This window comes from Diceros bicornis, chromosome 20, assembly GCF_020826845.1.
Source record: "Diceros bicornis minor isolate mBicDic1 chromosome 20, mDicBic1.mat.cur, whole genome shotgun sequence".
NCBI lineage: Eukaryota > Metazoa > Chordata > Mammalia > Perissodactyla > Rhinocerotidae > Diceros > Diceros bicornis.
In genome coordinates this window covers 8361837-8433925 of record NC_080759.1, presented here as the reverse complement: position 1 = coordinate 8433925, position 72089 = coordinate 8361837, and the positions used below count along the sequence as shown (strand labels likewise).

At 37.7% G+C, this 72089-nt stretch overlaps 1 protein-coding gene across 1 annotated transcript; it reads left to right on the top strand.

Moving 5' to 3' along the window:
• The first annotated feature begins 33231 nt into the window (after positions 1 to 33231).
• On the top strand, positions 33232 to 68957 carry SLC30A5 (solute carrier family 30 member 5). Its single transcript, XM_058563931.1, has 16 exons — positions 33232 to 33558; positions 40817 to 40939; positions 42150 to 42216; positions 43920 to 44005; positions 46908 to 46995; positions 49353 to 49440; positions 50644 to 50720; positions 50959 to 51129; positions 51641 to 51929; positions 52106 to 52314; positions 53048 to 53205; positions 54127 to 54256; positions 57054 to 57255; positions 58114 to 58340; positions 66485 to 66613; positions 67220 to 68957. Exons 1-16 carry the CDS (start codon positions 33464 to 33466, stop codon positions 67388 to 67390), a joined length of 2310 nt encoding a protein of 769 aa, XP_058419914.1. The 5' UTR covers positions 33232 to 33463; the 3' UTR covers positions 67391 to 68957.
• Positions 68958 to 72089: the final 3132 nt, after the last annotated feature.

The window sequence follows — 72089 nt, the reverse complement described above, 5'->3', positions numbered from 1 at the left end:
TCAGACACTTTGAAAAGAATGTCACAAAGACTCTTCGTGTCCCTGGCTTTAAAGAATGTTCTGCTTTTGAATAAACCATTTTTGCCCTCTCAATCTTAGAACAAAAACAGCCAGTCAAATCTAAGAGGTTTTAACAAATCACAGACTCTCTTTGGAAATGTAGAGCGCACAGTGGGGATACATCCCCAAAAATGACAGGCTGGGACAAGGGAGAGGGAACATGGGGACTAAAGGCATCAGAGGAAAAGGAGGGTGGGATTTCAAATGTGAATTAGAGAATTGCACTTTCTCTTTGAGAAGTGGGAGAAAATATTTATTAAATATAAGATGCAGGTCATCGAGATTTGGTAAAAATTTTCGTGGATTATGGGGCAAGTAGAAATAGGACAGGAAAGAGAAAAGATAAAGGGAAAAGGGAGGAAAAAGAGAAAAAGTGAACTCAATATAAGAATTTGCTATGTACCCCTCTTTGGGCTGCCTAATGAGGAGAAAGCTCCTGATGGGGACTATGTGCTAGAGAAGAACAGGGGAGCCCTGATAGGGTAGGGGCTGAGAAAGAGCATTCGGGATCAACATACAAGAGTGGTGAGAGGGGGCCCAAGCAGTATGTCCTAGGTCTCTCCCAGGATCCCCAGGAGGAATCATTATCATAAGTTAGGTTTAGTCTTTAGTCTGTGTTCTGCTACATATATATGCCTCTCTAAATAACAGATAGTTGTTTGCGTGTTGTTGTATTGTTTTTTACTCATCATTGGAAAAAATGGTAGCATCGGGTATACTTCCTTCTGCCACTTGCTTTTTTATTTTTTTAATTTTATTTATTTATTTTTTCCCCCAAAGCCCCAGTAGATAGTTGTATGTCATAGCTGCACATCCTTCTAGTTACTGTATGTGGGACGCAGCCTCAGCATGGCCGGAGAAGCAGGGCGTCCGTGCGCGCCCGGGATCCCAACCCCGGCCGCCAGCAGTGGAGTGCGCACACTTAACAGCTAAGCCACGGGGCCGGCCCAACCACTCGCTTTTTTAAAAAACTTATTGTTTCCTGACATATATTGATCTAGTTGATTCATTTTAACAACTCCTTATCATTCCACCATATGAATATCCTGTACTTATTTATGCATTCCCCTATTGATGGACAAGCAGCTATATTGGGAAAAACACCTAGTTTTCCCTCCTGTGTGTCTTCTTTACTCTCACACTACCACCACACTCACAACACTTCTGACACCAGGTGTGTGGAGTTTTTTTTCTCACAACAAGCAATTCTCTGAGACACCTGCTGGGTGTCCTACAGTTTAACTCAATTCTGATACTATCCACCGGGAGATGGCGTCAGATCCCACAGGTTAAGGGCTCGGTCCCATGAGACTGCTCCCACTCAGATGCCAATCACAAGTAGTAGGTCCGCAGGTTACCTACAACTTCTGTCTGACTTGGCTACAAGTTGGAGGTTCCCATGACCTCCTCCCACTCAGATTTGATTATTTGCTAGGACAGCTCTCAGAACTCAGGGAAACACCTACTTACATTTATCAGTTTATTAAAAGATATAATAAAGGATACAGATGAACAGCCAGATGAAGAGATACATTGGTTGAGGTCTGGAAAGGTCCTGAGCACAGGAGTTTCTGTCCCCATGGAGTTGGGGTGCCTCACCCTCCTGGTATGAGGGTGTCTTCACCCACCTGGAAGCTCCCTGAACCCTGTACTATTGGGATTTTGATGGAGGCTTCATCATGTAAGCATGATTAATTATTAACTCCATTTCCAGCCCCTCTCCCCTCTCTAGAGAATGGGTGAGCCAGGCCGAAAATTCCAAGCTTCTAATCATGGCTTGGTTTTTCTGGTGCCAGCCACCATCTAGGAGCCATCCAGGGGCCTCATTAGAACAAAAGACACTCCTATCACCCAGGAAATTCCAAGGAATTTAGTGCCCTGTGTCAGGAACTGAGGTCAAAGACCAAATATTAGAACAAAAGATGCTCCTAGCACTCTTATCCCTTAGGAATTTACAAGAATTTAGGAGCTCTGTGCCAGGAACCAGGAGCAGACACCTGGTTCTCACAGAGAACCAGGGGCAATATATATATTTTCCATTATCTCACAGTAGCTATTTCCAATTTTACTATTTTTCAAAAAATGCTGCAGTGTACATCCTTGTACATGTCTCCTGGTATAAACATGCAAAAAGTTGCCCTAGAAAAATGTATATTTAGACATAGAATTGTTGGATCCCACAGTATGCTTACTTTCAACTTCACAAAATAGTGCTAAATTATTTCCAAAAGTAGTCATACCAATTTTTACTTGCACCCACTCCCCACAGCATATTATATGACTTTTTTTATTTTTGCCATTACAATGAATATGAAGTGCTTTCTTGTTTTAGTTTGTATTTTCCAGATTACTGGTGAGGTTGAGCATCTTTTCATACGCATTTCCAATCCGTGACTTTGCCCATTTTTCTACAATTTTGTCTGTTTCATATTGATTTGTAGGAGTCTCTTATATATTCTGGAAACTATTTGTTTGATATACCTGAGCAGATCTTTTTATTTTTTATCCAACAGCTTGGAAACCAAAATATCAGTAATCAGTTCTATAGTATAAAATTCAGTTATATAGGTATTCTTATGAGGAAAAAACTCAACTCATAAAATATTTTCTATCTTTGACTCTGATGCACTAAAAATTATATCAAGGGCCAATTCCTAGAATGTCCAAGAATGTTTCATTATATGGTCCAATAAAACTTGACACAATAGAAGAACTTTCCCTCAGACTTGTTTTAGACTTTCTATATCAGTCAAGGTCCCCTTGCTCCAAAAAACAGAAACACATGGTACACTCAAATTAGGAAAATTTTAAGAGGTTTCACTAACAGAGGGACTAATCACAAAAGGGTGAGTGGGTATGGGGGAGCCATAAGAGACTGTAGCAGTGGAGCTGTCACCATCCCCAAAGGGAAAAGGGGAAGGAGAGCTTGCCAGAATCTAGAGAGAGAGAGAGTAGTATAGAGTGGGCCACCTAGACAAGAGCAGTGACCTTCTTTGAGGGACACAGCAGCCTGTGGCAACCTCACAGGAAGAAACCAGGGAAATAAATGCCCCGACCCCATGCTCGTCTGTCCCTCCCTCCCAACTCCTGCAGAAAGCCAGAGAACATAGGTGCCTTTGATGTAATCCATGCAGGACAACCTCACAGGGCCAATTATGGTATGGAGAAAGGAAGAGAATGGAGGGGCACACTGAAGAAATTCAACGCCCCTGCCTAACCAAATAAATTCAGCTTCTATCCCAAGTGCAGGAAAGGCAGATAACTTAATGAAGCTATAAAGAATTTTGAAACATTTTTCTTTCTTCCTGAATATGGGTTTAAATCATGAGTTGCTAAGCCAAGAGCTCCACTCTAAACCCTACAAAGCAGAGACTACAATATGCCAACCCAATAAAAAGCCATTTAATAAAGATCAGAAATGAGGAATAACTCACAAGTCCTTGTAAACCCAAGTGCTGTACTGTAAACTTTTAAATGTTAAGAATGACTTTTTGAAGTTATATAGAAGTAGTAAGAACAAGGAAAGTGAAAGAGTGATATGGGGCAGATACACAGTTCATGGAGCACTTCATCTCCTATTTTCCATCTTTCAGCTCTGCCAAGGAGAAAGATTCTTGGACAGAAAATAGTAGAACAAGCCTTCAGAGGAGAGACCTAAAAATCCAAACTGGTGGAGCAATTATACGAGAGCACCTGGCTTCACCACACCAGCACAAACCTCCTGGTCCTGACAAACTACACCTAGCCTACCACTGGAGGAATAGTGATAACACGAGCTGTTTGTTATCTCAAAAGGATCTTAGAAACTGGGGGAGGGATGGACAATGCAATTCTCAGGCAGGGTATCAAATATCAGTTTGAACACAGAGAGAAGAATGGGGAGCACTTGAACATGCATAGGAGTCAGGAAGGACAAGTCAGGATGTGATGAATTAGCAGCACTTCCCTTTTATCCATACCCTGCCCGACTGGTAAATCAGAGAAACCTGCCAAAACTCTGCTTGAGCATTTGAGCTCAGCATTTGACAGAGACTCTCACCTTGTGAACAAGATGGAGGAATGTGGCCCAGATGACCACAAAGATAGATGCTAATTATGAATCAATGTCAGCCCAGAGTCTATAGTGCCAGGAGATTCTGTCTTCAGCCTTGTCTTATTCATTGAGTAAATAGCTGAGTGTACAGCCAACTTGCTTAGCCACTTCTTTGATGGTTGGGAGAGGTAGCCAATATATTGAATGGCAGAGTGAAGATCCAAAGGCCATAACAAGTCAAATTTAACAATAAAAATCTTAATTGGAATAAGTGTAAAATCCTACACTTACATTTTTTAACGCATAAGAACAGAATCAGAAAAACATGATTAGGCTTGCAATTAAACATGATGGGTTTTACTTCTTGATTTTATTTCTTCTCTCTTCCAAACCCTACCAAAATGACAGTAGATAATTTTTTTTAATAAAAGTATAAATCCACAGAAACAAAGAGAATGAGAGAGGAGAAATAGAGGACAGGAGATGTGAGCAATAATTTGAAATATGAAAAGCAAATAGGAAATGATTTGGCAGAACCCACCACCGAAGTGTCTGCAAAGAGGATACCAATGAGAATAAAGCAATTCACCTGGAAGAATGCTGAGAAGGCCTAGGATTAGAAGGCCCGGGTACTACAGAAGGGAGTGGAGAAGCATGGAGTGAAAAGTAGAAGTGTGTGAAAATATTAATGGAAAGAGCTGCTTGGTGAGAATGTGTTTCCATTTACTGAGGAGGTTCAAGCAGAAGTTAGACAACCACTAATCAAATATATTAAAAGTGATTCCAAAGTGCCCATCAATGGATGAATGGATAAAGAAGATGTGGTATATATACACAATGGAATACTACTCAGCTATAAAAAAAGATGAAATCTTGCCATTTGCAACAACATGGATGGACTTTGAGGGTATTATGCTCTGCAAAATAAGTCAGATGGAGAAAGTCAAATACTATATGATTTCACTCATAAGTAGAAGATGAAAAGAACCACAAACAAATACATCGATACCGAGATTAGATTGGTGGTTACCTGAAGGGAAGGCAGGGGAGGGTGAAAAGGGTGATTAGGCACATGTGTACAGTGACAGACGGTAATTAGTTTTTGGGTGGTGAACATGATGTAGTCTACACAGAAATCAAAATATACTGATGTACACCTGAAATTTACATAACGTTATAAACCAATGTTATCTCAATAAAATAAATAAATAATATTTTTAAAAAGTGATTCAAGCTTTGGGTAGAAATTTGGCTCCGATGACCTTTAAAGTCCCATCACCTCTGAAATCCTGTGATGCTAATTCTCTGCAGACAGGATTCCACCAGGTTTTGGTAACTTCTGCTTGTAGTTCCTATGAGAGTCCTATAGCTGGCACTGTGGTGTAAGATGAGACTCAGCAAAAGACGACTCCTACTTGAGTCTCCCGAACTATACTATAGTGTCTATGGTAATACCTAATGACCAGATTGTCTCTCAATTTGAAAAATCAGAAACCTGAACTCACAGATTCAGAACACCTAGGTACGATAGTTCTAGTGATGCATGAGCCCTTGTATGCATTAGTTTGTCATCCTTCTCAGCTCTGGCATTCTGCCTTATTCACATAAGCTGTGACACTTCTCTTCAATGTATTTGTCATTCTAGGAGAGCGAAATAAGTCATATGCCAAAGCAACTGCTCCTTCACATCCCAAATGTCTTACCTCATTATGTGTATCCTTTATCTCACAGCGCCTGGGTGTTAGGGGTTCTTCAAGCTTTATCCTCCTTGATTTAAAAAATAATGATCAATAAGAACAAAACAATGCAAGAAACTTAGTTTTCCAGTACAAGTTTGGGCCAGTATCTCAAATATGATTGTTTCTGGCTCTCCTCCCTTTTCCACACCTAAAGGAGATTTATGTTTTGCTTCTTAAAAGCTAATTACTTAATATCAAGCTCTTCCTGATAAATTTTGCCACTCATTAAAGCTATAAAATTTTATTTCTTTATTTCTCTTATCTGCTTCAGATTTACAAGGTCCTTGGGGAATTTCTGCTCCTCACCAAGGAACATCTACATCAACTCCATGGATTCAGATAACTCTGCTCCTACACTCAGGTTTCAATTCCAGGAAAACTTATTAACATTAAGAATCTATAAAATTGTCAGATCCACTCACTTTTGGCATATCTTGCTTCCCTGGGCTTTCCAACCTATTTATCTTTTTTTTTTTTTTTTTTTTTTTACCTTTATGTCGTTAGTCGACCCAAAAACACGGACTGCCCTTTTTTATGTTGAGTCTAGTCTAGCTGACAAAAAATTGTGAGTTGAGTAGGAAAAAACCCCACACTCGTTCTTTCAATGAGTAGATTTTCACTAGTAATGGCTTCCTTGCACCTTCTCCCAAGTATTTTGTGTCCTACCTACCTTGGTCGATTATAGGCACAGGCCCTCATATCTGATTGACTCTGGTTGTTATGTTTATTTGTGGGGTTTTTTTCTGAAATTTCCTCTGTACTAACTAAGGAACTGAACTGTGATCTGAACTAAAGCATATGATCAGTAGCTCACAACGTTTTCCCACCTCTTCTAATTCTTATACAAACTTCCTAGACTTGATCTTTCTGCCCTTTTCTAGAGAGAACAGAAATAAATTTTATATTTAGAGCAGTTAATAAGCACTTACAGAAACATCTTTGAATTATTTGTCCCACAGAAGGAAGGGTAGCACATGGCTAGTTAGTCCTTTAACTACAGTAAATTTCTGTGGTTTCAGAAATGTTCTCAGCATTTCCAACATCATCTGTGTAAGTGAACACTCTTTCCACACCCATATCACATAATGGAAAACTTTCGAAGGAATACTATGCATTTGGACATACAGATTTTGATATGTTTATTTTAAATTTTTTGTCATATTCATAGCACATACTTAAGTCCTTAAGAAGCTTATAAAAGGGAGGGAGGAGTGCTCCAGTGATCCTTGAAATCTACTGCCATCAGGCAAATTACAGAGCTTATGTGTTGAAAAGGAAAGAAGTTAAACTCCATGGATTCAAATTCAGCATTCAAGCCAAATTCATTAATGCTGTGATGAAACTGTGTGCTGGGACACCCTAAGGATGAAACAAACCAGTGTCTCTGTTTGTAATTCATGCATTTTAAATATAGACGTGGCTTATGTCACACCAGGAGGAGGGAGAGGCTTGTAAAGCTGATCAAAGAGCTGCTCAAGAAAGCATAAAAGATTTTGCTTCCAAAGGAAAAATAAAACCAACAACTTGAGCCTATTCAAGAAAATTTGCAGTGAGATTTAAAACAAACAAGAGCAGCATAACAGATGCTCCAGAATTTGTTTCTCATCAGGGCACCAGAGGTGCTGGTCTCTCCAAGTCTACCCAAAGAGGCCTGTGAAGATTTCTCCAACTTGTGAGTGTTAAGGTGTTCATCTTCTGAGGTTTATAGTTTAAGCAAGGCCAGAATTATGAAGATCAGAACTTTGACTATGGTTCTATGAGATTATGTCTTACACAGCGTAATTTTATATAGTATTTTACTGTGTTGGCCTGCTTGGTCAACTTAGAAACAACCTGGAAAGCTTAATACTGTACAAATATATTTTGGGGGGTCACTTCTCTAAAAAGAAATCAAGCCCCAAGGCAAGAATATCACCCCCCTATTTTACTTTTGTTTCTACGAGAAGCTAAGATTCAGCTTGCTAGACTTCAACTTACAGAAACTTTTCCTGGTTCACATCCATCACAAGAAGAATTTAATTTATGTATTGTACATAAAGTTAAAACATAATGCAAAGTGTACCAGAATATCTGTGTGTGTTGGTTTTTTGTTGTCAAGGTAACTTCAGGTTACCTCAAGTACTGGGGGATTTACTGTATGTTACATATGGGATTAAGAAAAATGGGAATCTCGGCTACATAGCCAGTCATCATGGGGCACAGCCAAGCTGGACAGCAAGGCATTACAGAGCCTGGGTTGCAGGTCCCAGAACTGGAAGGCACCAGCGCAGCAGGGGTTACAAGGGACCCCAGATTGCCTCAGCAGCTGTGTTCATTGACTCTCCATCATTATGGTGACTCAGCAACTCTCTTTCTCTATTTTTCCAGCTCAACAGCTATCAAGCAAACACCTCACTCTGAATGTCTTTTTTCTCTACCTCGTGGCTTACGTTACTCATAGTTTCTGCTAGTTCATAGTTTCTACATCTTCTTGACATCTATATACTGCCCTCTGTCTGGGGAATCCAGATCTGCTTCCATTCCCGATTGCCTGTCTCTTTCCCTTTGAAATTCTTGAGAGAGTAAATCTGATTGATTTAGCTAGTAACCATAGAACACTTCATTGGCCTCTAGCCCAGTGATTCTCAAATTTGGGCATGGACTCACCAGGAAGGTTAGTTAAAACACAGATTGCCCCATGCCACCACCAGAGTTTCTGATTCTCATTAGAGATCTACTGATCTCTAATGGGGTCCAATAACTTGCATTTATAACAAATCCCCAGGTGATGCTGTTGCTTCTGGTCTTGAGACCACTCTTTGAAACCAACTGCTGTAGCTATAGGTTGATGGTCTTTGGATAATATGCCCATCAGCTGTATGCAGGGGGATAAGTTACATGGTTTAAAATATAGCCACCTATGAATACCAAACTTTCAAGTGCCATGTCCCTCAGCAAGAGGCCCTGGACAGGAAACATTTCTTATGGACCTGTGGACGGGCAAGCTGCACTCTGACATTTTCCCTGTCTACTCTTTTCCTAAGTGAGGTTCAACAGCATTCATTGAGTGCCTACTATGTGATAAGCCTTCAATGTGCTAAGCACTGGAGTTACAAAACCAGGTAATTTTAACTTGTAACAATCGAGGACTCAGCTAAGTCATTTTAATAATGTAAAAATCAAGATAAATGATTTTGTTCCCTTTTGAATGCAAAGACACATCAAAAGAAAACTACAAAAATTCTCAAAAGTTTCCACTCAAATCATATTGTTATGGAAAGAGAAGAGTGAGAGGTGCATAAGCAAGAAAAGCACATTCGATAAAATAACTAAGATGAGAGAATTACTTATGAACTACTCAGAATTTCTGAGCAAACCGAAGTACAGTGTGATGAAAACAAGCTAGGCTCTGTGCTCTCAAAATCCAGCTGCGTGCAGAGTAAAGTAAGTCTATCTGAAAAGAAGGTGGCCTTCAGCAGATCTGCTAGAGGAAGGAAACTGCAAATATATCCTGGTTTTAGAAAAGGTCTTATATAACCAGCCTGTAAAATGCGTGCTGTGAAGAATAGTTTGCACTATTTTTCCTTGACAGTGAACCCCAGATTGGACTACAAACCTGCCTCCTTTCCCAGTCCTTCCAGGGCGAAGCGCTCCCCTTCTGTTTCCCGGCTTTTTGCAGCATTCACTGCCTAAATTCACGCTGGATTGCGTTGTGTTATATCGTCCTCTAGTGGTTTCAAATATTTCTCATCTCCCTTTTTTAAGGGCAGTATTTATCACAGGGCCACAGAAACACATGGTGCTTAACAAACGTCTGTTAAATGGACTGGAATGAGTGACGGAGATCCTAGAGATGACTGCCACTAGATGAGACGACCTGTCTCAGCTTCCCTGGGAGAATGAGTATTCAAGTACTTGAGGCTCAAGTTACTTATGCTGTCACTGACTTTTTTTCTAAGTAGGTAATGCACTATAGTCTGCCACTGCCTCTTGCGCAGTTACAAGGAAATCCAACGAAACTTTTTTGGGTACTGTAGCCTGGGAGTGCAAAAATTCCAAAAATGATAATTACAAGTTCTCTGTTGATGAGAACAAATACAGCAAGTTGAAGTGTTTAAAGCTGGTCTGTATTCCAGAATATTGTGACTGCAAGGCATTTTGGAGTAAGGCTTCACATCTCAGTCATGTCCGAAATGTGAACATCTTACTTACTGAATAAGTTTATGGCTCATCAATCTTTCTTTTGTATCAACTTGATATATTGTGCATTTGGGTTTTGATTTTTTTTTCTTTTTTTGCTTTGTGTATCCATTCAACAATTCTTTATTGCTTCTGCTGTGTGCAAGGCATGCTGATGGTCAGTTTGGAGGGAAAGACGGAGGTGCAAATGGGACACATCCTTGACTTCAAACTGCTCACCCTGTAGGGAGAAACGAGAGTACACACAGAGAGTGATAGAAAGGGAGTTAGGAGTTCAAAGAAGGAAGAGCTCTCCTCTGAAATAATTCTCTTTGAGTGTATGGCACCTGTCTTTCATTCCTGATGGAAGACGACTCAACAGCAAACAAACAGCAGCAAATCAGTAATGACTAAGAGCCGATCTCATCAGTCTATACTGAAACAGTGACTAAGGGCAAAAGACCCCACTCCTGTTCTTCAGATAACAAAAATACTACTGCATTTCAATCCAGGAAAAAATATTCACTCAGTAATTACTGGCTTTAAGATACCTTACCAGGTACCATTGGGAAAGAAAAACTAGCTTAAGATACTGACACTGACCCGAAAAGATTTATCATACAGTGGGAAAAGTTGCTTGGGGTTAGCAATCATGCAATGTATCAGAACTAAGATCCTCTGAATGACTTTCTAATTAAAGCTCAGCTATTTTTTTGTTTTATTAAAATAATTTACAAATATCTAGGTGTTAGTATTGGGATTGTAGGTTTTAAAAAGTCTTATCTTTTTCGTTGAAAGAAAATATTGCAAAACATTTGTTGACAAAGGAATGGTGTATGGAGAATATGAAGAACTCCTGCATCTCAGTTTAAAATTACAAATCACCTAATCAAAAATTAGGTGAAATACTCAAACAGACACTTCTTAAAAGACAACAGAGAAATGTCTGATTGGGCCGGCCCTGTGGCTTAGTGGTTAAGTGCTCGTGCTCCGCTGCTGGCGGCCCAGGTTCAGATCCCGGGCACGCACATACGCACTGCTTCTCCGGCCTTGCTGAGGCCACGTCCCACATACAGCAACTAGAAGGATGTGCAACTATGACGTACAGCTATCTACTGGGGCTTTGGGGGGAAGAAAAAAAAAAGGAGGAGGATTGGCAATAGATGTTAGCTCAGAGCCGGTCTTCCCCAGCAAAAAGAGGAGGATTAGCATGGATGTTAGCTCAGGGCTGATCTTCCTCATAAAAAAAAAGAAAGAAAGAAATGGCCAATAAACATATGAAAAAGTGCTCAACTTTTTATTAGTCATCAGGGAAATATAAATTAAATGAGCTGTCACTGTACACCTATCAGAATGGCTTATAATAAAAAGATTGATACCATCAAATGTGGTAAGGAGGGGGAGCAATCAGAACTCTCACACAGGGGCCGGCCCAGTGGCATAGTGGTTAAGTTCGCACGCTTCACTTCAGCAGCCTGGGGTTTGTGGGTTTGGATCCCAGGCACGGACCGATGCACTGCTTGTCAAGCCATGCTGTGGCAGCGTCCCATATAAAGTAGAGGAAGATGGGCACAAATGCTAGCCCAGGGCCAGTCTTCCTCAGCAAAAACAGGAGGATTGGCAATGGATGTTAGCTCAGAGCTAATTTTCCTCACAAAAAAAAAAAAAAGAACTCTCATACATCGTTAGTAGGCCTGTGAAATGACACAACTACTTTGGAATAATGTCTGTCATGTTCTCATAAACCTAAACATACACCTACTCTGTGACTTGCCAATTCTACTCCTAGATAGTTACCTGAGGGGAAATAAAAAACACCTGTCTATGCAAAGACTTGTACAACAATGTTCAAAGCCGCTTCATTCATAATACCTCAAAACTGGAACAACCCAGGTATCCATCAATAAAAGAATGGATAAACTGTGATAATCCATACACTGAATAAAAAGTAGTGAAACATACAGCAACAAAAAATAACGAACTACTTATATATGGAGTGATACTGATGAATCTCAAAAACATTGTGCTGAGTGGAAGAAGCCTTCCTCAAAAGAGAACACATTGCAGGATTCCATTTATATGAAGTTCTGGAACAGGCTAATCTGCTCTGTGGTGGAAGAAAAATAAAAAGAGTTGTTTCCTCTGTTGGATGGGGATGGAGCTTGATTGAGAAGGGACATGAAGGAACTTTGTGGAGTGATGGTAATATTCCACATCTTGATAGGGGTTTGGGTTACAAACATAGATGTATTTGTCAAAACTCAACAAACATACATTTAATATGTGTGCATTTCATTGTACATAAATTTTATATCAAAAGAAAAAATCTGTAAACAAATACTGAACTTCAGTTAATAATGTACATGCTGAAGTAATTAGGGGAAGTGTATAGTCTGCAGTTGACTTTGAAACTCATCAAAAAATATAATGGAGCAAACAGTAGATGAGCAGACCTGTGACAAAACAAGCATAGTGTAATGTTAATAGCAGAATCTAGATTGTGGGTGTGTGAGTTTCATTTTAAAATTCTTTTAACTTTACTGTATGTTTGGAAAACATTATAATAAAATGTTGGAAAAAAAACATACAATCAATAGACTTAAAAAGTAGAATATAATGGTATAAACACCGATTATAATAACTACAAGAAATGTGTATCTATATAAATTTTTTTTTTTTTTTTTTTTTTGTGAGGAGATCAGCCCTGAGCTAACATCCGCCAATCCTCCTCATTTTTTGCTGAGGAAGAGGGCCCTGGGCTAACATCGGTGCCCATCTTCCTCCACTTTATACGGGACGCCGCCACAGCATGGCTTACCAAGCAGTGCGTCGGTGCGCACCCGGGATCCGAACCAGCGAACCCCGGGCCGCTGCAGCGGAGCGCGCGCACCCAACCGCTTGTGCCACCGGGCCGGCCCCTATATAAATATTTTTAAAATACAGTTACAGTCAGGATTTGTACCATCATATTCTACCTTTTAAAAATCTGTCATTATTTCACACTGTTCCATATTTCTTCACTGTCTTCATATTTATCTTTTTTTATCTCTTTTCTTTTTGGTGAGGAAGATTCGCCTAGAGCTAACATCCACTGCCAATATTCCTCTTTTTGTGTGTGGGCTGCCGCCACAGCATGGCCACTGACAGACAAGTGGTGTAGATCCACACCTGGGAACCGAAACCAGGCCATCAAAGCAGAGTGCACTGAACTTAACCATTAGAACACCAGGCCTGGCCCCATATTTATCTTTTTAAAGGACTGTGTTAGTAATACCCCAAAATCACTATGCCACAGTCAACTTAACCATTTCCCTATGATAGATATTCACAATAGAAGAGGCAGAAGGCAGACTCCACTCCTCCTAGAATGGAAGCCAGTCATCTCAATCCTTCTCATCCCATCTCTGTGGGTTACTCTTTATATGACCCTGGCTGGGCATGTCACCTACCTCACCTGCCCTCAATCTTCTCGTATGTTAACTGAGGTACTGTGACTCAAAGAACTCTCAGCCCTTGCCTGCTGTGCACTTGGTGCTTTGATAAGGGTTGTTCCTAGTTTTTCCTCTATTATGAATTACAATACCATTATGAATATACTTTTAGAGTACTACTTTTCAAATTACCAAATAATAATTTTGAAAGAATGAAATACTATTCATTATAGAAAATTAGGGAAATGTTTAAAAGTTCAGACAAAGAAAATTAAAATCACCCATAATCCCTTTTGCCCAAAGATTATCATTGTCAAATTCTGGTATGTCTCCTTCTAATTCAGATTTATTCACTTTTTTAATGTGCCAATTTGAACATTTAGAAAAAGGATCTGACACAGGTTGGGTTCTCCAGGAGGAGACACTGATTTGGAATTTGCATGCAAGATAATTACGAGGAATCAACATCTGTGGAAGGAAGGGGGATGGAAGCAAGATTGGGCAGAGTGAAAAGTGGAATTTCAATACCAGCTCCACAGAGCCTCAACCCCAGGATGTGCTCTGGAGTGTGTGAGCTATCAGAGCTGCTATGCATTAAGACAAAATAGCCAGGCCTGTAACCTTGCCTCCATTAGCCATTCATTGTAGGCCACTCTGGAAAGCTGAGGCAAGCTCAGAACGAGCTGATAGCTGAGAGCTGTGGGCTGACAGCTAGACAACAAGTACCCCTTGAAGTGAGATCTGGGGCACACACCTCTGTGTTCACCACAGTATGTTTTCTATTTTAATTTTCATTTCTTTACTATTAGTAAAGTTTTAAAACTAGCTTAAATCACAAATCTAATCATGCTTTAACACATTTCCAATCTAATGTGCAACCCTGTCCCCAAGTAAGGAGACACTGAAGGATTTGGTATCTTGAAGTACCTTCAAGCCTGGGTGCAGGCCAACAGAAAAGACAGTGATGATGCTGGATAGGAAGGAAAGGATAGAACCAAATTAAGGGGAGAGGTTAAAACTTTATGTAGGTTGGCAACGAAGGAATAAGTCACTGAATGTCCCTGAGTAGAGGATGGTGTGATGAAATGCCCATGTATCACAGTGACTCTAGCAGAAGATGTCAGCGCCACAATCTAGCCCTAAATAGATGACCCTTCTCCAAACTTGGGAAAGTTTGGCCTTTCTGACTTCTTTCATATCTAGTTCTCACTGGCCAACCACTCAACCATCATGAATAAGTTAAGGTGAAAGACAAATGGGGGCAGCAACAGTGGTGGATCAGAAAATATAGAGTACAGTACAGAAACTATACCTGAATATGATCCAGGCAAGGCACCCAAAGCTGAAATTAGACTCAAAGGAAGTTCCTTAATCTCCTTAGTTTATAAAGAATTTTTTTTAACATCAATAAGAGAAAAGACAATTCCCTTAAAAGAAAAACAACAAAAAGTTCAGAAAACAATTCCCACATACTTGAAAATGTGGGAGAAAAGCCGAGAAATATGTCAACAGATGTTCAAAATCAATGATAAAAAAAATAGCAATGATAGGGGCTGGCCCGGTGGTGCAAGCGGTTAAGTGCACGCGCTCCACTGCAGCAGCCCAGGGTTTGCTGGTTCAGATCCCAAGCACGCACCGACGCACCGCTTGTTAAGCCATGCTGTGGCAGCGTCTCATATAAAGTAGAGGAAGAAGGGCATGGATGTTAGCCCAGGGCCAGTCTTCCTCCGCAAAAAAGAGGAGGATTGGTATTGGATGTTAGCTCAGTGCTGGTCTTCCTCACAAAAAAAATAAATAAATAAAATAGCAATGATATACAATTTTTTTTACCCATAAAATTGCCCAAAATCTTTGTCCTTTTATTTTACTTTGAGGGTATCCAAAAATGCATTCCTAACTTTTATATAATAGCTTTATTGAGACGTAATTCACATACTATATTTAAAGTTGTACAATTCAAGTGTTTCTAATATATTCACAAAGTTGTGAAACCATCACCACAATCAATTTTAGAACATTTTTTAATCACCTCAAAAGAAACTCTGTACCAATTAGCAGTCACTCCCCATTTTCCAACTCCTCTCCCCTCCCTTTTCTCCACCACCCCACCAGCCTTAGATAGCCACTAACCTACTTTACATGCAGATTCGCCTATTGTGGACATTACATATATATGAATCATACAATATATGCTCTTTTGTGATTGACTTCTTTTACTGAGTGTGTTTTCAAGATTCATCCACTGTTGTAGCATGTATACAAGTCTCTTATCAGATTTGCAAATATGATTTGCAAAAATATGATTTGCAAATATTTTCTCCCATTCTGCGCTTTGTCTTTTCACTTTCTTGACGGTATCCTTTGAAACACAGAAGTTTTTAATTTTGATGAAGTCTAATTTATCTATTTTTTCTTTTGTTGCTTATCCTTTTGATGCTATATCTAAGAAATCATTGTCTAATCCAAGGTCCCGAAGATTTACACCTATGTTTTATTCTAACAGTTTTATAGTTTTAGCGCTTAAATTTAAGGCTTTAAACATCTGAGGTTAATTTTTGCCTGTGGTTTGAGGTAGGGGTCCATCTTTTGCTTATGGATATCCAGTTGTCCCAGCACCATTTATTATAAAGACTATTCTTTCCCCATTGAGTTATCTTGGCATTCTGGTCAAAAATTAATTCATTGTAAGTGTGAGGGTTTCCTTCTAGACTCTCAATTCTACTCCATTGATTTATGTGTCTATTTTTATGCCAGTACCACACAATGTTGATTACTGTACCTTTGTAGTAAGTTTTGAAATTGGGAAATGTGAGTCCTCCTACTTTGTTCTTTTTCAATATTGTTTTGGTTATTTTGAGTCCCTTGAATTTTCATATGAATTTTGGAATCAGGTTGTCAATTTCTGTAAGAAGCCAACTAGGATTTTTGTAGGATTGCATTGAATCTGTAGATTAGTTTGGGGAGTATTTCCATTCTAATAATATTAAATCATCTGATCCATGAACACAGGATGTCTTCCCATTTACTTAAGTTTTCTTTAATTGCTTTCAACATGTTTTACAGTTTTCAAAGTATAAGTGTTGTACCTTCTTTGTCAAATTTATTCCTAAGTATTTTATTCTTTTTGATGCTATTGTATATGGAATTTTTTTCTTAATTTCGTTTTTGTGTTGTTCATTGCAAGTGTATAGAAATATAATTGATTTTTGTATATTCCTCTTGTATCTTGCAATCTTATTGAACTTGTTTATTGGTACCAGGTTGTTTTAGTGGATTCCTTAGTATTTTCTGTATGCAAGATCATGTCATTTGCAAAGAGAGATAGTTTTACTTCTTTCTTTCCAAACTGAATACCTTTATTTCATTTTATTGCCTAATTTCCCTGGGCTAGAACCTCCAGTAAAATATTGAATACAAGTGACAAGAGCAGACATCTTTCTCTTGTTCCTGATCTTAAGAGAAAGCATTCAGTTTTTCATCATTAAGTATATTAGCTGTGGGTTTTTCATAGATATTCTTTATCAGGTTGAGGGAGTTCCATTCTGTTCTCAATTTGCTGAGCGTTGTTACCATGAAAAAGGGTTGAATTTTGTCAAATACATTTCTGCATCTATTTAGATGATCATGTGGCTGTTCTCCTTTTTTTCTATTGATGTGGTATACTATATATCCCTATTTTCTAAAGTTTTTTTACAAATAATACCTGAACCTGGAAAAAAAAAATGTAACTGGTACAGAAACACGTATAGTGAAAAACATGTATCGCCTTCACCTTTGACTTTCTCTCACTGCTATTTCTTTCCTTTTATCTTTCCAGATATGGTCTCTGTATAAACATAAATGGACAAATCCTTATTTTTTTTTACATAAATAGAAGCATAAAGCAACACACTGTTATTCCAGTGACTGAACATACAATTATTAGGAATAATTTCACTAGCTGTGTAACACTGGGCAAGTTACTTAACCTTTCCGTGCCTCAGTTTCCTCATTACTACAGAAAGGATAATAATAGTACTATCTCATAGAGTTGTTGTGAGGATTGAATTAATTATTACATATGAAGTTACTTAAAAGAATGCTTTAGACTTTATAAAAGCTAAATAAATATTATTATTATGATATATTACAGACTTTTGATAACAATTATGCTTCAATTAATATTCCTATATTTATGATTTGCATATTTGTGCAATATATTTATAGGTTAAATTCCTAGATCAGGTACATTTTCAATTTTGATAGATATTGCCAAATTGCCCTTGAAAGAGGTTATATGAATTTACAATTCTACCAACAATGCAAGAATCCCTGTTTTCCCACACCCTTGACAACAGTGTATCATGAATTTTTCTAATTAAATGAGAAATACTATTATTTTTGTGTGAAGATATGTCAAAAGCTATGAAGGGGATTGCTGGGAAGATGGTGGCATAGGAAGACTCTGAACTCACCTCCTCCCAGGGACACAACAAATTTACAACTACCCTTAGAACAATTACCCCTGAGGTAACTGGATAAAAGGAACCCCCACAACAATTTACAGTGCTGACTGACATGGAAGAGGCAGAAATTCCTTTCTGGAGAAGAAAAAAGCCACATTCTAGCCACAGCACTTCACAGCTGGCAGCAATCTTAAGGTACGAAGCTTTCCCTGGAGAAGTGGGGTATCTGAGTGGGAGAGCTTTGCCATAATAAGCAGCTTTTGAACTCAGCACAACCGAGATGAGTGTCATAATATCTGGCTTTGCTGTCTGTTAACAACAAGGGGAATACTCCCAGAAAAGCTATCGAACATAAGGGAAAGAAAAACCTGCTCTTAAAGGGCCCACACACAAATTCACCCATTTCAGATAGCAGCACAAAATCACCAGAAAGAAAGATGCAGTCCTTTGGTGAAAAGAGACTCACTTGATAGGCTCTGGGTGCATCTCAGGGAGGGAGGAGGTGGCTGGGACCACCTCCCAAGGGATTGAAATGTTGGTGGCAGCTATTATTGTGACCTAGTACAGGTGTGCTAACAGAGACCATGGCAGATACCATTGGAGTTCTTCCCTTGGTCTGTTAGCACAGAGATCTGTCCCACCCACTAAAGCATGGATTTAGTCCAGCTCAGCAAGGGCAGGAAGCCTGCCCTAGGAACAGGCCCCACCCACCAGCAAGCCCTTGGGCAACTGGTGGGCCTGCATAGGTGGGGTGTGTGGGGCCTCTGCAGCAGGGCAAGTGGGTCCACTTCAGTGGGGCAAGGAGTGTGCACAGGACAGGACTGTGTTGATGGGGTGTGTGGGCCTGTGGGTGGAGAGGCTTGTTAGCTACAGCAGATTTGTACTTCTCAAACAGCCATATAGGGTATCTGCCACACCTTCCAATGCCTGAAACAATTGTGTGCTACCATGCCTGAGGCCAGCCCCACGCAGCTGCACTACTGAAAGAGCTAACAACAGTCTTGCAGGCTGGAGGCCTACAGCAATTGTGAACCCCTGAGCCTAGCAACCAACCACGCTGCGGGCCTACACAGTTAACAGAAAAATTGCAGCAGGAAAGTGCTATTAGACTTTGCAGCCAACTGTGCTGGGGCTCCTACTGCCCAATAAAGTGACTGAAGGGATGGTAGCAGCCACACACAGCTGAGCATTACAACCAGCTGGCTAGGGTGACAGCCTAGCCTTCCCACACACCCACAGTAAGAGCAACCCTACCATAACAGAAGGACACACATAGCCCACAGAGGGGACACTCCTGAAACATTTGGGACTGGTGATGAGAGAGAAGCACATTGCTGGGCCTCATAAGGCATCTCTTACATAAGGTTACTTCTCCAAGATTGGGAGATATAGCTGATCTACCTAATACATAGATGCAAGCACAGAGAAATAGGCAAAATGAGGAGACAAAAGAATATGTTTCCAATAATGGGACAGGACAAATCCTCAGAAAAAGAACTAAATGAAACAGAGATAAACAATCTACCTGATAAAGAGTACAAACTAATAGTCATAGGGAAACTCACTGATCTCGGGAGAAGAATGGATGAATTCAGTGAGAACTTCAGCAAAGAGTTGGAAAATACAAAAAAGAACTTGTCAAAACTGAAGAATACAAGAATGGAAATGAAAGATGCACTAGAGGGAATCAATAGCAGAGTAGATGATACAGAAGAATGGATTAGTGAGCTGGATGAAAGACTAGAGGAAATCATGCAAGCCAAATAGACAAAAGAAAAAAGAATTGAAAAGAACAAGGACTGTTTAAGGGACCTCTGGGACAACATCAAGCACACTAACATCTGCATTATGTTTCCCAGAAGGAGAAGAAAGAGAAAAAGGGGCAGAGAATCTATTCAAAAAAAAATAATAGCTGAAAACTTTCCTAACCTAAAGAAGGAAACAGACATCCAGGTACAGGAAGCACAGAAAGCACCAAACAAGATGAACCCAAAGAGGCCCACACCAAGATGCATTATAATTAAAATGTCAAGAATTAAAGATAGAGAGAGAATCCAAAAACCTACAAGAGAAAGGCAACAAGTTACATACAAAGGAGACCCAGGGGCTGGCCAGGTGTCATAGTGGTTAAGTGCGTGCACTCCGCTTCAGCGGCCTCGTCTTCGCATGTTCAGATCCCAGGCATGGACCTACATAACGCTTATCAAGCCATGCTGTGGCAAGCATCCCACATATAAAGAAGAGGAAGATGGGTACGGATGTTAGCCCAGAGCCAATCTTCCTCAGCAAAAAGAGGACGAGGACGATTGGCAACAAATGTTAGCTCAGGGCTAATCTTTCTCACAAAAAAAAGGGAAACCCATAAGGCTGACAGCTGACTTCTCAGCAGAAACCTTACAGATTAGAAGGGAGTGGCACAATATATTTAAAGTGCTGAAAGGAAAAAACCTACAGCCGAGAATACTCTACCTGGCAAGGTTAACACTTAGAATGGAAGGACAGATAAAGAGTTTTCCAAACAAGCAAAAACTAAAGGAGTTTATCACCAATAATCCAGCCTTACAAGAAATGCTAAAGAGACTTATTTAAGTAGAAAAGAAAAGGCCACAAATAGGAATAAGAAAATTACCAAAAGAAAACAAAACAGAACAATAAAATCACTGGTAAAGGCAAATATACAGTAAAGGTAGCAGATCAACCACCTATGAAGGTCAAAAGATAAAAGTACTACAATTATCTATTTCCATGATCAGAGGATAATGGATACAATGTACAAAAAAGAGGTTAAATATGATATCAAAGGCATAAAATATGGGAGGAGAGGAGTAAAAGAGTAGAGCTTTTAGCAACAGGTCAAACTTAAGAGACCAGCAATTTAATATAGATTACTATTTACATAGGTTATCATATGAACTTCATGGTAATTACAAACCAGAAACCTAGAATAAATACACTAAAAATTAAGAGAAAGGAACCCAAACATAACACTAAGGAAAGCCATCAAACCACAAGGGAAGAGAGCAAGAGAAGATAGGAACAGAGAAGAATTACTAACACATCCAGAAAAAAAGAAACAAAATGGCAATAAGTACATACTTATCAATATCTACTTTAAAAGTCAATAGACTAAATGCTCCAATCAAAAGGCGTAGGGTGGATGACAGGATAGAAAAACAGGACCCATATATATGCTGCATACGAGAGACACACTTTAGACCTAAAGACACTCACAAACTGAAAGTGAAGGGATGGAAGAAGATACTCCATGCAAATGGCAATGAAAAGAAACTTGGAGTAGCAATACTTATATCTGACAAAATAGACTTTAAAACAAAAACTGTAACAAGAGACAAAGAAGGGCGCTACATAAAGAAAAAGAGAAAAATCCAACAAGAGGATATAACACTTGTAAATATCTATGCACCCAACATAGGAGCACCTAATATATAAAGCATTTATTAACAGACATAAAAGGAGAAAGAGACAGTAACACAATAATAGTAGGGGACTTTAACACTCCACTTACACCAATGGATAGATCATACAAACAGAAGATCAATAAGGAAACATTGGCCTTAAATGACACATTAGACCGGATGGACTTAGCAGATGTACACAGAACATGCCATCCCAAAACCGCAGAATATGCCTTCTTTTTGAATGCACATGGAACATTCTCCAGGATAGATCACATATTAGGCCACAAAACAAGTCTCAGTAAATTTAAGAAGACTGAAATAATACCAAGCATCTTTTCTGACCACAACAGTATGAAACTAGAAATCAACTACAGGAAGAAAATTGGAAAAGCCACAAATATGTGGAGATTAAACAAAATACTACTGGACAATGATTGAGTCAATGAAGAAATCAAAGGAGAAATCAAAAAGTATCTAGAGACAAATGAAAATATGACATGCCAAAATTTATGAGATACAGCAAAAGCAGTACTAAGAGGGAAGTTTATAGCAATACAGGCCTACCTCAACAAACAAGAAAAATCTCAAATAAACAATCTAACAGGGCCGGCCCTGTGGCTTAGCGGTTAAGTGCGTGCGCTCCGCTGCCGGCGGCCCAGGTTCGGATCCTGGGCGCGCACTTATGCACCGCTTCTCCGGCCATGCTGAGGCTGCGTCCCACATACAGCAACTAGAAGGATGTGCAGCTATGACATACAACTATCTACTGGGGCTTTGGGGGGAAAAATAAATAAATAAAAACTAAAAAAAAAAAAAAAAATCTAACAGTGCACCTAAAGGAACTGGAAAAAGAAGAACAAACAAAGCCCCAGATCAGTAGAAGGAAGGAAATAATAAAAATTAGAGCAGAAATAAATGAAATAGAGAGTAAAAAAAAAAATCAATGAAACTAAGAGCTGGTTCTTTGAAAAGATAAACAAAACAGACAAGCCTTTAGCCAGACTCACCAAGAAAAAAAGAGAGAAGGCTCAAATAAATAAAATCAGAAACGAAAGAGGAAAAATACAATGGACACCTCAGAAATACAAATGATTATAAGAGAACACTAAGAAAAGCTATATGCCAACCAATTGGATAATCTAGAAGAATTGGATAAGTTCTTAGAATCATACAACCTTCCAAAACTGAATCAGGAAGAAATAGAGAATCTAAATAGAGCAATCACCAGTAAGGAGATTGAAAAAGTAATCAAAAACCACCCAAAAAATAAAATCCAGGACCAGACAGCTTCCCTGGTGAATTCTATCAATCATTCAAACAAGACTTAATACTTATCCTACTCAAGCTCTTCCAAAAAATTGAAGAGGAGGGAGGCCGGCCCAGTGGCATAGTGCTTAACTTCGTGCACTCTGCTTCTGGTGGCCCAGGGTTTGCAGGTTCAGATCCTGGGTGCAGACCTACGCACCACTTATCAAACCACTCAGTGGCAGGCGTCCCACATAAAGTAGAGGAAGATGGGCACGGATGTTAGCCCAGGGTCAATCTTCCTCAGCAAAAAAGAGGAGGATTGACTACAGGTGTTAGCTCAGGGCTAATCTTCCTCACCAAAAAAAAAAAAAAAATTGAAGAGGAGGGAAAGCTTCCTAACTCATTCTACAAGGCCAACATTACTTTGATACCAAAACCTGACAAAGATAACACAAAAAAAGAAAAATACAGGCCAATATCACTGATGAATATTGATGCAAAAATCCTCAACAAAATGTGAGCAAATCAAATACAACAATACATCAAAAAGATCACACACCATGATCAAGTGGGATTTTTTCCAGGGATGCAGGGATGGTTCAACATCCACAAATCAATCAACATGATGAAACATTCAAAAAATGCAGAATAAAAATCACATGATAATCTCAATAGATGCAGAGAAAGCATTTGACAAGATACAGCATCCATTTTTGATAAAAACTCTGAATAAAATGGGTATAGAAGGAAAATACCTCAACATAGTAAAGGCCATATGTGACAAACCCACAGCTAACATAATTCTCAATGGAGAAAAACTGAAAGCTCTCCCTCTAAGAACAGGAACTAGACAAGGATGTCCACTCTCACCACTCCTATTTAACATAGTATTGGAAGTCCTAGCCAGAGCAATCAGGCAAAAAAAAAGAAATAAAAGGGACCCAAATTGGAAAGGAAGAAGTGAAATTGCCACTATTTGCAGATGACATGATTTTATACGTAGAAAATCCTAAAGAATCCACCAAAAAGCTTTTAAAAATAATAACTGAATACAGTAATGTTGCAGGATATAAAATCAACATACAAAAATCAGTTGTGTTTCTATACACTAACAATGAAGTAGCTGGAAGAGAAATTAATATAATCCCATTTACAATTGCAACAAAAAGAATAAAATAGCTAAGAATAAATTTAACCAAAGAGGTGAAAGACCTGTACCCTGAAAACTATAAAACATTACTGAAAAAAATTGAAGAAGATATAAAGAAATAGAAAGATATTCTGTGCTCTTGGATTGGAAGAATTATAGTTTACATGTCCATACTTCCTAAAGCAATCTACAGATTCAATGCAATCCCCATCAAAGTTACAATGACATTTTTCATAGAAATAGAACAAAGAGTCCTAAAATTTACATGGAACAACAAAAGACCCCAAATGGCCAAAGGAATTCTGAGAAAAAAGAACAAAGCTGGAGGCATCACACTCCTTGAGTTCAAAATATACTACAAAGCTATAGTAATCGAAACAGCATGGTAGTGGCACAAAAACAGACTCACCGATCAATGAAACAGAATCGCAAGCCCAGAAATAACCCCACACATCTATGGACAGCTAATTTTTGACAAGGAAGCCAAGAACATACAACGGAGAAAGGAAAGTATCTTCAATAAATGGTGTTGGGAAAACTGGAGAGCCACACACAAAAGAATGAAAGTAGACCATTATCTTACATCATACACAAAAATTAACTCCAAATGAATTAAAGACTTGAAAGTAAGACCTGAAACCATACAACTTCTAGAAGAAAACATAGGCAGTATGCTCTTTGATATCAGTCTTAGCAGCATATTTTCAAATACCGTGTCTGACCAGGCAAGGGAAACAACAGAAAAAATAAACAAATGGGACTATATCAAACTAAAAAGCTTCTGCACAGCAAAGGAAACCAGCAACAAAAAGAAAAGACAACCCAACAATTGGGAGAAGATATTTGCAAACCGTATATCTGATAAGGGCTTAATCTCCAAAATGTATAAAGAACCCATACAACTCAACAACAAAAAAACAAACAACCCAATTAAAAAATGGGCAAAAGATCTGAACAGACATTTCTCCAAAGAAGATATACAGATGGCCAACAGACACATGAAAAGATGTTCAACATCACTAATTATCAGGGAAATGCAAATCAAAATTACAGTGATATATCACCTCACATTTGTCAGAATGGCCATAATTAACAAGATAAGAAATAACAAGTGTTGAAGAGGATGTGGAGAAAAGGGAACTCTCATACACTGATGGTGGGAGTGCAAACTGGTGCAGCCACTATGGAAAACCGCATGGAGATTTCTCAAAAAATTAAGAGTAGTAGTACCATATGATCCAGCTATTCCACTGCTGGATATTTATCCAAAGAACATGAAAACACGAATGCAAAAAGATATATGCACCCCTATGTTCATTGCAGCATTATTCACAATAGATAAGACTTGGAAACAACCTAAGTGCCCATCAAGGCAACCTAAGTGTCCATCAAGGGACAAATGGATGAAGCAGCTATGATATATACACACAATGGACTACTACTCAGCTATAAAAATGATGAAGTCTTGCCATTTGCGACAACATGGATGGATCTTGAGGGTATTATACTAAGTGAAATAAGTCAGACAGAAAAAGTCAAATACTATATGATCTCACTCATAAATAGAAGATAAAAACAACAACAACAAACAGACACATAGATACAGTGATTAGATTGGTGGTTACCAGAGGGGATGAGGGGAGGGGGAAAGGGTGACTGGGCACATGTGTATGGTGATGGATGGTAATTAGTCTTTGGGTGGTGAACATGATGTAATCTACACAGAAATCAAAATACAATGATGTACACCTGAAATTTATATAACATTACCTCAGTAAAAATAAAACTATAAAGGTAGATGAATTAAATGGGAAACAAAGGGGTGAAAAATAAAACTGTAAAGGGATTACGATTTTACCCTGCTTGTAAGCTCACAATTAGCCTGCCAGTTTCCTGGAAGTTGGCAGAAGGCACAAGACTCCTGGATCAGAGACAAAGGACTTGGTTAGTCACGCAGGCGGCATGAACCTCATGTTTGCGTCACTTCACCTTGCCTCTCTCACTCCCAAATCCCCTGGGGGTAGATGCTTAGCATGCACTGAGAGTTTAGGAAACTCCAGTCTTTTAAAGGGCAGCTAGCAAACCTGCCCAGCATTTCTCCTAGAGGAAGGCATCATCTGTATTATCTTGATCAGCAAACAAATCTTCCCTCTGCCCAAGAAAAAGGTATTATCTCGATCTTCCAAGGCCGTTTTGCTATACAAACATCCTTGAAAACACAGTCTGGAACAAAAGCTGTCAATGCCTCTGCTCAAAAGACATGCAGAAACACAAGAGACCCATAGAGAATCGTCTCCAAAATGTTTCTTCTTTCCCATTTGTTTTCCACAGTGTGTTGCTACCAGTTGACTTTCTAATCAGTTTGAGAAGAAGGGTAACACCATAGTTTCCTCCACTCTGGCATATAATTGGTTCTAGCACACAGTAGGCCCTCAATAAATATTACCTTTTTGACTACCGAGTGGATGAATGGATGAATGGAAGGATAAATTCTTGAAAAACTTGGGGCATAATTATCATGAAACTTCAAGATCCACTGTAAAATTCTGATCTTCTAGTTGAGAATGTCTAAATATGAACTATTGCTCTCCATCTCCTCATTTGCATCCTCCTAATAATTCTGGTAGATAACTAGTGTTTTTCATTTTTAATTGCCCACATTTAATGTCTGCTAAAGAGATTACACACATCAGAGTCCTTAACAGCTAAAAGCTCAAACCCTTAAAACTATTCAGTGCTTCCCTTTATGACTTTGCCGTTGTATTGTGAAGCCCAATATCTCCCTGAGAATTCCAGAGCACTCACACTTCCATTCTTCTTCTCACCTGGCAGGATGGATACGGAATTATTGAACATTGTCTTATTTTCCTTTTCTGTTGTCAAATAGAGGATAAGAAAATGTTTGACATCAAGTGAAGTCATCTGATGAGTTTGGGATAGCTTTCTCCAAGGTGAGACACATTAAGAGTGGATATTTACAAGTGTTGTACTGCTCCTTGGTCTGAAATAAAACGCACTTACAAAATCTATGAGCAGCTTATTATTACTGAAGGTTTGGTGCCATATCACCTGAACCATTCAGTGTTCTTAATTGCAAACAACCTCCATTCTGACTACTTCATGCAGAAATTTATTAAGGGAGGGCTGGCCGGCTGGCTTAGCAGTTGGGTGCACGCGCTCCGCTGCTGGCCGCCGGGGTTCGGATGCCGGGGCGCACTGGTGCACCACTTCTCCAGCCATGCTGAGGCCATGTCCCACGTACAGCAACTAGAAGGATGTGCAGCTATGACATACAACTATCTACTGGGGCTTTGGGGGAAAACAAATAAATAAACAAAATTTAAAAAAAAAAGAAATTTAGGGCCGGCCCCGTGGCTTAGCTATTGAGTGCGCGCGCTCCGCTGCTGGCAGCCGGGGTTCGGATCCCGGGATCACCGACGCGCTGCTTCTCCGGCCATGCTGAGGCAGCGTCCCACATACAGCAACTAGAAGGAGGTGCAGCTATGACAGACAACTATCTACTGGGGTTTTGGGGGAAAAATAAATAAATAAAATCTTTGAAAAAAAAGAAAAAAAGAAATTTATTAAGGGATATTGGGTAAAATTCATAGAACCTCATGGCGGACCAGAGAGCCAGACTCTGAAACTAGGCAGCCAGAAGTAAAGCCCAACCACGCCATGGAGGCTACTCTGCCAAAAACACCACTGCCAAGGCCACTTGACACCAATTACCCCAGGAATGGATACCAGAAACTCTGCCACTGCTACTTCCAAAATACTGAATGCCTCTGTCAGAGTAGAAAATCAGTGCCCCCAATTGCTGCCTCCTCAGCTGAAGTCAAATCACACTTGGATATGTGTGATTGGTGAAACCCAGGTCACATGCCAGAACCCTAGCTGCAAGGAAGTCTGGGAATGTGAGTTTTGTGGTTTCAACCTTGGGAAGGTAGAACACATAATGTGGGAAATGACCAAAATATATGTAGCCTTGTAGTGGACACTGTTAATAAGTCCTTTGCCCATATCCCCTTGGATCCTTTCCCCATTTTTACACATGCCAGGAGCACTCCTAACAGCCAGTCAGCACCTTTGTCTCTTTGTCAGAGAACTGCTCCCAAAATATCCCAATTGCCTTGTATTATGGTCTGAATGTTTGTGTCACTCCAAGATTCACATGTTAAAATCCTAAGGTGATGCTATTAAGAGGTGGGCCTTAAGGAAGTTATTAGGTCATGATTGGGATTAGTGCCCTTGTAAAAAAGACCCCAGAGAGATAGCTCAACCCATCCACCATGTAAGGACACAGTGAAAAGACGTCATCTATGAACTAAGAAGTGGGCTCTCACCAGACACCAAATCTGCCATCACCTTGATCTTGGTCTTCCCAGCCTCCTGAACTGTGAGAAATAAATGTCTGTTGTTTATAAGCCACTGAGTTTATGATATTTTTGTTATAGAAGCCCAGATGGACTGAGATACTTTGCCCCAGATCAGGACCTTCTGAGGCATGACCTTCACAGTACCCGAACTCTTCAGCGGGGCTTTGCCTCACAGCACACCCTTGCTTGTCTTTTTTTCCTGTCCCACTTTTCCACTCTTCTACCAGTTTTTCCTGGGAATGTTTACTAATAAATCACTTTCATACAAATCCTCATCTCAGAGTTTGCTTTTGGGAAACCCAACAAGAGTAGAATTGGATCTAGCATATGGTAAGCACTCAATAAATATTTGTTGGAAGGAAGGAAGCAGGCACTAAGTTGCCACTCATGACAGTGTCCACCATATTCTCTGATCCAGATTCCTGGAGGTGGCTTATGAAACAGGCCCTTCCCATCTTGTTCTGTTACATCATTAGAATCAGTTGTCACTCATGCGACCTGGAAGAAAGTAGCGAAACAGCTGACACTGAAGTGCACTTTGCCTGGCTAGTGGGGAGTCTTGCCTTACTAGTTATATAATTTTGGACAATTTACTTAACCTTTTTTGGGTTAAACTCTAACAGGAAATAATACCAACCTTGAAAGAGTCTTCTAAAAATTAAATGAAATAGAATTTCTGGTACATAGTAGCCTCTCCAAAAATTTAGTTCACTTTCTTGCTCCTTTCAGCTGCCTGAAAGCTAAATCAGGAGAAAATGTTTCATCTCCATATTTATCACTGTGTGCAAATGAGTCAAATATAGATTTAAGAAAAAAATAGCTGAGCTAGAGGAAAAGTCTCAGCTAACACAGGCCAGCATGAGTTGGCAGGGCCGAAGAGAAGATGGCCCACATGATCAGGAGATTGGGTACCTACAAAAAGACTAAGCAAATAAGTCAATACATGGAAGGTAACGGGAGCCAGGCTTCTCACTCAGGGAAGAGAGGTACAAATATAGAAAGGGGAAAGGCTAGGATAAAACATCTAAGGTTAGATTGTAATTGGAAGTATAAGTATGAATTCCTGGTTTCTGATAGATAGATGATAAATGGAAAGATATATCTATGTACACACACACACACACACACACACACACACACACACCCCAGATATGTGTATGTGTGCATACGTGATTCCTAACTCTGTCCACTTGGAGGTCAAAGAAGCAATAAGTGCACCAGCAGCAACGCACATACCCAATACGCAGCCCTTGGTTTCTAAACACCATTCTCCTCAAAAGGATCCAGAGCTCCTTGGAGAAATGGCTAATTCCAGACCTAAGGCAGGGAAGTGTACAATGAATCTGGAATATCTTGTACCAGAAAGTATGGAAATTCTGAAAGAATGAAAGGGATATGTCAAAATGACACAGAAGCCAGCAAATCCCACTGGATAAATGTGGGACAATTTGAACATCAAAACAATGATAGCAATTGATTATAACCCATTGAATAAAACAGGAACCCATGAGCTCATACTAATATATGTAAATAGATAAATAAATGGGGGGACAGGAAAGTTATACTTTACAGTAGAAGGTCAACTAACAAATGTAGAAGAGATGACAGAAGAAAATGATTACCGTTTGGAAAACTTTATAGTAATAATTGTTTGGGTAAGGAGCAAAAATGGATACTAATACAAACGAGTGAAAGTGTGATCAGGAACAGAATCTTTACATGGTCTCAAAGTATCTCCAAACAAAATACTTATTCATTAACATTACATTGCAAAATCTGGCACACATCATCTTACCAAATGATAAAAGTTAACTTCACCAGTAATGAGACAGATCAACATCATGTGCTTTCTGATGTGACACACTGAGAGGAATATAGAATCACTTTTGTGATATTTCTGCCAAAAATGTATTCCTAAACCCAATCATGAAGAAATATCAGACAAACCCACACTCATGGACATTCCGCAAAGTAATTGTCCTGTTCACTTCAAAAATGTCAAGGTCATGAAAAAAGGAGAGACCAGGAACTGTCCAAGATAAAAGAAAACAAGACTCGACAATTAAATGCAACACATGATTCTGGATTGGATCTTGGATTTATAAAGGACTTTATTAGGAAAATAATCAAAATATTTCTCAAGGGCCATTTTAGCTCCAGAGGTCTCCATGAGGTCCACTGAGGCTTTTGTTGGACTATACCACTTCTTGACTTCTCCCTCTTCCCAGTTATGTTTCCTTTCCCTCTCTTTTATATTTGTTGGTCCCAAAAGCAGTCCTTAATAAAAATCCTGCACACTAAACTCCATTTCAGAGTCTGCTTCCTGGAGAACTCAACCTGTGACAAAAAGAGTGAGTAGGATCTTCACATGCAAAGATTGTGTGGGGAGTATTCTAGACACAGAAACTAGTCTGAGCAAAGTCTTGTATTAGGAGATAAATAGCACAACTGAGGGAAAAAAGGGGTGACTGTAACTCAGAGAGCATGAGGCAGCTTGATGTGAGATAAAGCTGAAAAGTTAGGCTAGGGCAAGCCCATACAGAATGTTGTTGGCCATGTTAATGATTTGAGTTTATCTTAACAGTAATGGAAAGCCACTGGAAGGCTGGAGAGTGGACTGCAGTGGGGCAGGCAGTGCTTTATAAGATTTGCATTTGGAAAGTATTAATATTATTGAGGCAGAATGTGAAAAAACAGATTGGAGAAAGGAAAGAGTGAACTTGGAAATACTAGGAAGGAGGTTACTGTAGCAGTCTAAACAAAAGTTGATGGTAGTCTAGACTAGATGGTAGCGATGGAGATGGAAAATTTTGGATTGATTCAAGAAATATTGAGAAGGTAAAAAAAATGACATGACTTGATGATGGACTAGATGTAGATCATCAGGAAGGGGAGGTGTTAAGGATGACACCTAAGCTTTTGGTGTGCTAAACTGAATAAATTGTGTCATCGATTTACATAGGAAACATTAAAAAAGGATCAGGTTAGGGAAAAGATTATGAGATTTGGACATAAAGAACTTGAGCTTCCTTTGAGACAACCAAATGTGGGGTTCTGGAGTCCAAGGAAAGGGAATGTTTCAAGAAGGAGGGAGAGAGCACCTTTGTAGAAAGCTATAGAGAGGTGAGGTACTATACTGCTGAAAAATACCCATAAGAGAGCTGCTTCAGAGGAGTGATGAATGCAGAAGCCAGGCTGGAATGGGTTGAGAAATGAGTAGGAAGAAAGAAAACAGAGACACTTCCCCTTCCACCACAAAAACAATTGTAGGAAATGCATTTATATTGGCCTAAAAGAAAAGTATCGTAATTCTAACCTAATCAGAAATACCAACTGAATTCCAAGTTTCACTTGCGATGAAAGTTAATCTCTATTTATACATGTCATTTTACCTAGTTCTCTGAGCTCCAAAGGCATGAAACTAGCTCTAGAGAAACACAATAGTTAGTTGTCACCACTGCCATTCTGATTAGAAAATAGCAATTCTACAAAGAAATTGCTACCAAAAAAATTTCTATCAAAAAGGCACTTGGAGAAAGTGAAGCAAGAATATCACTTTTTGCTGGGCCTTACCTGATCCACCCAACTCTGGGCCAATGATTATCATCTGATGCAGGCAAGATACACGGATATTCTGTACAAATTCAATAAACAAACATAATGCTATGAAATATCCTGAATTTAAAACCCCAATATGACTGATGGAGTAATGTATCCTTGCTCTCTTATTTGCCTTGTTGACTAAAAATAAACAGCCAGTTATTTTAACATCAAAATGGGTTTGTTCGGAAATAGCAAAGGAACTGCAATCTGGGACAAGCAAGCTATAGCAAAAGTCATAGCCAAGTCCTGCAAGCAAAGGAGAGGAACTTTATCTTACAGAGAAAAAGGAGGAAGTTGGGAGGGATTGTTTGGAACAAAAGTCCAGTTAGTGGAAGGTGAGGCTTCAGGGGGTAGTCGATTTCTTGGGGACAGGAGGAGGAGATGCAACATAGTTCTCTTCCTGTTGGGATCTGCAATTGAGGATTCTTCCTGTAACTAACATCCAATGGTAGTGTATGAGGGCTCCCCCTTCTGGCCTCTAGACTCCATTTTCAATGAGGTTTCCCTTCATTAATTTTCATAGCCTCAAATAGGAAAATATGTTTAGTTTTTAAAGGTCATGCCTTTCTCTGTGTTCTACGCATGGGATGTGTCTTCCCACCATGCCGTTCTCACATATCCAAAACCCTATCCAAGTTCCAGGTCAGGTTCTGTCTATCAGTGAGTCTTTTCTGGTTATACTCATATCACACCTTATTTGGAAAACCTTAGCACATGTGCCTTCAACGTGTAATGTTGCCAACCAGGCCTTCCTCTCAAATTGCTAAATATTTTCCACAATAGATTATGAATTTCCAGCAGGCAGAGACTGATTGCTCATTCTTTTATGTGTTACTAAGACTCTTTATGTATGTTCAAATTGAGTACTGTAAACTAATCATAATTTACACTGCTCAAAACCCTATTTTCATCTCCAAATCCCAGTCCTCAAATTTCCTTGTTATAATAATAGCTAACATTTATTGATTACTCTGTACCATTCACTGTTTTAGACACTTTTCACCATATTAACACATACAATCCTCCCAACAACCCAATGATATAGATATTACTATTCCTAATTCACAGATAAGAAGATTGAGGTACAGAAAGGCCCAGTGACAAATTAGTGAGTGGTCGAGTTGGCATTCACACCAAGACAGACACAAAAGCCCAGGTTCCTAACATTTTAGCGACCAAAACATAACCCTTATAAGGCCCAGTCCTACCGGGCCTGGTTTTACAGATGTGCCATGATTAAGCAGCACAGTTCAGCAACCAGAATTTCAGACATCCTTTTCTATTTAATCACACGTCGTGCATTTTCTATGCCCCCTCCCTCTGCGCTACAAGAACCCGCTGTATCCCTGACGGCCCATAGGTGGCGCTGCAGGGACAGATACTACGCGCTCTGACCGTGTCAATGGCAGGGGCTGATAGGGGACGGTTCGATCCGTCACCCCGCGGTAGGAGGAGCCTAAGGGAGGGCAAGGGACGGCGCGTGTTCTGTTGTGCGCAGGCGCAGGGCTGGGCACTCCCCCGGGAGTGAGGGTTGCTGGGCCGGATGACGTGGCCTGGCAACGTCCGCTCGGTGCGCTTCCGCGAAGTGAGGTGCCGCCGGTACTGCTCGCGGCCTAGTCCCAACGCGCCTGTGCTCGTTAGCGGGAGCCGGGGACGGCGGCGGAGGCCGGGCCTGCGGGGGCCCGACGGGGCCGCTGCCATGGGGGAGTGACGCGCCTGCGCCCGCTGTTCCGCGGCAGCGGCGAGACATGAGGAGACCCCGCGGCGGGGGCAGCGGCGGCGGCTCCTGAGCCCCGGGATGGAGGAAAAGTACGGTGGGGACGTGCTGGCCGGCCCCGGCGGCGGCGGCGGCGGCGGCGGCGGCCTCGGGCCGGTGGACGTGCCCAGCGCTCGGTAAGGGACCGATCCGGCTCCCGCCTCCGGAGCCGCTCTCCCCGCGCCGGCCTGCTCCCTCGCGGACTCGGACGGCAGCGGCCAGCTGGGCTGCTGCCGGCTCCACCCGGGCGCGCGGGGCTCAGCCGGCTGACAGCCCAGAACGCCGCCCTGGGTCCGCGCGCGCCCCGAGCCTCCGTGCTCTCGCCCTCGGCCCCCGGCTGCGCTGGCCTCTCTGGGCTCCTGCGTTGCCGCCGCAGTGAATGCTGTAAAATCCAGGAAGGTTCAACTGCTGGAGTTTCTGGCTTTCAAGGCAGACGGTAACCTTAGAACTGCCAGCCAGTTCACGTGAGAGGTTTTTCTGATCTACGAGAAGCATTTCTGTTGGCTGTTTCTCCCTTAATTAGTAGTTTGTTGACTACTTAACCTCTCTGACGTCTCCCTGCCTAAGTTAGGGGCAGGTGTCCCCATCATCTGTTCAGGCGAAGAAACCAAAATACAAACAGATGAACTTCAGTGTTCAGGTTAACCCTGCACATCAAGAATCCAGTCCGTCATCTAGTTTTCTTTAACTTTTTTGATTTATTTTATTATTAAATAAGAAATATGTGCTCATTGTCAAAAAATTCACACAGTATAGAAATTCATAGAGTAAAAGGCGAAATTTCCCCTTTACCCTCTTCCGCCTCCAATGCTCCCACTAACCCTTACCAAGACGTGAGTACAGTGACCACTTCCGAGTGTGGCTTTCTTGACCCGTCCCAAGTTCTGAGGGAGTGTCAAAGTGCATAAAATATGGCCCAACAATTTGGTTGGAATTGCTATTCATTGCCTTCCCTTTTAAATGAGATTAACTTTTTCTTGAATACTTCGTTTGAGACTTAAAGATTGTTTTGATAAATTCTTTGGAACTATAGAAATAGCATTACTAACATAACTATTTTTTGTGAAAAGGAAAAAACATATAAAATGCTAGAACAGAACTTAAATCAACTGCATTTTTATAGTAGAAGTTTAATTTTCTAATCTTATCTTTCTAACTTACTTTATAAATAACAGCATATCAGATATTATTTACTGAGACATGACAACTAAATGCAATAGGCGATTCTTGTCTGGATTCAGTAGTAAAGGGAAAAATGCTATAAAGGACAGTAACTAGGTCAATTGACAAAATTGGACTGTGGACGATAAATTACATTAAAGTATCATATCAATGTTAAATTTTCTGAAGTTGATAACTCTACTGATTTTATAAGAGAATGTCCATGATCTTAGGAAATACAAGTATTTAGGGGTGAGGGAGCATGGTATATGTAACTTACTCTTAAATAATTCATTTAAAAAGTCTGTGTATTGAGAGAGAGAGATAATAAGGCAAATGGAACAATACGTTAACAATTAGGGAATCTAGGTAAAGGGTATACTATTCTTGCAACTTTTCTGTAAACTTGAAATTATTTTTAAATAGTTTAAAATTGTTCTTTACTCAAGAGCTTATTGTCTTAGATAGATGTGGTGAACAGTCCTTTGTCATCTTATTTGCATTATTTGCTTAGCAGAGCTGCCCTTCTATTGTAGTTCATTGCAGAATCAAATTCAACTCAGGACTGGTTGAATTTTGAATAGATGGCAAGAATTTTGCTTTGTATAGACTAAAAATCAAATACTGGTTATAATCTGCAACAAAAACCAATTGACAAATCCTTTAATTGTGGATATTTTTATGCCTGAATTCACAAATATGAATGTTTTAAATGTTTCTGTTTTGGTTTCTATAATTCCTCTTTGCAGGAAAAGGCAGAGGGTGACGGTCAGCATTTTTTGAGTACCTCCTATGTTCCAAATGCTTTGAGTACAGCTCTCATGTAATCCTTACAGCAGTGCTACAGACTGGGTAGTGGTATTCTTGTTTCATAGATCAGGAAACTGAGATGTAGAAAAGTAATTTTCCCAAAGTCACACACCTAATAACTGAACTGGGAGTCAGTTATCCCATACCCCAAGCCTGATGCCTTCTACATAGTAGACACTTGAATATTTATTGAATGAATCGAGCTAGAATTACACACTCTGGTTTTGTTTTTTAGCTGGAGAACTGTGAGCTGCTGCAGCGGCCAAAACCCAAGAAGCAGGTTTGAATCCAAACCGAAATTTCAGTATTTCCAGGTTTAGAGAACCAGAGATTTTTCTAACCCTTAACAGAAAAGACCAGTGATACCTTTGATGAGACTAGTTAATGGTAAATAATGATTTATAAGTTAGGGAGGTGCATTGGATCCCCCTGAGTTGCTCAGAGGGTCAGTGAGTCGTTTACAGGCCACTGCCCCTGTTTAAGAGCCTCCCCCTTGTTGTGCCCCATGTGTCCCCTTTAGTAAATGAAGCTGGTCATTGTTTCCCTCCACAACGTGAACTAGGAATGTGTACTTTTTAGTATAGGGTTACCTGGCCTTAGCTAGTGTTCCATCTTTAGCCCAACAGAAAGACTTCATTAATTGAGACTTTAAAAATCAAAGTGTAAACTTTTAACTAAATGTCAAAATAATTTTCCTAATTTAATAATGATAGCAAAAGATCTTCAATATATATTACATGAAAAGTCACATAGCATTGTTAAAATATGTGTACAATTGTGAATATGTGAAAGTATCTAAAATATATGTGTGTCCATACATGGAGATGCAGAGGAAAAGGTTTGGAAGGAGGTACCCAATTGGTCACCTATGAGGAGGAGATTGGGAATGATTTTGTTTAAAACTTTTGTAACAATCAGCTACTCAGGAATTACTTTTGTAATCTGTTTTTTAAACATTGAAAAGAGAATAAAGAAAATTAGTGTCAGAAAGATCTTAATAGTAATATATTATCAAGAAGTATTTTATTTAATGTCCCGTGTGATTAAATCTTGCCATTAAAGTGTAAAATTTTTAAAGTTTTGTTAATGCTTTAAACAAAAATTATTTAGAAATACTTTTACATGTTGCCCTATCTTCTTAAAACAAGTATATTAAATATAATTTGCTTTTTTTCCTTGATGACTTCTGGTCATTATGAGCATCATCTGGTTAACTGAGCTTAAATACAGTCATTTCTTCCTAGTACTAGTGTTCTGCTTATGCTGCTCTCTGTACTTTGAAATACCGTTTCCCTTTCCTTGCTTTGTAATTCCTACTTAAACTGTAATACACACATAGCTCAAGCTCTGAAGATGACCTTCACTTCCCTAGTTACAATTAGTTGCTTCTACATCTCTTCTTTTAGAATTCTGTTACTTATCTGGGTCACATAAATATTTGTTTACTTGCCTGTCTTTCTTAGACCTCAAACTCCTTGAGAGCAGGGTCTCTATTACACATTTAGTGGCTTGGATAGCATCTAGAAATGTGTTTAGTTGTAAGTAACTGAACTAAGAGAGCTTTACACAAATAGGGATGTATTCTTCTCACATAAAAGAAACCAGAGATTGCTGGTGTTTGTTCTGCCCCTCAGTGATACCGTCTAGGACCCAAATTCTTTGTCTTTGCTCTCTGCCATCCTAAGTGTATTGACTTTCATGTTCGGGCTGGTTATAAAATGGATAACATTTTTAAAATAATGTAAACATTTCGATAATAGTTTTTAGATAAATTTTAGATAAAAGTCCTCCCTTGAAGGCAGAAAGAAGGTGGAAGTAGTTCCAGCTGCATCTTGCCCTTTTATCAGGACAGAAGCCACCCTGTCAGACTTCTCTTAGGTCTCACTGACCACGTATGGCACATAGTAAGTGAGCAAGGAATACTTGAAGAATGGCTACATAGCCCCGTGGCGGGGATGTATGAAGTGCTTTGCTGACATCAAGAGTTCCCCGACTGCTGTGATTTTTCATGTACTTATGTCTATTTTTCCTGGCCTTTTTCTCCCTCCCTCCCCATCTTGTTGACAGTATTATTATTCTTTGTGTCCTTGCTGCCTTATTTTTACACCTAGTTAAGAGCTTAAGGAGGAAAGCGCTTGAGGTCTGAGCTTCCCTCTCTACTTGAGTTCATTCTTTTCTTTCATTATGAATTCCTGGTTGGGTTGCTGATAGTTTAAATTGCCAGAAGCTTGACTGCCACCTGTGTAGTCCATTACTGCACTCTGTAAGTTACTGTACTAGATATGACTATCACACAAGTGTAATTATAGAGTTAACATTCTTTCATTTGATAAACATTTGCTGAGCACGTATTATGAAAGTCCCAGTGTTAGGAACTGAATAAACAAAGGATTTCTAGCTTGTGTTACTGGCTAATTTTGAATTGCTGCCATGAACAGAATAATTAGCATTAATACAGTTAGTGTATTTAAGTATGACTTTTTTAGCTTAAAATGGGCCAAAATCTAAATTAATCTTAAGTTTTAATATGCATTCTGTCTTCCATATTTAAAGATGATTTTACTGCTCATGTGGGCCAATGTGAATGTATAATTGGGAACAGTTTAGAAGCTAGGAATCCTCAAAACCTTTTTGATGAATTTGATTTTCTGTGTGACATGTTAAAGAGGGCATACTTAAGAGACATGGACTTGCCCCTAGCTAAGTCTGGACTTCAACTTCCCAATTTATGACATGAGAGCAGTTGGGCTAGAGAATCTCTAAGGTGTTTTTCAGCTTTTAAATGGTAGTGTTCAATTTTTTCCAGAACATATACATTTACTTTCATACCTAGACAGTTGCTAGGGAATTGGTAGATTTTCCGTGTTGTACTTCGTGTTTTTAGCTAGTCTACAAACAACCCAGAAACAAAATACACTTGATTTTTTTTCTTGTTATAGCCATACTTTTAAGTTTATTATTTTTTTCATAGTTCTTTTTTCATTGAGATGTAATTTACATAGAGTAAAATGCATAGATTTTAAAGGTACCACTTTGCATTTTTCATGACTGCATGCCCTTATAACTTTCAGCACAATCAAGCTATAGGATATTTTCATCACCCCAGAAAATCTGCTTGATCTTTTAATGAGAAATTGTAATGAAATTTATACTATTCTACAGGTGGGTCAAGTAGGGACTTCTGTGCTTTAGGATGTGAGTTATGTTATTCCACAATAACATTTTTATTTGTTTCTTTCTTTTGTTTTTTTTTGTGAGGAAGATCAGCCCTGAGCTAACATCTATTGCCAATCCTCCTCCTTTTTTTTTTTTCTCTTTTTCTCCCCAAAGCCCCAGTAGATAGTTGTATGTCATAGCTGCACATCCTTCTAGTTGCTGTATGTGGGACACCGCCTCAGCATGGCTGGACAAGCGGTGCGTCGGTGTGTGCCTGGGTTCTGAACCCGGGCCGCCAGTAGCAGTGTGCGCGCACTTTACCGCTAAGCCACAGGGCTGGCCCCTTTATTTGTTTCTTGATGATTGATTATCGCATTGTTAAAATCCCCAGATTATCCTATAAGAAAGGCCTCCCAGGCTATGTTCATGATAGGAAAAACCACTTTGTTCTAAATCTGATTTTATTTAATTTGTATTATCTGGACAGATATATACGTAAAACAGAAAATGAGCTATCTTGGATGGTGAAGATGCTGGAATTGCTAAGATTCATTCTTTCAAGTACTGAAGTTTAATAGTTGCATCAAAATCTTGTTAACATGTATATTTCTATGTCTTCTTAAGCAAATTACTGTTTAATATAATATAGCTCTTTCTTGTTGATTCAGTGCCATGGTACTTGATTCACACTCATCAGTTTTTATACCATCCTGCGTACGTTGATACCCCTGTTATGTGTTAGTTTTAACTCTATTATTTGAATAACTCAGGTTTCCTTTAAACTTCTCTGTTAGCTTTTTGTATTTTTTTCTCCCGTTGGTAGAAACTTCTTATTCCCGCCAGTGTGCTGGCCTTCGACATCCCTTACTGTGTTAACACCTGTTTGATGTGAGCTTAAAAAATGGTCTCCTGAGTGGCCTGCACAAGGTGACCTATTAGGTAGGGGAAAAAATTAGACTTTCTCAACTTTTTATCTCATTCTTTTAAATTTCTAATTTGTGTATGTTTTATAAAGTATGTAACATCAGTGCAGTAGTATGTGTTTATAATGTACAAAAAAATAAGGGGTTTCATGTGCAGAATTTTTTTGCTACTAGAGGTGTATGATCAGACTACTAAGCTAGAAAACCGAGATAATTTCTTCTCTATTTTCTAACTTCTCTTTCAGGAGCTCCTTTTTCTTTTCTTTTTATGGCAACCTAATTTTTTCATGGATGCAATATTCCTATCTCTTGGAGAATATTGTTTATAGTTCTTTGTTGTTTTCTGCTATTCCCTGTGATCTCTGTATCTTTTAAATTTCTTTGTTGTTTTTGCTTGTTTGGTCTCGCATAGGCTTATTTTAAAGGATTGATTATCCATGTTAGCCATTCAGATTTGAATGAGACCTAAAAAGCTAGTTAGACCTGTGTGGGCCTTCTCCAGAGAAGGGTTCACCTGGGAGACTGAAGCCTGGCGGTTAGGATGTTGGAGTTAAATGAGGAAAGGGAAGTGGGGTGGAGTTAAGGAGGGAAACTCCCTTTTAATCTCCTGATTTTAGTCCAACACCTCAGCCCTCCTTTCCCCTTTGCCTATGTCTAGACTCCTCCAGAGGCTCAGCCTCACGAGTCCTGTCTTGACAGGAGGGATGGTTGCCTGGCTGTGCTAGGTGGGAATCTGGGGACCTACTTGAAAGACTTCCTAATGATCTTCCTCTTTTCAGCTCCCCAGGCCCTTTCTGAGCTGCTTCAGATTCTTGAGCCTTTGCAGGATCTGTAGGTCGGGTCACTTAACTTTTTAACCATTACTCTCACTGCAGTCATGTAGCAAAGCAGAGGAGGGGCAAATCTAAGACATTTACCCTTCCTCCATTCCTTCCTAGAGCGTGGCCTTCTGGTTTCATCACAGACAGAGTTTGGTTTCTATTATTTTTCTCTTTATTTGTGTGAAGTAATTGTTAAGTTTAAAAAGCAGATTACAAAATAGCCTAGGCAACTCAATTAACCAAGAACATTTTTATTTTTAGTTTGGCCTTTTTTTTAATAGACTTTATCTATACATATATGTTCAATATACATTGAAAAGAATCTGCAAGTATATACCAAAATGTTAATAGTAGTTATCGTATGGATAGTGAGTTGTTTGGGTTTTTTTGTTTGTTTCATTTTTTTATGTATATTTATGGTTTTTATAATGATGCCTGTTACTTGTATAATAAGAAAAAAACAGATTACAGAGTTCCCTGTGATTTCAGTGATACTGAAACTTGTTTTTGTTTTTATTTTTCAGATTAATGAAATATGTTGTGTTACTATGTTTCAGTAAATTTTTGAAGGCTGTGGGACTTTTTGAATCATATGATCTCCTAAAAGTAGTTCACATTGTTCAATTCATTTTTATATTAAAACTTGGGTGAGTGTGTGAGATTCTTTTTTTCTTAATCTTTTTATTTCTTTGAAAATCCTGTTTTAACTGAGTATCTTTAGGAAATTTTATATAGAATATTTTGTGCAATTTATTCCTCCTGACAAGTATTTTATAATTTTTTTTACAAAATAGAATACCTAAGGTTAGAGGTACAAAGAAACTGAATTATTTTTAAAAAAGGATTGTTGTACTATAATAGCTTTCCAAAACGTAGACTTTTACTTGAGTTTGTGTTAATGAGGTTCTTGCAAATTTCTTCTAATGTCTGGCTTAATAGAAAGCTGGAATCTCCTGTCTGCTTCCGCATTCAGTCTGTTGCAGTATCTCACATCAACCAGCCTCTGAAAAGCTCCACTGTACGCCCCTGAGAGAATAAGAGTGAAAAGGAAAATAATGTCTTAGTGTTTTTATAGACATGGTTTTGACCTCACAGACTCCCTGAAAGGGTCTCAGGGGCCCTAAGGAGTCCCCGGCCATACCACACTGGTGTAGTCCAACATTCCCCCAGGCGTAGAATGTTATCTGAGACTTGTCTTGGCACAGATGTTTCTTATTTTCTAAGTTAAACCGTGCTGGGTGTGTTCTCTACATGTCCTTTCACACAGTACAGGGTCCGCATCGAGTATAAATTTTACATTATTCTGCATATAGTAAGAAATTCTCTCTAAATAAAGATTCTCTGGACCTTGAGATTGATAATGACCACCCTCGGTGTTAATAAAAATCTGTTAGAAACTCCTGGGAATATAATATTAGTAATTATGAAAAGTGATTCTTGAATAGGAAATTTTAAGCACGAATTTTATACCTTTTTACATAACTGTTTTGGGAATGTGAAGGGTTGGGGACATATAATTATTTTCTTCATTTATATTATTTCAAGATTTGTTATTACTAAATTTTGGAGAAGATAGGAATTATTTTCTTTGGTATTTCAAAGTATGAAAAAATATTGAGACTCCTTTTCTTTTGTGGCTTTTGAACTGGTTCTGAAGGCAATTACAAAAGGCAAGTTCCCAAAATGTTGCAATGGAAGCCTTATTAAAATAAATATAGTTCTCCAGTATAATTTCTTTAGAGGATAACATACTTTTCAAGTTCTAATATATTTGTTTAAAATAAGTGTCTTTTCTTAAACCACACCTTCAATATAAGATTGATTAATATTAATATATTAATAATTTAATATTCACAGGACTGCATTTTTTATGGTTTTGTTTCAAAAGCCATTTTCTTCTGGGAAAAGTATTACCAAACACCAGGTAAGTTTTTTTACAGAATCCTTTTTTCCTAGCAGCTTCTCATTCAGTGGGCCAGGAGACAATGCTCTTTCCTTGATCAGGGTTACTTAATGAATGATTTAAGTGCACGGCAGAATTTTTCCAATGTCAACTTGCTCTTGACTTGTCTTTTCAGAATTGAGCCTTCAAGAGTAAACTGTAAAGTGCTAAGATAATGGAATGTTTAAAAATTCAGAAAAGGGAAAATTTTTAAAGCACGCTCATAATTATTTTTTTAAATACAGAATCCGTATTCTGAAAGGTTTACAAATCGGACACAGAGACGTGCCCAAGAGCCTGGTACAAATGTTATTGGGAGGCAGATAAAGCATAGGGGTTAAGAATGAGGCCTCTGGAGTCAGACAAATTCATATTCTGTCTGTCCTACTTACTAACTCTTACTTTGGGCAAGTTACTTAATTTCTCTACTTAATTTTCTCACTTGTACAATGGAAATAATACCTTCTTAGTGGAGCTGTGAGGAATAAATGAATTAATACGTGTAAAGTTCTTAAAATAGTGCCTGGCATATAGTAAGTATACAATATGTATAGATGTCACCCTTATCATCATCATTGTTCCCTTTAGGCACCTGAGGTTCAGGATGCATAACAGAAACATCCTATATTCTGCATAATCATCTCACATTATCACCTTTTTGGACAGTAGTTATACCCTGCTACCTGTTTGCCTTATACTCCAACTTAGAAGCCTCTGCCATGATTTTTTATCAAAATGACAAATTTAAGTACCTCTGTTTTAGAGATCAAGAATGTTTTTTAAAATAGGATTAATAGGGGCCGGCCCCATGGCATAGCGGTTAAGTACGCGCGTTCCACTGCTGGCAGCCCAGGTTCGGATCCCAGGCACGCACCAATGCACCACTTGTCAGGCCATGCTGTGGTGGTGTACCATATAAAGTGGAGGAAGATGGGCACGGATGTTACCCCCGGGCCAGTCTTCCTCAGCACAACGAGGAGGACTGGCGTGGATGTTAGCTCAGGGCTGATCTTCCTCACAAAAAAAAGTAAAATAAAATAGGATTAATATTTTAAACCCCATCTTAAATTTTTTCTCTCTTGTAAAATAATTGAAGCATTTTATATTCCTGATGGAAAAGAATTTAAAGATTAAAATATTAAAGTATTCCTAGCAAACTAGTAAGAAACTAATGGGGGCCAGCCCCGTGGCTTAGCGGTTAAGTGCGCACGCTCCGCTACTGGCGACCCGGCTTCGGATCCCGGGTGAGCACCGACGCACCGCTTGTCCGGCCATGCTAAGGCGGCATCCCACATACAGCAACAAGAAGGATGTGCGACTATGACATACAACTATCCACTGGGGCTTTGGGGAAAAAAGGAGGATGATTAGCAATAGATGTTAACTCAGGGCTGATCTTCCTCACAAAAAAAAAAAAAGAAACTAATAAAAAAAAGAGAAAACTGTACTCTGTAGAAAAAGATTTCAAGATCTAATAACAGAAGTGGAAAACAATACTGTCTTGCAAATCTAGAATTAGTCAAGGAATCTTAACATTTTCTATTTAATTTCAAAATATGTAATTAGCCTTTAAAATATTTTAAGTGTTACCATTATTATCTTTCCCTATGTGTTTTATTTAAGATTTGAAATATTTAGCAAAACACAGATGACTGAAATTTTTAATTTTTTTTTTCCATTTATAGTGGGTCAAAATATTTAAACATGCAGTTGCTGGATGTATCATTTCACTGTTGTGGTTTTTTGGCCTCACTCTTTGTGGACCACTAAGGTAAATAAAACGCATATTTTGAATGTTTGTTTATATCTCTTCATTTTGAATCTATAATGAGTACCTATTTAGGTTGTGGACTGATTCTTTGGTGAATACCATTAATATTTTGTTCATGATCTGTCATACATATTTTATTAGTTAGAGTTCAGAGAGTTTCAGAAAATTTTTAGCATAAGGGGCTTTTTTATCATTCATTGGTGATCCCTTTTACCAACTGATTTTAGAAACTAAAAGTTCTGAAGTGATACATAAAATCAACCAGTAAGGAGGAGAGCAAAATCTTTTAAAAGTACTTTTTTTTTCGGCACAACTTTGAAAGCACTCGAGAACCCACAGAAAATGCTTCAAAGAGTTGGTTGTAAACAAATGTCTTGGGAATAGTGTATCAATCATCAGATGAAAGATGAGTTAACTGGGGCCAGCCCTGGTGGTCTAGTTAAGTTCGGCGTGCTCCGCTTCAGTAGCCCAGGTTTCGTTCTCAGGCGAGGATCTACACCACCCGTGTATCAGTGGCCGTGCTATGGCAGCAGCTCACGTACAAAAAGAGGAAGATTGGCAGTGGATGTTAGCTCAGGGCTAATCTTCCTCAGCAAAAAGAGGAAGATTGGCAAGGGATGTTGGCTCAGGGCCAGTCTTCCTCACCAAAAAATAAATAAATAAATAAAAATAAATAAAAACGAAGATGAGTTAACTCTCATTTCATATTCCCCTAGATCTCTATGGAGTCATCTTTTTGTGTACATGGGCCAGTTCATGGGGAACATGCTTAAGGGCACTTAATTTAACAGGAAATGTAACATGTGCAACTATGCATAAGCAGTCTTTTAGTATTTCTTTAATGGGTTTTATTTATTGGGTAAAAGTATAAGAAAAAGTACCTTGCCATTAATGAAGGAGGAATATGAGGACAAGAGGTAAGGACTAAGATGAAGGATGTTCTAAATAATCTTGTGTAGAATCACAGTGTAGAAAGTGATAGGTGGGAAATGCTTTGTGAAAAGTCCTTTCCCCTCTCCCAGCCAACAGAATAGTTTCTGGGTTTGGGTCCCTTTGGTTTGTTTACCCTGTACTCTGTCCATGACAGTAGCAGCATCCTGGGGTGGTGGGAAAGCTGGCTGGAATTTCTCACCTTGGAGAGAGCTTTTTCAATTTATGCTTGAATATGATTGAGTGGTGGTATTGCTTATCATCCCTAATATTTTAAATTTCTTATTCATGAAATTATGTTTTGGTCCCTGTGTTATTACATCACTGTTCCTATATGTTAAGATAGGGAAGGAAGGGGAAAAATCCTTAAATTCTTACTTCGCTCCTAATTTAGTTATCTACTTCCTGCCCTTACAACCCCACACTGCCACCAGCTCCTCTGCCAACACTACCTCTCTCATTCTTTTACTAAAACCATCAGGCAATTTGTTGATTAGAAAGACTCCTTTGGTGTTTCATAGCCTGTCTTACTTTAGGTTAGTATTGCTCTGCTGATATATTTATTTTCTTAAATTATAATCTCCCAAATATTAATAGAACTAAAGTTATCATTGCTTTGTTCCATCATTACAGATTTTTGGGTAAAGAGGAAAAATGAAAATTTTTTTAATGAGCAGCTGAGAATGTGTTACTATTTAGATCCTATAAGTCCCCTTTGCTGGTCCTAATGTTTTTTTAAAAAGTTGTCATACATATAAAAGAGTAAATATAAATCAATATGTTTAAATAATAATAAAATGAACATTCACATATCTAACACCCAGCCCCCAAAATAAAACCAATACCTTTGAAGCCCTGTGTGCCCCTCTTCCTCTACCATTGGATGTAACCAGCGTCTTAAGTTTTGTTTTTTATTCTCTTGGTTTTATTATAGTTTTAACCACATATGTACATAATTCTTTATTTTTAAATGTTTAACTTTGCAAGTTTTTTACTTTATATAAATAGAATGACTTTGCATGTATTTTCCTGCAGCATACTTTTTCCATTCAATGTTATGTTTGAGATTTGCCTATTTTGATGCATAGTGTATATATATGTATATAATTCATTTTTATGGCAGTTTTTTGAAATATAATTGACATACTATAAAATTTATTCTATTAGTCTTAGTCCATTTGGGCTACTATAACAAAAATACTATAGACTGGGTGGCTTATAAACAACAGACGTTTGTTTCTCACAGTTCTGGAGGCTGGGAATTCCAAGATCAAGGTGTCAGCATGTTCACATTCTGGTGAGGGCCCTCTTCCTGGTTCATAGCTGGTGCCTTCTTGCCATGCTCTCACATGGTGGAAGGGGGTGCGGGATCTCTGTGGGGTCTCTTTTATAAGAACACTAATCCCATTCATGAGGGCTCCAACCTCATGAGCTAAACACCTCCCAAAGGCCCCACCTCCAGATACCACCACGGTGGGGATTGGGTTCAACATACGAATTTGGAGGGGACACAAACATGCAGTCGATAGTACTTTTAAAGTGTAAAATTCAGTATTTCTTAGTATATTCATAGGATTTTATTCATTTTTACTGCTCTACAATAGTCCATTGAATAGATATACTCTATATTATCTGCTCTCTTATAAGTGGGCATTTAGCTTGTTTCCAGTTTGGCCTACTGCAGACAAGGCTGGTATGAAGCAATCTTATAAGTGTTTTCTGGTACATATATACAAGAAATCTGTGTGATATAATCCTACAAGTACTATTGTTGAGTATTTGTAGCTTCAGCCTTTCCAAGGTAGATAATGCCAAAATAGTTTTCAAAACAGTTGTACCTATTTATTTTTCTCATAATGTTTTATGAAATCAAGGTGAAATATTTATTTTCTTTTCTCTTACTCTAGTTGAATTCATGCTTCTTGATAAAGATCAGATATATTTCATGAATAATAATGATTTATTTTTGTAGGACTTTGCTGCTATTTGAACACAGTGATATTGTTGTCATCTCACTGCTCAGTGTTTTGTTCACTAGTTCTGGAGGAGGACCAGCAAAGGTAGAATTTTCCATTATTAGTTACTTGAAAATTGAAAGTATACATGTAAAATATTATCCAAAGCAAGTTATTTACTTGCTGTACTATTTGTATCTATTTCTATTAGCATTTAAAAGAATACAGGGGCTTTTTCTGCTAATTTTAAATTTTTCTTACAAACTTTTTGTTTTTTACTTTTTATTTTGAAATCATTATATATTCCTAGGAAGTTCAAAAATAGTACAGAGAGGTCTATGTGCCCTTCACTCAGTTTCAGTGGTAACTTCCTACCCAACTCAAGTATATACTGTCAAAACCAGGAAATTGACAATGGTACAATCCATAGACCTTATTCAGATTTCACCAGTTTTGTGTACACTTTGTGTGTAGATTCATGTAACGACCACTACAATCAAGATATAGAACTGGTTGATTACCACAAAGATCTTCTTCATGCTGTACCTGAACGCCTCCCCTGCCTCATTCTTAACCGCTATACATCAGTTTTTGAAAATACCCAAGAATTTGTTCTATTTAAAGTCTAATGAACATTTATCCAACATTTTGCCAACTAGGCAACCCTATTTACCTTAAGTATTATCTCCTTTTGGTAAATGAGTCACCAATCTGCAATTCCAAATTCTTACAACTACAGTATTTCTCTTTTATCAGACTAAATGCTTCCTGTGCGTGATGCATTGTCCTAGTTACGGGGGAAAGGAGAAATAAAGACAAATAAGGTATAATAGTCCCTGCTGTGAAAGGGGCTTTCAGGCTAAGAATGGAGACAGATGAAAAAAATAAAGTGAACAAAGTAACGTGCCAGGGAGAGGAGAGAGAATACCTAGCCCATAGATTTCACGTTGGATCGTTAATATTAAAGCACATACCACTACTTCATCCTTCCCCTCCCGGAGAGTACTCCGTAATAAATGTCAAGTGGATTGAAGAGTTATGTGGTTATAAAAAAAGATAATTTGTAAAAACAGTAGAATATAGATGGATAATTAATCTATGGGCAGAGAAGAACTTTCTGAGCATGAAGAAGTAGAAAAAAATCACAAAGGGAAAATTCAGTACGTTTAACTTCATAATGATTACGAACTTTTATATAACAGAAATCATTTTGCAAACAACAACAAAATATTGCCACAAATAAAAGTTTTACATTTAAAATATAAATTACTCAAATCAGTTAAGAAAAATGCTTAGCATGTTCAACAGAAATGAGCGAAGGACAGGGAAAGACAACTCACAAAAGAAATACAAATGACTTTAAAACATTAAAAAAACAAAAATTTTGCTGCACTAATAATAAAAATGAGAGTATAGATCTTACATATCGTCTCATTAGTATTAGTAATGAATCTGGACATCTATCCAGGACTCAATGATTTGTTTTTTCTTAGTTATGACTCTGAAGCACTACAGAATTCTCGGTTGCCCTCTTTGTTAACAAAAGATTAAATTATATTCCTGTATTTGAGTGTTGTTGATGTTGCCATATCCTAATTCAATGAAAATAATGAAATTTAAAATTGTGTGGTTTATGTATACTGACTTTTGTCAGAATATCCACCACACTAATAGAGAATGTATCACATGTGGTAGTAATCAGCTAATAAATGAAATCCTCACTTTTTGTTTTAAATTTTTATTTAATGAAAGTATCTGGTGTTATACCTGTAAATTTGTAAATATAGATTGTAAAATGCTATTTAGATTGCTTTTATACCAAAAATTCTGAAGTATTTGCATAAACTAGGCTAGTATGTCCTTTCTATAATTTTCTTTTGTCAAAATCCTTTTCCTGGAATGAGAACATAGACTTAAAAATTTATCAGCTTTTAAATGCTTCACATCTTTACTCAATATTAGAAATGACTTTGCTAATTTTCTTAATGTGCTCTTAGTTCTTTTTTCCTAGAAGAGTGGTAACTAGAATATTGATATTATTGTAAATTAACTGTCTTCTCCATCACTTGCATGTTGTCGAGAAAAATAAATCCCTACTAATTATTCTTTAGCTACTTGGGCTTTTCAACCAGAAGCAAAGTAACATTTAGGAAGATTAATTCTGTAAATGTTAACAGTTTGTGCATAGTAACATGCCTAGCCATATTAGCAAGGAGACAGTTGAAGTTGTCATTATGATGTGTCTTAAATGCCCTTAAAATATCCTGTTGGAGCTCTTTACTTTTATATCTTACATTAATACTGTAAATTTATGTTGTATAGTATAAAGACTTCAATGTCAGATGTTATTTCTCTTTAGATGTTTATTTGAAAAATTTTTTTTCTGCAGCATTTGTATAGTCATGGTTTTAAAAATCAACCCTTGAAAAAGCCATCCTTAGTATTATTTTCTTCATTTTCAGACAAGGGGGGCTGCTTTTTTCATTATTGCTGTGATCTGCCTGTTGCTTTTCGACAATGATGATCTCATGGCTAAAATGGCTGAACACCGTATCCTTTTGCAATAGATCGGAGTTATTTAGTCTTGCAGAAAAACAAAAGACTGGCAGAATAGGAAAAGAAGGGGTGACCTAATTAAACTGATCAATCATGAATGAAACTTTCAGATTAATGTAGGTATTCTAAATCAGTATTCAAATAATGAATAAATTCTGAATTAAATATTTTATAGCAATTCAGTATCTTCTACAGCACCTGAAATATTCAGAAATTTAGCAACAATGAAAGAATATTTTAGAATGTCCTGGTGCTAAAAAAAAAAACAGTAGATGATTTGCCACTCAACAAAATCAATCTATTTACTCCCTCGTAATTTAGCAATTTAAATGCTCAATTTAGAAGGCAGTGGCAAATATTAAATATAAACTTCTTTGAGATTAAATGAAAAACCTCTGGCATTTTTTTGCCTGTAAGAAAAAGTTCAGATTCCTTAACCTGAGATTCACTCTCTTGCTTTTAAATTATTATTTCCACCTCAGCCCCCACTCTTCTGTATACACCCAACTTTCCAGTCAAATATATCTACTCCTTTCCTCTGCAGACATGCGGTGTTCTTTCCTATCCATACACCTTTGCCCACTCCATTTAGCAGAACTCAGAACACCAGTTTCGATTCTTCTGGACTCACTGCCTTAAAAACTATTACTTAACTAATAATAATTTACTTTGTTGCAATGAAAGAGAGTGGCATGACTTTGCAAAACTCCAGGTTGCTTGTGATACAACTATTCCCCACCCCACCCTCTTTGCTTGCTGCTTGCTTTGCTGAGGCTTATGGAATCAGCGACTTGGAAACAGATTTAGGACTGATTTTACATGTCATTCTAAAAGGGCATTGGATAGAGTGGCCCAAGAACACCCCTTGCTCTTGTCCCTTTGTGTTACTTACAGTATCTACGCAGATGTCTTTTGGAGGTTAAGTACTGAAATTTAACAACTGTGTCTTAAGCACTATTGTCATTGTTTTGAGACAACAAAAGGAATACAAGCCATTCCACTTTATGAATCATGTCCCGGAATTAAATTTTAAATTATTTGGTTTTTAAGGGAAACATATTGTTGGAGGGTAGTCAGGTTTGGGGCTCCCAGACTAGTCTATAATCAACCCAAAGTAATGTAGCTAAACTTTCAGGAGGACTTCAGGATTCAAAGAGTTAATGTTTGGAATTTTTTCCCTTACTCTGAGTCCCTTAGCTGAAGGACATCATGACAGCGCCCTAACTCACATGCTTTACACAGCCATTGCCTTCTTAGGTGTGGCCGATCACAAGGTATGTTCTTGTCTTTGTTCCTAACATGATCAAGAGATTCTGAAAAGTTACAGCAACTATAACTTTAAAAGTGCATTTAAAATAAGTTATCAGTAATTCACAATACTGTTTGCCGTTTAATTAGTTGAGTAATTTGGGATGTGGAAAAACATGCTAGTTCCATTTCTTCAAATGTGTATTTGGGGATTCAGTATTGGACTGTATGTTTCTAATGAGACTTATCTGATTTTACTCATAGGGTGGAGTATTGTTGCTAGTACTGGCTTTGTGTTGTAAAGTTGGTTTTCATACAGCTTCCAGAAAACTCGCTGTAGATGTTGGTGGAGCCAAACGTCTTCAAGCTTTATCCCATGTTGTTTCTGTACTTCTCTTATGCCCATGGGTCATTGTGCTTTCTGTGACAACTGAGGTAAGAACAGAAATTTATTGGTAATAAGTGAAATGAATTGCTATTACTTATAAATTATAGTTTAGTACATTGTATTTCATTTCAATTTGAGGTTGCAAGTGGGTTAAATTATCATTGCTTTTTCTTTGTAGTTTTTGAAAAATTTTTGGAGTTCATTTTATTGTTTATAGAGAATAAAAATCAAATACTATTACATTTATATATCCCTCTCATTCCTGTGGCCCAAAGGAATCAGTTAAAGAAACAATTTAATACCTACCATGTGTTAGGCACAATGATTGTGACTCACCTAGTATTTATAAAATTATTAAATGGTAATGCTTTTGTTTTTTAATACTTTGGGAAATACTGGGAAAATGTGCCAATATCTTATAGCTCTTATATTTTGGCGTTTTACAAATCATATGGAATCATGAGAATATTTGTTTATACATAAAGGAATTAACTAAAACATAAGATGTGAACTTTATACATGTATAGTATTGACAGTTTTTCTTTTTTTAATTTCTAGAGTAAAGTTGAGTCTTGGTTTTCTCTCATTATGCCTTTCACAACGGTTATCTTTTTTGTCATGATCCTGGATTTCTATGTCGATTCCATTTGTTCAATCAAAATGGAAGTTTCCAAATGTGCCCGCTATGGATCTTTTCCCATTTTTATTAGTGCTCTACTTTTTGGGAATTTTTGGACGCATCCAATAACAGACCAGCTTCGGGCTATGAATAAAGCAACACATCAGGAGAGCACTGAACACGTCTTGTCTGGAGGAGTGGTAGTGAGCGCTATATTCTTCATTTTGTGTGAGCATTTTTCCCCTTAGCAAATTTCTTCCTATAGATTCTGATGTTCAAATCATTTACTTAATTTGGGGATTTGTTCAATGCTTGCCTTTAGTGCTGATGGATACTGTGCTGGTTTTTGGTAGCTTAAACTTTTAAAACTTCTGTAATATTCTTTTTTTTTTTCCCTCTCGTAGCTGCCAACATCTTATCATCTCCTTCTAAGAGAGGACAGAAAGGTACCCTAATTGGATATTCTCCTGAAGGAACACCTCTTTATAACTTTATGGGTGATGCTTTTCAGCATAGCTCCCAATCGATCCCCAGGTTTATTAAGGAATCACTGAAACAAATTCTTGAGGAGAATGACTCTAGGCAGATCTTTTACTTCTTATGCTTGAATCTGGTAAGATTTTTAAGTATTAATGACATATCTTAAAAGCTTAATCTTTAAATTTTGACAGTTCTGGTATAATTTTAGTAATTCCCAAATTTCTGGGAATTAGAGATGAGCTAAAAATTACATTTTCTCTAAGTAGTAGAAAGATTACAGGATCATATTCAGATTAAGCAAACAATTTTTGAGGCATTTCAGAAGGATTGGTATAGTGTGCTATTTCAAATCAGTAAATATAGTAGCTTCTAAAGATTTTTATCTATTCTTTATAGGATCTCAATACAGACCAGATTGCTAACATTTTATAGCTTAGTTTATTGGGTTGGTTTTTTTTTTTTTTTTTGGTGAGGAAGATTAGCCCTGAGCTAACATCTGTTGCCCATCCTCCTCTTTTTTGCTGAGGAAGATTAGCTCTAAGCTAACATCTGTGCCTATCTTCCTCTATTTTATGTGAGACGCCTGCCACAGCATGGCTTGATAGGCATATTGAGTTCTATAGACACATAAATAAAACTATCTCCTTTTAAGTAATGTCTAAGATGGATATATCTGACTTAGCTTAGTTTCTTACAGTTTATATGCAGTGAGGTTTCTGATGTAAGTGCCAGTTAAATAACTAAAGAGGCAGTTATATCATATCTTCAAGTAAGGGTTAAAATCCTTGTGATTAAATTCTGATAAATCTCTTGAAACAGTATTTCCCAACACATTCCTTCCCTATTTTTTTTTAAACATATTTTAGCTTTTTACCTTTGTGGAATTATTCTATGGCGTGTTGACCAATAGTCTGGGTCTGATCTCAGATGGATTTCACATGCTCTTCGACTGCTCTGCTTTGGTCATGGGACTTTTTGCGGCCCTGATGAGTAGGTGGAAAGCAACGCGGATTTTCTCTTATGGGTGGGTACACTGACTGTCAAGGTAATACAGCACAGTGAAAAAATCTTTAGCGCAAAGAATAAAATTTTACTTTAATTCAAATCATTTTTCAGAGCTTCATTCTTCTTTAATTTGAAGTAGATAAGAGAAGGTAAACCACTTGTTTGATAAATACTGAATGACAGTAAGCTCAAGATTATACTCCCTGACACATCCCTCTTATAAGTAGGGAGCAAAAGTCCGTTAAATATTGAGCTCTTGGCCTGATGTTTCTTTGAGGCAATGGAATGTGCATGATCATTCACATCTTTGCTGTTAGAAAGAGTATTCAGAATTTGAAGTGGCTATGCATAAAGTATCCTTGCATCAAGTGAATAATTCAGTTCAGCAAATACTAGAATCCCTGATTTGTGCAAGGTATTTTGATAAGACCTACTCTAAATAGATTAATAAATTCAGCTCTTATTTTGATAAGACCTACTCTAAATAGATTAATAAATTCAGCTCTTATTTTGATAAGACCTACTCTAAATAGATTAATAAATTCAGCTCTTATTTTCAACTGTTTATATTTTGAAAGATGGCTGAGCCAAAAATACAAATAATTTTGGTACAAAGCAGAATCTATGTGCTGTCACAGAAATACAGAACATATCAAGAGCTTAAAGGATAGAGAAATAACTTCTTGCTAGGAAATTAGGAAAGACTTTGTGTAAGAGGAAACATTGAAGAAGAACTTCGATAAATATATAAAATTTCACCAAACAGATATATGTACGGAATCTTCCAGCATTAGTCTGACGTTTAAAATCTTGGTAATCTTCTAATCTTACTATTTATATAGTCGAAAATCTGATCTTGTTTCCTCATTTGTAACATAATCTTTATACTTTAATAATACTTGTCATTTTCTTTTTCTAAAAATATATTCTACATTTTTAGGTATGGCCGAATAGAAATTCTCTCTGGATTTATTAATGGACTTTTTCTAATGGTAATAGCTTTTTTTGTGTTTATGGAGTCAGTAGCTAGATTAATTGATCCTCCGGAATTAGACACTCACATGTTAACAGTAAGTCTTTTTATTTTCCTATTTGAATTTCTTGTACTCATACAGCTTTTTCCATGCTAAAGTTTAACTATTTGTAATTATTGATCTAGGAAGGTTTTGTTTTATTTTTTATTTAAATCAACATAACTTCCTATCTTGGTATTTACATTTACACTGCTGACTCTCAGAAATTAATTAATCCTTTTCTCTAATATTTTAGTAGTCAAAATATTAGATGACATTGTAAAACATACAGATTTCTTTCTAACTTATTAAATGTTTTTGTTTGAAGAGGTGTTTTTAAATACCTGAGGAAATTGGCAAAATGTTAGAGAATCAGAAAAATATAATTTTAAAGGCTTTATTCTATAGATAATATTATTTCTATATCAACTTTTGATGTTCTCCCTATACCTCTGAACCTTTCCATGTGCCGTTTCTTGTAGTTGGCATGCCCTTCCCTCACCTGTGCCCTTCAGCCTTCCTCAAGACTTTGCCCCTCTGCTCGGGTATTTGCCCTTAATCCCCCTCCTCCCTCCTCCAAGTTGGTTAGATTTCCCTTTCGCAATATTCCCATCGTATCTTCTGCATTCTTCTTTTAGCAACACTGAGTTATAACTGTTGTTTAGTTTGTCATTCTTTCACAGTTAAAGATGTAAGTGAAGTGTCTTCAGGACCAGAATTGTGTATCAACTCTTAAGTTGTAGCACCTGGCTTGTAGTAGGAAATCAGCAATTAATTGTTGAATGAATAAAAGCAGTTATGAGTCTTGTTGGTGGAAGCCTGTATTAGTAAAGTGTTTCTGGATTACAGTTTGGAAATACATTTTGAATTTTAAATGTTCATATCCTTTGAGTTTTAATATTTATTACAGAAATATTTGCACAGGTTTGTAAAGGTGCTTTGTTTATAATGGTAAGAGAAAAAAAACAAACCCCAGTGTTCACCAATGAAAGGACTAGTTAAATAAATTTGTCATTCCTATAATAGAATACTATGCAGCTATTAAAAAGAATGAGGTATAGGGGCCGGCCCCGTGGCATAACTGTTAAGTGCGCCCACTCAGCTTCAGCGGCCCAGGTGTTCACAGGTTTGGATCCTGGGCGCGCACCAACGTACCACTTGTCAAGCCATGCTGTGGGGGCGTGCCATATAAAGTAGAGGAAGATGGGCATGGATGTTAGCCCAGGGCCAATCTTCTCAGAAAAAAAGAGGAGGATTAGCATCAGATGTTAGCTCAGCACTAATCTTCCTCACAAACAAAATAAATAAAATAAAAAGAATGACGTATATATACATATGCTGGCATAAAAAATATTTATAAGATGTACTAAGGAAAACAATTTACAAAACAGTATTATAATATGATCCTATTATTGTTTTAAAAAGTTGTATATGTATGTATGTTAGTATGTGCATAGAAAATACACCATTCTCTTAGGAGTGACTAACTCTTGGGCGTAGAATTATAGGGGGCCTGTACTTTCTACATTATTTTATTTTTTTCTGATGAAATATATAAAGTATTTCTCAGTGGAGGAGAAGGAGTATTTATGAGGTGGTGGGGGTCTCTGTAAGCAGTATTTGATTTCATTCAAAATTCATTAACCATCTTCAAGCTCATACAGCTAACTGAAATTTTAAAATCTGACAGACTAATGGTGTGAGTCACAGGAAGAAGTAAATAAGCTCCATACATGTTTACTAAAGTAAATCTCTTCTCTCACTGCCTTTGAAAATTAATTAAAATTATCTGTCCTCCTCATTTATTTTTTTTTTTTTTGTGAGGAAGATCAGCCCTGAGCTAACATCCATGCCAATCCTCCTCTTTTTGCTGAGGAAGACCGGCTCTGAGTTAACATCTATTGCCAATCCTCCTCCTTTTTTCCCCCAAAGCCCCGGTAGATAGTTGTATGTCATAGTTGCACATCCTTCTAGTTGCTGCACGTGGGAGGGTGCCCCAGCATGGCTGGACAAGCAGTGCTTCAGTGTGCGCCCGGGATCCGAACCCGGGCCGCCAGTAGCAGAGTGCGTGCACTTAACTGCTAAGCCACGGGGCCGGTCCCCCCTCCTTATTGTTATATGTTCTTTTTATAAAACAAATCGATTTCTCTAAAGGAGAAATTGTAGATGTATGTAAATTAAATAACACCCTGAACTATTCAAAATTATTTTGTAAGAGAGGATAATCAAGGGTAAATAACTTTGTTTATCCTCTGGGGGGTTATTGTGGCACCATTAAATCAAGATAATTCCATTCTCTTTGTTAAAAAAAAATGAAAGATTAGTATTATATGTTTGCTTTTCTATTGTACTTTTTCTACTTTGGGATATTTTTTTTAAGACACAATAAGACTATTTATTTGGAATCCACTAGTTAGTAAATTATGATCATTGCCTTACAAACTGTTGAAATTCACCTAGTAAGATAAATGAGATTTCAGGTACAGTGTATACTTGTTTTAGTAAGCAGTACTTTCAAAGTCTTTATTTAATAAATAAAACAAAACTTTAGCATCATTTATTTATTCATAAGCCATGAACCAAGCACATATTATTCTTAATCACTTAATTAAAGTAAGTCCAAATCCCTCTACTTGTTAACCCCTTTGGTATTTGAAAGTTAAAATGTTTCTTCTAAAATATTCTAAAATTCACACTTTTTAAATTTTGGATTTACCTACTGAACTTAGATTTTACTATGAATACTTTCAAAACTGTAAACAGAAAAATATATATAGCTATATAGTAACTTTTAAATAACAAATTTATTTTTTAAATTACAAATTTAAAGGTTTTTTTTTCTCCCTTTTGCTAGCCAGTTTCAGTTGGAGGGCTGATAGTAAACCTTATTGGTATCTGTGCCTTTAGCCATGCCCATAACCATACCCATGGAGCTTCTCAAGGAAGCTGTCACTCATCTGATCATAGCCATTCACACCATATGCATGGACACAGTGACCATGGGCATGGTCACAGCCACGGATCTGCTGGCAGAGGCATGAATGCTAACATGAGGGGTGAGTCCTTGTCAAATATTGTCCTACCTTTCAACTGTGTTTGAATTTATAGTTTGTATTAAATATTGGGCTTCTGGTACAGTTTTATTTTTGAAAAGCAATCTGTGGCTAAAAAAAGGTCTGAAGTCATCTGCTGTACTAAATGCTTATGTTTGTTCATAAATGTTAGTTTTTAAATAGATTATGGTAATTGCAGAGTCCTTTTCATAGTGATGGTTGCATAAATATTACTTGGAAGGGAAACCCTGAGTGTGCCATTATGAACTTTGACTACAAAAGAACCAGGAAATTTTTATTGTACTGTAAAAAAATATGAGGGAATGGGGCCAGCCCAGTGGCTTAGTGATTAAGTTCGCCCGCTGCACTTTGGCGGCCTGGGGTTCGCAGGTTCGGATCCTGGGCGCAGACCTTCTCACCACTCATCAAGCCATGCTGTGGCAGCGTCCCACGTACAAAATAGAGGAGGATTGGCGCAGATGTTAGCTCAAGGACAATCTTCCTCACCAGAAAGAAATATGTATATATGGGGGAAATATTTTATCACTTATTACATTGAATTATTTATTCTGATGGTTTAATATAAGTAATTTGGGTAATGTCAAAACTTGGCTCATGTATGATTTCTAGGAAACCTTCCCAGACAAACCACACCATCATGAAACTCACCACACTGTTATAGTTGCCCACATCCTTACCTTTTTACCACTATGCTATGAATTCCTTGAGGGCGTTTTGAAGTACCAGCCCCAAGCAGAGTGCCAGGTGCATAGTAGCTACCCAGTAATATTTGTAGAATGGATAAAAGAACTAAATTAGATGTGCTTTAATTTTTAATGTTTTTATATATTTTATTTTTAGGTGTATTTCTACATGTTTTGGCAGACACACTTGGCAGTATTGGTGTGATTGTATCCACAATTCTTATAGAGCAGTTTGGATGGTTCATTGCTGATCCCCTCTGTTCTCTTTTTATTGCTGTATTAATATTTCTCAGTGTTGTTCCACTGATTAAAGATGCCTGTCAGGTTCTACTTCTGAGACTGCCACCAGAATATGAAAAAGAACTACATATTGCTTTAGAAAAGGTATTGTGTGTAATTCACTATTTTTTTCCTTTTAAAATAGTATTTGAAATTATAAGTTGACCTAATAAGAAATGTGAAAGATATGAATGAAGAAAATACAGTTTTAATTAAAGGACATAAAATAGGGACAATAAATAGAGATATTCTCTTGGATGGGAAACTGTATTGTGAAGATATTGCTTCTCTTTCATTTAAATCTCAATGCAGTTACCTCTCATTGCAATTTTTTTGTTTTGTTTGTTTTTGTTTTGGGAGAGGATAGCTAATCCAGTATTACTTGGAAGCTTATTTGGAGGACTTAATGCTTGAGAATAAACAAAAAAAGTACATAAATTTAACTAATTAATAAGATCCTATTTTGTGATTATAAAGTTACAGAACGAACTAACAAAACTAATAGTTTTGTCCTTGGACAAGAATAAACACATAAATAAATTTCAGAAAAAATAGGTTGTCCAGAAACAGACCCAGGAACTTATGGAATTCAGCATTTAGCAGAGATAGCATTTCACATCAGTGGGGAGAAAGGGTTGACCTAATGAACATTTCCACTTGATGAAAAAGAAAAGCTGTATCTCTATACCATACCATATAAAAATATATTTCCACTGGATTAAATATGTAAATGACCAATTATAAAACTGCTAAAATAAAGTAGAATAATATTTTTAGAGTCACAGAGGTAGGGAAAGTCTTTTTAATAAGGTTGAAGTGAAACCAGAAGCCAGAAAGGGAGGAAAAAGAAATATGCAGATTGGACTAACCGAAAATTGTCCATTGGCAAAAGATTCCATTAACAAGTATGAAGTATAAAAGGCAGAGGAGGAGAAAATATTTGCAGCATAGGTAAATAGGCAAAGGCTACTATCCATAATCATTTAAATCAAGAAAAAAGCAGTCTTGTAGAAAAATTGACTGATTATATAAACAGGCAATTCACAGAAAAAAACAAATAGAAAATAGAATGTTTTTCAGCTTGTGTTTTGCCATATATTCAAGTAATTAGGGTCTGCTGATGAAAAGTTGGCATCTTGTGTATTTAAGGTATAGCATCTTAACCCACTGTTTTGATAAATAAAATGAGTAAAATTTTCTCACTTTCTCGTAATTAGTGAATAGTACATCCTACTAAAAAAAAAGTTTTTTATTTCAAAAATAATACATGGCCATTACAGAAAACAAAAATGGGGAAAAAAATCGCATGTAATTCCACCACCTGGAAAGACGCACTTTTAAAGTTGTTTTTCTGTATAAAAATATTTTGAAGATAAAAATGGCAAAAAACTTTTGTAAATCTTTCCCCACTTAATTATGTCATGTTGATAAATATTCTAATACATTTTTTTAATTGATGTTTTAATAGTTTTTAACATTGTGAAATTTGGGGTTGTACATTTTTGTTTGTCCATCACCCCATATATGACTCCCTTCACCCCTTGTGCCCACCCCCCACCCCCACTGCCCCTGGTAACTACAATACAGTTTTCTCTGTCCATGTGTTGGTTTATATTCCACATATGAGTGAGATCATACAGTGTTTGTCTTTCTCTTTCTGGCTTATTTCACTTAACATAATACCCTCCAGGCCCATCCATGTTGTTGCAAATGGGACGATTTTGTCTTTTTTTATAGCTGAGTAGTATTCCATTGTATATGTATACCACATTTTCTTAATCCAGTTGTCAGTCGAGGGACACTTAGGTTGCTTCCACTTCTTGGCTATGGTGAATAATGCTGCAATGAACATAGCGGTACATAAGCCTCTTTGGATTGTTGATTTCAGGTTCGTTGGATAGATTCCCAGTAGTGGGATGGCTGGGTCATAGGGCATCTCTATTTTTAATTCTTTGAGGAATCTCCATACCGTTTTCCATAGAGGCTGCACCAGTTTGCCTTCCCACCAGCTGTGTATGAGGGTTCCTGTTTCTCCACATCCTCTCCAACACTTGTTTTTTGTCTTGGTGATTATAGCCATTCTAACGGGCGTGAGGTGATATCTTAGTGTTGTTTTGATTTGCATTTCCCTGATGATTAGTGATGGTGAACATCTTTTCGTGTGCCTATTGGCCATCTGTATATCTTCTTTGGAGAAGTGTCTGTTCATTTCCTCTGCGCATTTTTTGATCGGGTTGTTTTTTTGTTGTTCAGTTGTGTGAGTTCTTTATATATTATGGAGATCAACCCCTTGTCAGATGTATGTTTTGCAAATACTCTCCCAGCTGGTGGGTTTTCTGTTCATCTTGATTCTGGTTTCGTTTGTCTTATAGAAGCTCTTTAGTCTGATAAAGTCCCACTTGTTTATTTTTTCTTTAGTTTCCCTAGTGTGGGTACGCATGTCATCCGAAAAGATTCCTTTATGACCAATGTCAAATAGTGTGTTGCCTATATTTTCTTCTATGAATTTTATAGTTTGAGGTCTCACCTTCAGGTCTTTGATCCATTTTGAGTTAATTTTTGTGAGTGGCGATAGCAGATGGTCCACTTTCATTCTTTTGCATGTGGCTGTCCAGTTTTCCCAACACCATTTATTGAAGAGACTTTCCTTTCTCCATTGTATGTTCCTAGCACCTTTGTCGAAAATTAGCTGTCCGTATATGTGTGGTTTTATTTCTGGGCTTTCAATTCTGTTCCATTGATCTGTGTGTCTGTTTTTGTACCAGTACCATGCTGTTTTGATTACTATTGCTTTGTAGTATGTTTTGAAGTCAGGGATTGTGATGCCTCCTGCTTTGTTCTTTTTTCTTAGGATTGCTTTAGCTATTCGGGGTCTTTTGTTGCCCCATATAAATTTTAGTATTCTTTTTTCTATTTCTGTGAAGAATGTCATTGGAATTCTGATTGGGATTGCATTGAATCTGTAGATTGCTTTAGGTAATATAGACATTTTAACTATGTTTATTCTTCTAATCCACATGCATGGGATATCTTTCCATTTCTTTATGTCATCATCAATTTCTTTCAATAATGTCTTGTAGTTCTCATTGTATAGGTCATTCACCTCCTTGGTAAGATTTATTTCTAGGTATTTTATTCTTTTTGATGCATTTGTAAATGGTATTATCTTTTTGAGTTCTCTTTCTATTAGTTCATTGTTAGCATACAGAAATGCAACTGATTTTTGTGGATTGATTTTGTACCCTGCAACTTTGCTGTAGTTGTTGATTATTTCTAATAGTTTTCCAATGGATTCTTTAGGGTTTTCTATATATAAAATCATGTCATCTGCAAATACTGAGAGTTTCACTTCTTCGTTACCTATTTGGATTCCTTTTATTCCTTTTTCTTGCCTAATTGCTCTGGCCAAAACCTCCAGTACTATGTTGAACAGGAGTGGTGAGAGTGGGCAGCCCTGCCTCGTTCCTGTTCTCAGAGGAATGGCTTTCAGTCTTTCCCCATTGAGTATGACGTTGGCTGTGGGTTTGTCATAAATACCCTTTATTATGTTGAGGTACTTTCCTTCTATTCCCATTTTGTTGAGAGTTTTTATCGTAAATGGATGTTGTATCTTGTCAAATGCCTTCTCTGCGTCTATTGAGATGAGCATGTGGTTTTTATTCTTTGTTTTGTTGATGTGATGTATCACGTTGATTGATTTGCGGATGTTGAACCATCCCTGTGTCCCTGGTATAAGTCCCACTTGATCATGGTGTATGATCTTTTTAATGTGTTGCTGTATTCGGTTTGCCAATATTTTGTTGATGGTTTTTGCATCTATGTTCATCAGCGATATTGCCCTGTAATTTTCTTTCTTTGTATTGTCTTTGTCTGGCTTTGGTATCAGGGTGCTGTTGGCCTCGTAGAATGATTTAGGAAGTGCTCCATCTTCCTCTATTTTTTGGAATAGTTTGAGAAGGATGGGTATTAAATCTTCTTTGAATGTTTGGTAAAATTCACCTGAGAAGCCTTCTGGTCCTGGACTTATATTTTTTGGGAGGTTTTTGATTACTATTTCAATCTCTTTACTTGTGATTGGTCTATTCAGATTCTCCATTTCTTCTTGGTTCAGTTTTGGGAAGTTGTATGAGTCTAAGAATTTATCCATTTCTTCTAGATTGTCCAATTTGTTGGCATATAATTTCTCATAGTATTCTCTTATAATCCTCTGTATTTCCGTGATATCTGTTGTAATTTCTCCTCTTTCATTGCTAATTTTATTTACTTGGGCCTTTTCTCTTTTTTTCTTAGTAAGTCTGTCTAAGGGTTTGTTGATTTTGTTTATGTTCTCAAAGAACCAACTCTTTGTTTCATTAATCCTTTCTACTGTTTTTTTGGTCTCAATTTCATTTATTTCTGCTCTGATTTTTATTATTTCTCTCCTTCTGCTGACTTTGGGCTTTGTTTGTTCTTCTTTTTCTAGTTCTGTTAGGTGTAATTTAAGGTTGCTTATTTGGGCTTTTTCTTGTTTGTTAAGGTGGGCTTGTATTGCTCTGAGTTTCCCTCTCAGGACCGCTTTTGCTGCATCCCATATGGTTTGGTATGGCATATTTTCATTTTCGTTTGTTTCCAGATACTTTCTGATTTCTCCTTTAATTTCATCAATGATCCATTGGTTGTTCAGTAGCGTGTTGTTTAATCTCCACATTTTTGTCACTCCCAGTTTTTTTTTCATGGTTCATTTCCAGTTTCATAGCCTTGTGGTCTGAAAAGATGCTTGTTATGATTTCAGTCTTCTTAAATTTATTGAGGCTTGCTTTGTTTCCCAACATATGGTCTGTCCTTGAGAATGTTCCATGTGCGCTTGCAAAGAATGTATAGTCAGCTGTTTTTGGATGGAGTGCTCTGTATATGTCTACTAGGTCCATCTCGTCCAGTTTTTCATTTAAGTCTACTATTTCTTTATTGACTTTTTGTCCGGATGATCTATCCATTGATATAAGTGGGGTATTAAGATCCCCTACTGTTATTGTGTTGTTGTTAATGTCTCCTTTTAGGTTTGTTAATAGTTGCTTTATGTACATTGGTGCTCCTGTGTTGGGTGCATATATATTTATAAGTGATATGTCTTCTTGGTGGAGTGTCCGTTTTATCATTATATATTTCCCTTCTTTGTCTTTCTTAACCTGTTTTATCTTGATGTCTACTTTGTCTCATATGAGTATGGCAATACTTGCTTTCTTTTGTTTGCCATTATCTTGGAGTATTGTCTTCCATCCTTTCATTCTGAGCCTGTGCTTGTCTTTAGTGCTGAGATGTGTTTCCTGGAGGCAGCATATTGTTGGGTCTTCCTTTTTAATCCATCCTGCCACTCTGTATCTTTTGATTGGAGACTTCAATCCGTTTACATTTAGGGTCATTATTGATATATGAGGGCTTAACGTTGCTGTTTTGTCACTTATTTTCTGGTTCTTTTGCGTTTCCTTGTTTCTTGTCCCATTTGTTTCAGACTGCCAATTCAGTTTGGTTGTTCTGTCTTATGACTCTTCTAGTTTTCTTTTTGTTTATCCTGTGTGGTTTTGTTTTGATTATTTGTTTAGTGGTTACCTTGAGGTTTGTGTAAAAAATCTTGTGTATGAGATAGTCCATTATCTGATGGCCTCCTATTTCCTTATACTAAGTCATTTCAATCACTTTCCTCTTCCCCTTCTAAGTCGTTCTTGTTATACCTTATTCTATCTTGTGTTGTGGCTATGTGTTTACAGTGATGAGGTTAAATTTATTTTTGGTGAATTCCTTCCTTTGATCTTTGATTTTACTATTTAAGTGGTTGCTAACCTATTCCAGTAAAGATCTACTATTTTTCTGAGTTTATCTACCTATTTTTCTCCTTGCTCCAAGCTTTGTATTCCCTTTCTCTTCTTTTTTTCAGGCCTGAGGGCCTTCTTGAGTATTTCTTGTAGTGGGGGTCTCGTGGCCATAAACACCCTTAGCTTTTGTTTATCTGGGAGAGTTACTATTTCTCCGTCATATTTGAAGGAAATTTTTGCTTTATAGAGTATTCTTGGCTGAAAGTTTTTGTCTTTCAGTATTTTGAATATATCATTCCAGTCTCTCCTAACCTGTAAAGTTTCTGTTGAGAAATCCACTGAGAGCCTGATGAGAGTTCTTTGTACATTATTTTTTGTTTTTGTCTAGCTGCCCTTAATATTGTTTCTTTGTCATTGACTTTGGCCAGCCTTACTGCTATAGGTCCTGGAGTGGGCCTTTGCCTGTTGATGTGTTTAGGTGATGTATTGGCTTCACTTACTGGTATTTCCTGCTCCTTCCCCAGATTTGGAAAGTTCTCAGCTATTATTTCCTTGAGTAGGCTCTCTGTTCCTCTTTCCCTCTCTTCTCCCGAAGGAATACCTATAATTCTTATGTTACATTTCCTAATAGAGTCAGATATTTCTCGGAGACTTTCTTCATTTCTTTTTAGTCTTAGTTCTCTCTCTTCTTCCATCTGGAGCATATCTGTATTCCTATCCTCTAAAATGCTAATTCTTGGGCCGGCCCCGTGGCTTAGCGGTTAAGTGCTGGCACTCCACTACTGGCGGCCCGGGCTCGGATCCCGGGAGCGCACCAATGCACTGCTACTCCGGCCATGCTGAGGCTGTGTCCCACATACAGCAGCTAGAAGGATGTGCAACTATGACATACAAGTATCTACTGGGGCTTTGGGGGGAAAATAAATAAATAAAAATTAAAAAAAAAATGTTAATTGTTTCCTCCATATTGTCAGCTCTGTTCTTTAAAGATTCCAGATTCTCCTTTATCTCCTCCATTGTGTTCTTCATCTCCATCAGCACTGATTGGTTTTTCTTTATGATTTCAATCTCTTTTGTGAAGAAACTCCTAATCTCATTGAATTGTCTGTGTTGTCTCGTATTTCGTTGAGTGTTTTTATGGTAGCTATTTTGAAATCTCTGTCGTTTAGATTATGAATTTCTTTGTCTTCAGGGTTGGTTTCTGAGTGCTTGTCATTTTCCTTCTGGTCTGGTGATTTCATGTACTTTGCATTATGGTTCCTGTGTTGGCTTTGTTTTTCCTCATCCTGGAAATCTCTGTTTCCAATTTCCACCTGCCGCCACTGTGTGGTGGTAAAGGGCTGTGTAATCTAAGCCCCCTGCCCTCTGCCGTGTTTTCCGCTGCGATAAGCGGGTAGGATCGCTTGGTCTGGTCTGCCGGTAGGATCGCTTGGTCTGGTCTGCCGCAAATCAGTTGGTCTGGTCTGGTTGGCTGAGCTGCAGGGTCTGGTTTGCGGGGAGGGGGAGGTCTCTCTCTTTTGCCCTCTGGGTCCCTGGGGTGGGGGGCTTCTCATTTGCCCTTCGTTTTCCCCTTGTTATCCGCTCTCTGGGGTGCTCAGATGTTGATGGTAGCCCTGTGGCTCTTCTGAGTCCTCTGTGTGCGAGTTTCCCACTGGCTGAGAGACCGCGAAGAGTTACGGTTTCCCCCCAGAGAGCCGCCCCTCCCCCATCTCTGGGAGCCAGGCAGACCGGGATTGCTGATCTGATGGGGAGGGAGAGGAGTTCTCCTCACCTCTCCCCACTTCCTCCAGGGGCCCAGCACGTTCCACTCTCAGATGTGCAGCAGCGTGGATCTTTCCGATCTAGCTTATCACTGTCTGGGATTCCGTTGTTTTGTGGCTGTTCCTTTTGTTGTATCTTATCGGGGGAAGAGTTCATGGGAAAACTCACTCCACCATGACGCTGACGTCACTCCTAATACGTTTTTAATGACAGTGTAATGTTACACTGTATGGGTTGTCTGTAATTTATTTACCCAGGCCTCTGTTGTTGAACATGGAAGATATCTTTTGATCTGTATAACAAATAATATGCTAGTGTGTTTTTATCAGTGTAAGGAAACTGTGTAGTTCATTGAGCATATCCAGTGTTTAGAATAGGCAAAGTACCTCTTATATATAGGTGAAAACAGGTGTGCAACTGTTGGGTGTAAAGGTACTTGTAACCCCCATTTACTTCCTATTGAGAGCTTCCTTCCCTGGCATCTCTCCCAGGTCGAAATATTTTGGGCAGCTTTACTTGAAGCTAGTTGTCCCTCTCCTATTCCTTTCTCACTTCTTGGCTCTCCTTCTTACTTTTTTTTTTTTTTTTCCTTAATCAGCTTCTTAGCTGATTTGGTCTATTCCTGAACCAAAAAGATTGCTTTATGTGAAGTAAATTAGCCTTTAAGTCCATTATATCACCTCTTCCTTTATTTGACAGATACAGAAAATTGAAGGATTAATATCATACCGAGACCCTCATTTTTGGCGTCATTCTGCCAGTGTTGTGGCAGGAACAATTCACATACAGGTGACATCCGATGTGCTGGAACAACGAATAGTACAGCAGGTAATAAATCTTTTGTTTTTAAAGTAATTTCAGTTGAGGTAATTCATGCATAAAATTGCACACATTATAAGTTATACAGCTCAATAGTCATTTAACTATTCAAAAATATCAATCTTTCAGCTGTCCAAGGATAATGTAACTTATTTTTTACATGTAGATTTGTTTTATATCCAAAAATGATTAAAATAAAATCAAGTTTTAGTATTTACAGGACAAGTTTATGTAAAAAAAATTCATTTATGATTCACCTTAGTTTCCAATAGATTATCCAGAAATGTTATTATAAATATAGCCCTAAATTAATAATAAGAACAATACAATTGGCAGGGTATATGCTATGGTTGAAGATAAGGATCAAAATAGTTCCTGTAGCTCTATCCTAGGCATACCAAATTGGAAACAATAGCTGTTTTCCTTTTCTACTTTGAATGTCAGGTCAGTAATTTACTGGCCTTCTAAAACATCCTATCTAACGTTTGACCAACTAAATAATAAACATTACTTTGTGGATTTACCTTTGACTATCTGTAGCTATAAAAAAATGTGATATCAATCATTTAAGACATATGCACTAAAGGCATTAAAATGTATGGATTTTTGTAACAGGTTACAGGAATACTTAAAGATGCTGGAGTAAACAATTTAACAATTCAAGTGGAAAAAGAGGCATACTTTCAACATATGTCTGGCCTAAGTACTGGATTCCATGATGTTCTGGCTATGACAAAACAAATGGAGTCCATGAAATACTACAGAGATGGTACTTACATCATGTGAGATGACTCGAGAATTACCCCTGGAGTATGAAACAATGAAGATTAAATGACTCAGTATTTATAATATTGCCAGAAAGAAGAAAATTGCACATAATTGTACAGAAACATTTTGCCATGTTTGAAAAAAAATTTTAAACCTTCTTACTATTGGATCAAGGAATCTTTGTTAAAGGAAATTTAAATACAGAATGAAGCATTAATTGTACAAGTAAAGTAATTATTTGAATTATAACAGGAATCTTAAAATTTGAGTGAATATGATGTATCATATCATCTTCAAAAATGAACATATAATGATGGATTCTAGTCAAGATCAAAATTACTTCTGTGTGTTTACTATCTGTCAGAAAGTATCTCCGTTGTAAATAATGTATTTACATGTTTATTACAAAGACCCAATTGAAAAATTTTTAGTCAATTTTTTGCATAGCCCTAGGATAAAATAGGAATAAAAATTCTATATTTATGGATTTTCTGTATATAAAACTGGTTTCTAATTATAACTTAAATCCATTAAGTAAAAGCTGTATTGCCACTTTAAATGTAAACTAAATTATTTGGGAGAAACTTCAACCACTGAGATGAGACAAGCAGTGAGAGTAGGGAAGTATAACATTACAGTTTTTGATGTATTACAAAAACCAACCACTGTGTAAAATAAATTTTTTTACTTTTGGTAATATTTGCAAATGAATAATTACTTTATTAGGGTAAAGAACTTATACTAAGTTGTGTGCATGTTACTCAATCACTTGTCTTCTTCCTCTAATGTAGAATATTCTATTTGTTGTTAGGCATCAGGCATTTCAAGTTGCATATCAAGCTGGTATCCAAGCAATGCTAGGCTTTCCATCTTTTCATTTTTTAGCTCCCTGTGTTGTGGAGCAGCCGGTTGAGAGAATCATAAATAACTGTTAACTCAAAGTTGAATTTTCTTCCTAGAGATGTAACTTTTTTTTTTTTTTTTAATTTCTGGAACATGTAGATATATAAGAAATATCAAAGAAGAGGTAGTTATTTTAAAGTTTAGTAAGTAAATCTTGTCCATAAACACTTGGGCACCATGAAATCAAAATACCCTATAAGTACTTCCTATAGTAATATCTAGTTTATACTTTTTCATTTCCAATTTAAACTGAAGGTGTAGGGCCAGCCCCGTGGCTTGGCGGTTAAGTGCGCACGCTCTGCTGCTGGTGGCCCAGGTTCAGATCCTGGGCGTACACCGACGCACCGCTTTTCTGGCCATGCTGAGGCCACGTCCCACATACAGCAACTAGAAGGATGTGCACCTGTGACATACAACTGTCTACTGGGGCTTTGGAGGAAAAAATAAATAATAAATTAAACTGTGTAGTCTGAAAAGACTATGATATATAGATATATAATAATATATGCAGTTTTATGAACACCAAAGAATGTTGTTCAAAAGAAATTTTTGAATACCTGTCTACTTATAAGCATCTGAATATTTTCATTCTTATACTAGGAATTTTGATAAGTAGGATGAATTAATTTTAGTATGGGTACTATTTTCTTATCTATACCATAATGGCAAACATGTATTGTAAATCATATTTTTATCTTACCAACTTTAATGTGTGAGAGGTTTTAGAAATTTGTTATAAGTTATTTTGGAATTCCTTGTCTTCTGTTTATACATTTTCTGGTCCAGAATCTACATGTTAAAATTTTTGAGTGGTGGGAAAATAATTGCATATTGATATTTTAATGCAATTTTTATAAATTAAAAGTTTTTTTAAGTAGATAGGTACAGTAAAGATTATACCATTATTAAAATTATTTCCCTTAGAAGGCATGTAGGCCCAGTCCCGTGGCTTAGCGGTCCCGTGGGACTTTGGGAGAAAATATAAATAAATAAATAAAATTACTGGGGGAAAAAAAAAAAAGGGCCGGCCCTGTGGCTTAGCGGTTAAGTGCGCGCGCTCCACTGCTGGCGGCCCGGGTTCAGATCCCGGGCGTGCACCGACGCACCGCTTCTCCAGCCATGCTGAGGTCGCGTCCCACATACAGCAACTAGAAGGATGTGCAACTATGACATAGAACTATCTAGTGGGGCTTTGGGGTGGGGGGAGGCATACAAATAGCAGAAAAATTAATGTGATTGAGAGCTATCAAGGTGAGAAAGAGGGCAGCGGCTGAAGGGTAAGGGGATGTAGGTAGAAAGTAGGAAGACTCCAGTATTGAGAGCAACTGGGTCCTGGTTCCAGCTCATTTAAACCATGTGACTGGGGCCAGCCCAGTGGCATAGTGGTTAAGTTCGTGTGCTCTGCTTCAGTGGCTTGGGGTTTGCAGGTTTGGATCTCGGGCGCAGACCTACACACTGCTCATCAAGCCATACTGTGGCAGCAACCCACATACAAAACAGAGGAAGATGGGCACAGATGTTAGCTCAGGGCCAATCTTCCTCACCAAAAAAAAAAACCCATGTGACTTCAGGCAAATCAGCCTCTCTTGGTATCTTTTTCTCCCCTCATACATAAAATCAGAATAAAAACTGCTCAAATTCACGGGGTTATGAGGAGCAAAAGGAATAATGTATGTGAAAATGAATCAAAAGTTGAAAAGGGCTAAGTAAAGTTGAGGAATTGTTATTATTTTAAACCTGACTTCAAAGGTAGCTTTCATTAATTTATCTCTTTTTTCTATTTAAATCAGCTTCCTAAGAGATTAATTAGATGTTACATGTACAAATAAGTTTAAAACAATACCCAAACAGAAGCCTGTTGAACAGTTTATTTGCCCCAAGAAGGGTGGTGGTGGTTGTTTACTACACCTATTAATCTCTCTCCTTCCTTTTCTCTCCAACCATTGTTTTCCCTAATCACCAGTTTGGGAGCTCATGATCTTCACTTAGAATAAACTTTACATCTTTTATAATATAGATTTATTGTGCCTTTTACATAATAATTGATGAAACTTTAAACTTGTCTAAGCAGAAGAATAATGAAGCTATATATACATATCTCTAACTAAAGGATTCTGGTTTTACTTTAAATTTAGATTATGATTCTCCCCTAAAATATCTACTATATTAATGCAGAGATGCATGTTTTTACTAATTAATGGTCACATGGTCCAAAATTCAAGAGTAAATAGCAAAAAGCCTCCCACCTCTCTCACTCAAATACACAGCTTTCCTCTCTAGAAGTTACCACACTTGTCAGTTTCTAGTATATTCTTCCAGATATTTTATGAATATACAAGGAAATACATGTATGTATTATTTTCCACTTAGAAATTATTCTATGCTTGAAATATTAACAAGCATCCTCATTCTTTTTCTTAGCTGCTTTAGTAATCCTATTGATGGATTTTTTTAGGTTGGTTCCAATCTTTTGCTATTCTAGACTAACTACTATTGAAGGCTAACATGAACAGCCTTGTTTATACAAAACATCATTTTGCATATGTGCAAATAAATAGACTAAATTCCGACAAGCAGAATTTTAGAATCAAAGGGTTTAGGGCATTTATTTATAAATCTAAAAAATATTGCTAAATTGAACTCCATAGAGATTGTAACAGTTTACCCTCCCATCAGCAATGTTAGATGTCTTTTTTGGTTGTTTGTTTTTGGTTGTTTTTTGTTTGTTGCTGAGGAAGATTCACCCTGAGCTAACATCCGCTGCCAATCTTCCTCTTTTTATGTGAGCCATCACCACAGTATGGTCACTGACAGATGAGTGGTGTAGGTAGGTCTGCGCCCAGGAACCAAACCCGGCCCTCCGAAGCAGAGCGTGCTGATCTTAACCACTAGGCCACCAGGGCTGTCCCTAGATGTCTTAAAATAGAAATTTTAAGGCAAATATTTCTAATAGCCTTAATTTGTATGCAAGTTAAATATGCAAAGAGAGTATATATAGATGCCAAACTGAGATGAATTATAAAACCACTAATGTTCATTTTTAGAGTGATTTTACAGAAGGAAAATTTTCTAGTAAATAGTAATATATAATACCATTAAAATGGTAAAATTGGATTTTTTTATCAAATTTTTTTGTCTTGCTCCTTCTATCCACAGCACAGTTTATGACACAGATGCTCACAGATGGTTATTATATTTTGTGCATATACAAACATGGTGTTCTGTTACATTTTTTTCTTTTCTATTTATTGAGGTATACTGTGTATAAAATACACAGGGCCGGTCCCGTGGCTTAGCGGTTAAGTGGACGCACTCTGCTGCTGGCAACCCAGGTTCGGCTCCTGTGCGCGCACCGACGCACTGCTTCTCTGGCCATGCTGAGGCTGCGTCCCACATACAGCAACTAGAAGGATGTGCAGCTATGACATACAACTAGCTACTGGGGCTTTGGGGGAATAAATAAATAAATAAATAAATAAATAAAATTACAATAAAATACACAGATCTTAAGTGCTCAATTCAGTGAAGCGGTGAGGATATGGAGCAAATAGAACTCACACAGTACTAATGGGAGTGTAAAATGATGCAGCCACTTGGGAGAACTGTTTGGCAATTTCTTTTAAAGTTAAACATACATCTACCCTGTGACTCAGCAATTCCACTCCTGGGTATTTACCCAAGAGAAATGGAAAGGTGTCTCCACAAAAAGACTTGTATAAGAATGTATGTATTTGTGATAGCCCAAAACTGGAAACAACCCAAATGTTCATCAACAAGAGAATGGATAAATTGTGGTGTATTCATAACAGAATAC

Coding starts and splice junctions, on each gene's coding strand:
- SLC30A5 (XM_058563931.1), top strand. CDS start 33,464: ATGGAGGAAAAGTACGGTGGGGACGTGCTGGCCGGCCCCGGCGGCGGC. Junction 54,257..57,053: donor TAGACACTCACATGTTAACA/GTAAGTCTTTTT, acceptor CCCTTTTGCTAG/CCAGTTTCAGTTGGAGGGCT. Junction 66,614..67,219: donor AACAACGAATAGTACAGCAG/GTAATAAATCTT, acceptor TTTTTGTAACAG/GTTACAGGAATACTTAAAGA.